The 72,089-nt window shown below is 39.9% G+C and overlaps 3 protein-coding genes and 1 long non-coding RNA gene across 6 annotated transcripts; 3 read left to right on the forward strand and 1 right to left on the reverse strand.

Annotated features, from left to right (window-relative positions):
* Nucleotides 1-10,259: 10,259 nt before the first annotated feature.
* Nucleotides 10,260-12,308, forward strand: gchfr (GTP cyclohydrolase I feedback regulator). The gene is made up of 3 exons (XM_061743593.1): nucleotides 10,260-10,420; nucleotides 11,041-11,135; nucleotides 11,701-12,308. The coding sequence occupies exons 1-3, from the start codon at nucleotides 10,385-10,387 to the stop codon at nucleotides 11,828-11,830; spliced, it is 261 nt and encodes an 86-aa protein (XP_061599577.1). The 5' UTR covers nucleotides 10,260-10,384; the 3' UTR covers nucleotides 11,831-12,308.
* Nucleotides 12,309-16,567: 4,259 nt separating this feature from the next.
* dnajc17 (DnaJ (Hsp40) homolog, subfamily C, member 17) lies at nucleotides 16,568-54,373 on the reverse strand. Of its 2 annotated transcripts, XR_009784292.1 has the most exons (12): nucleotides 54,136-54,373; nucleotides 48,226-48,295; nucleotides 46,377-46,435; nucleotides 46,194-46,281; nucleotides 45,894-45,970; nucleotides 45,145-45,262; nucleotides 44,439-44,488; nucleotides 41,731-41,808; nucleotides 39,912-39,992; nucleotides 35,975-36,094; nucleotides 16,762-16,945; nucleotides 16,568-16,632 (listed from the first exon to the last, which is right to left on the reverse strand). XR_009784292.1 is itself a non-coding variant. In XM_061744497.1 (11 exons), the coding sequence occupies exons 1-11, from the start codon at nucleotides 54,214-54,216 to the stop codon at nucleotides 16,829-16,831; spliced, it is 939 nt and encodes a 312-aa protein (XP_061600481.1). In that variant the 5' UTR covers nucleotides 54,217-54,373; the 3' UTR covers nucleotides 16,708-16,828. The 2 variants fall into 2 exon arrangements, 1 of the variants encoding a protein (XP_061600481.1); XM_061744497.1 differs by lacking the exon at nucleotides 16,568-16,632 and having other exon boundaries at nucleotides 16,708-16,945.
* Nucleotides 24,866-34,062, forward strand: LOC133462948 (cdc42 effector protein 2). Of its 2 annotated transcripts, none has more exons than XM_061744498.1 (3): nucleotides 24,866-25,511; nucleotides 25,610-25,756; nucleotides 28,003-34,062. In XM_061744498.1, the coding sequence occupies exon 3, from the start codon at nucleotides 28,127-28,129 to the stop codon at nucleotides 28,715-28,717; it is 591 nt and encodes a 196-aa protein (XP_061600482.1). In that variant the 5' UTR covers nucleotides 24,866-25,511; nucleotides 25,610-25,756; nucleotides 28,003-28,126; the 3' UTR covers nucleotides 28,718-34,062. The 2 variants fall into 2 exon arrangements, with proteins under 2 accessions (XP_061600482.1, XP_061600483.1); XM_061744499.1 differs by having other exon boundaries at nucleotides 25,631-25,756.
* A 14,127-nt stretch (nucleotides 54,374-68,500) lies between the features above and the next one.
* On the forward strand, nucleotides 68,501-68,995 carry LOC133462887 (uncharacterized). Its single transcript, XR_009784289.1, has 2 exons — nucleotides 68,501-68,618; nucleotides 68,700-68,995. It is a non-coding gene; the product is annotated as an uncharacterized LOC133462887 (long non-coding RNA).
* The last annotated feature ends 3,094 nt before the right edge of the window (nucleotides 68,996-72,089 follow it).

Raw genomic sequence — 72,089 nt, forward strand, 5'->3', positions numbered from 1 at the left:
ACATGAAGCATGACCACATAAGTGCATAAAATATATATAAGCTTTGATCAGAGTCTCATTGTTTCTTACTCATCTCCTTTTGTTTTCAAGTCAAGTCAACGACACAGCTAATTATCCTTTCCTCAATTCCAATATTGTGGTGGAGACTGGTGTATTGATAATAAAGAATCCTAACCATTAATCTCCTATTTATTTTTCCCAAATTGATTTTTAGTAGATATTTGGGTGGATGGGCTGTGACCTAGGTTTTACATCTGCAGATGGTGATTTCCTTGTCAGTAACACTCAGCTTTAGATGCAGTTGCTCCTTCGAGAAAGAAGGTCTCTAACCATAAGAGTTTAACTCCCTGTTATTTGTATAATTTGCATATCCAATAGCTGAAACAAAAAGTGCATAAAATTGGTACTCTTGTAAGTCTGTAAAGTCTTATCCTGCATGGCAAGATAGTCTAATAGTACTGTATATAAAAAGCCCTTTTCAAAATTAGAACAGCTTATTATTCGTCATTGATAGAAGATAATAAAAATAACCCACGTTTTCTGTTCAGCACTGTAGCCAGGCTGACGAAGAGTCACAACTCTACTGAGCCGTGAATTCCTCTCAGTAGTGAAGACTTTATGGGCTTTTTTTAGCAGTAAAATCATCAGAATTAGAGAAAAAACTCAACAAGGCCCACCCGGTAGCGGCTGTGGGCATTTCTTCAGTTTTAGCGAATTCCTTAGGCTGTGACCTGACTAAACTGTTTTGCTCTCACGACCTCCCTGAGCCGACCTCAGTCGTCCATAGAGCTAATTCATCCACGTGGCTGTTAGACCCCATCCCAACTCAACTATGCAAACATGTTTCTCCCTTATTGTTACAAAAATACTGGACCAGATCAACTTATCCCTAAATGTAGGATATGTGCCACAGGTTTTTTAAGTTGCAAAGTGTAATTAAACCTTTATTTAAAAAACCCTCTCTTGACCCAGACAATTTCACTAATTATAGACCAATTTCCAACCTTTCATTTGTATATTTGTATGTAAGTTAGTTGCAAGCCAGTTATGTGACCACTTGTAGAGAAAATGATCTTTTTGAAGTTTTTCAGTCAGGGTTCAGAATCCATCATAGCGCAGAAACAGTACTAGTTCGAGTCATGAATGACCTTCTTATAGACTCAGATAATGGATTGGTGTCTATACTGGTTCTACTGGACCTCAGTGCTGCTTTTGACACTGTAGATCAGCATTTTACTGCACAGGTTAGAGGATGTTGTTGGGATAAATCATATCTATCTGACAGATTCCAGTTTGTACATGAGGTTTTTTCTGAACAGACGAGGTCTGCTATGGTGTTCCACAGGGTTCAGTGATAGAGCTAGTTCAGTTTATACATGCAGCCTTTGGGAAGTATAATCCAGAATCACGTCTTAAATTTTCATTTAATACCTGTATGTGTCTATGAAGCCAGATGAAACAGAACCATTAGCCAAACTTCAGGCACGTCTTAAGGACATCAAGGACTGGATGTCCACTCATTTTCTTGCTTCTAAATTCCGATAAAACAGAGGTTATAATTTTTGGTCCTGAACACCTTAGCAAGGGATAAAATGGTGTTGCGATGGCCTCCAGTACCACTTTGCGAAACCTTGGTTTTATTTTCTATCAGGATTTGTCGTTTTAAACCAGTGGTCCCCAACCTTTTCTGAACCGCGGACCGGTTTAATGTCTGACAATATTTTCACGGCCCAATCTAAAGGTGTAGTTGATAAAAACTAAATAAAATGACAAGATCAGCATTAAAAACTGTCGTATTTTCTCTACAGTAATCATAATAATGAATAATAATAAAACATAATTTTTGAAAAAATAAAATAAAATAATGGAAATTGTAAATTACCTTTAATATGAGATTTCTATAAATGTGTTTTTATGTTTTTATGTCTCATTAACGTTATTAAAAGCCAGGCTTTTATTTTATTCATTAAGGAGACCAATATTTAGTGCTTTTATTTTGAAGGCGTCTTGCCGAGACCTTGTAAACATCCGGCGCTTCGGACTTTAATGGTAAAATTTTAACGGCAGTAGAAAGTTTAGCCCCTTTCACACAGCCAGTTCGAGGCGGGAACGTTGCGCCTTTAAGCCGCCTCGCTGTTCTGTGTGAAAGTCACGGAGGCGGAATGGGGGGGCCAAGTGGCCCCACCAATAAGCCGGCAGCGGAGGTAGTCACAGAGCCGTCACAGAGACGAAACGGGGTCTGTGTGAATGACACAGCCGGCATGCCGCTGACATGACGGTCGGACTGACGCTGTCGTCACGCCTCTGATTGCGGAACGCCGGCATGCTGTGTGAATTTACAGACGGGAGCGGCGTTATGCCGGCGTTGTATGGTTCTGTGTGAACCAACAAAGGCGGCGTATTGGCAGGACTTCTTTACACCAATATTGCGGAATCTCTGTGTGAAAGGGGCTTCTGTCTGAAAGACTAAACTAGTGTCGGGAAAGCTAAAGTGGTGGCCAACTGACACAAAAAGCACCTTCTGATAAGGATTGGTTTTCTTTGCAAATGTTATGCCGTATTTATGTACATATTGAGTTTGGTTGTCATGGTTACTCATGTATTGTGGTTAGCGGTAGGCCTGATTTATGGTTCCGCGTTAAAAGACCGCGTAGCCTAAGGCGTAGGTTGCGCGCCGACGCACACCCTACGCCGTAGGCTCTGCGTAGGTGTAACGCGGAACCATAAATCAGCCTGTAGCTGTTATTACCGAGCGAGCAGCAGCTGCGTCGGTCTGTATTTAAGTTAAATTAAACTTATATGAATGTAGAAAGACTAACTCTATTTTATTGTATTCCTTTATAGCTCTTACAGTGTGTTTGCAGTGTATTTATTGTACATCCAAGGAATAAAATGTTGTGAAACATCAGTTTGAGAGTCAACCATCATCAGGGGATGCTACAGAAATTATTTTTTCTCTCTGTGCGTCCCGATACCAGATGACGCACGGCCCGGTACCGGGCCGGGGCCCGGGGGTTGGGGATCCCTGGTTTAAACAGCATGTTAATCAGGTTTATACAACAGCATTTTTCCATCTTCTTAATATCACAACGATTAGGAACATCCTCTTCAAAAGTGATGCTGAGTAATGAACTCATGCGTTTGTATCTTATAGACTAGATTACTGTAATGCATTATTAGCAGGATGTCCAAGTTGTTCTCCGAATAACCTCCAGCTGATCCAAAGTGCAGCAGTGTGAGTGCTGACAGGAATCAACAAAAGAGATCACGTCTCTCTAGTGTTAGTGTTAGTTCCTTATGTTTCTAATATACTGTAGTTCTCCGTTCTCAGAGTGCAGTTCCTAGAGTATCCAAATGTAGATTTAGAGCACGGGCGTTGTGCTATCAGGCACCATTAATATGTGACCAGGAGGCTGACACCACCTCCACCTTTAAAACCAAACTTAAAACGTTTCCCTTTAGTAAAGCCTACAGTTAGTGTAAACTCTAGTGTGTTAGGGCCAGTAGTCATAGCTGCAGCTGCAGGACAAGACCAGAGCAGCTTCATCGTAGATATCCTGCTATAGACCTGCGCTGCAGGGGGACACCAACATGATCCACTGTCTGTGCCCATCACCCCTTCTTCTCTCCTCTTCTTCTATTTCCTTTTTTCAGATCAACCCTCAGTTATTAATCAGAAGTATCTCATCACCATAATTGTTCTCCATTGTTCTTGTAGTTTGTTGTGCTGGTCTGCCCCCTCTTTTTCTCTTCTGTGCATGTTTCCAAGCCAGAGCTTCCAGAGCTGCATGCTGCCCTGCAGTCCCACCCTCTGACCTTCCCAATTCTTGCTTCCAACTGTCTGTATAGATGTGTCTGTTGGATATCTACTGACAAACTAACCTATAGTCCCAACCTCTGACCACCTCAGCGTCTGCTGTTTACACCTATTTATTTAGTCATCCCTGTAGTGCACCAACTAACCATGTATCAGTAATATGTACATACTCTTAGTTCTCCTGCTCACGGATAGTTAACACTATTATATCTTGTCTTGAGTACCCTTGACGGTGTGTCTGTGTTTCTCCTTTCTCTGTCCTTCATCCTCTCTTTCTCATCTTTCTTTTCCTGCTCTGTCCAGCTGGCCTTCAGCAGTAGGCCCCCCCGTATGATCATTTAATGAAGACATTACTCAAATAATTCTATGATAGTATGTAAATGTTTATTTCACAAAAAAACTCTGCTATTAATACTACAAAATATATTACACAACACACTCTTTTAATAAAATAAGCGGAAAAATTCAGTCAAATTACTGTCTTATAATGAGGCTTTTACCGATTAATAATGCCTCTAGTTTGATGTTTTCCAGTGAAATTTAATGGGATTAGATGTAAAATAAGCAATGGCTGTACGTGAATTGTACAGGAGAAAATAGCTTTAATGAAGGTATAGTCATGCTAATTTGGCTGAAAATGGATGTTGAATTGACCAGTTTTGTACGTAAATTGTATGATGTTTTTTGTAAAGGATTACAGTTTGAAATTGTAAAATTTACAGGTTGTTCTGTAATGTGTTTTACAATCCGCTGTATCTTTTACAGTATTATTCTGGCAACCACAGCTGCCAGTTTTTTTTCCGTAAAAACAACGTTTTTTTTCTTACAGTGTATTAATTGCTTGGGGGTCATGTTCTGTGTTTCTGGAAAGATCCTAAAGACAACTTGTAGTGTTATACATGCTATATAAATACAATTGATCAAATTTAATTGAAAAATGGGTGGATGGATGGATGGATGGATGGATGGATGGATGGATGGATGGATGGATGGATGGATGGATGGATGGATGGATGGATGGATGGATGGATGGATGGATGGATGGATGGATGGATGGATGGATGGATGGATGGATGGATGGATGGATGGATGGATGGATGGATGGATGGGGTAGACAGGTGGGCGGGTAGATTGATGGGTGGGTTGTTGGATGTTAGACAGACAAAAAGAGAGACAGTCAGATAGGTTATATTTACTAAAAGTGCTTCATGAACCTTTTATTGGAAAAGTAAATGATGTATAAATGCATTTAATTTTTCAATTTTATATTTCATAGTCACTGATTTGTTAATAAATCCCACAGGATTTCCATCACAGACAGTTAATCTTTGAACTCTACAACTCCCAGGTCAGCATGACTCACATTAAACACAGAAAACAATTAATCTGTTCATTTGAAAGTATCCAGAGTCCGTTAAATTAAGAAGTGATCCCACTAAATGCCCATTATTATTACATCTCACAGAACACAGCACAGAAAATGAGAGGAAATGCAGACAAGCAAGTCGAGTTTCATAGCTGCCGTTATGTTCAAAACTTCCACACGAGTTTCCTCTGCTCTTCTGTTTATTTGCATCATGTTGTTTGCTAGAACTAATACTCCAATCAGTCCCATTTGCGGTAGCCTATCTGGACATTTCCCATGCATACAATTAAGGTCCAAATTGAGGTGATGACAGAGAAGGCACAGTGTGTAAGAAAATGTCATCCCAAATATCTAATGGAATCATTTTTAATCACTGAAAGAAAGGTTCCCCAAACAAACCTTCTTCCCAGCACGCAGAACCACTGAAACCACATCCTGGTGTTTTTCAACGAAATGCTGTCCTGGTGACAGCTCTTGAGATTTTTCATGGCATGACACACTACTGTGATACATTGTGTAATTCCTAAACCCAGCAGTATCATCTGTCAGTGAAAGCAGCAGGACAAAGTAGGAAGAGAGGTGAAGTAAAGTGAAGTGAGGAAAAAAGAAAAGGAGGCATAGCTTTGTAAGCCTAATGATTAGCATCTTTGCATCTTGGAGTTTATGTAATATGAATGGTGTAATCTGGAAAACAGCAGAGCAAAGGAGGTCAACAATGTGTCTCCTTGCAGAGGAGGGAGCGTGAAGCCCCCTCAGAGGGAATCCAGACTGCACAGCCAGATGCAGACACAAGTATAAATTCACGAGGGTAAAATTCTTAACAGGCACTGCGTTGTGATTCATCACAATTAAAGACACGTAAACCTATATCCTGTATAACCCTAACACCAAATCTATCAGACAGCTCACTGTTGTCTCTGCCCTCCCACACTTTAAATCTCTAAGCTCAATATAGGAACACACACCTTCAGTAAATCATCAAATACACACAATGTCTGCATTATGATTCGTTTCTTTTCTGCTCCCACTCAGTGATTTAAAGCGATTGCTTAGACAGAGCCACCTCTCTGTGCGGGGCTTCACCCACACACATATTCACAGCCAGTAAATCTGTCAAACACATTTATCATAGGAACCCCAATATTGTGTTTGGGATATCTGAAACACTGGGAATTATACTTTACAAGATACAATACAAGATAATAGAAGAATGTCTGGATTTGTGACATGTCCAATAGGCTACATATGAGATACATGTTGTCAATTTTCTCCAGAAAAAACATTTGTTAGCTGCATCAGAGGGATATACATCACCTTTATTGGTTATGCGTTATATACAGAGGTGGGTAGAGGAGCCAAAAATTGTACTCAAGTAAAAGTACTGTTACTTCAGAATAATATGACTCAAGTAGAAGTAAAAAGTAGTCATCCAAATAATTACCTGAGTAAAAGTAAAAAACTACTCAAGTACTGAGTAACGTCTGATTTATTTTTTTAACACAACCATTCAAACAGACAAAAGTACAAAATAATCATCTTCAGGCAAATTAAATCAATAAAATAATAACATAAATTAAAATTAATAAAAAATAAAAAAATGCTTAAATTAAAATAATCTTAAAGTAAATTCAAGTACTTTAATAAATAATAAAATAAATAAAATAAAAAAATAAATTAAGCACAAGTAGCACACAATTTCAAGCCTTTGCACTTTTCTTTTTTAACCAGGCAGAACTAGAACAAGCCCATGAACTCATAGAAACTCTGTGTGTTTGAGTCTGTGTAAATGTGACAACATGCAAAAAAAAACATTTTTCCCAAAGAATCACTCATTGATGTCATGAGATTGACGCGTACATTGAGGGGATAAAAGAAAAGTAACGAGCTCAACGTAGCCTAATGTAGCGGAGTAAGAGTACAGTTTCTTCTTCACAAATCTACTTAAGTAAAAGTAAAAAGTATAGTGATTCAAAACTACTCCTAAAAGTACAAAATTTCCCAAAACGTACTCAAGTAAATGTAACGGAGTAAATGTAACTCGTTACTACCCACCTCTGGTTATATACTTAATCACTAAATTGATAGGATACATATGAAAATGTTAATTTATTTCTTCCCCCGCAAGCATTTATGATATATTTAGATTGTATGGAAGTGTGCGTGCAATCAGACGTTAAAACTGAAAGGGTGAAGGCAAAGGCCACATCAAAAAGGTGAAACTGTTTCCCGTGAACCCACCAGGGATGTGCTCCACTGTCATCACAGGTCACACGAGACGCGACCTGAGACTTTAATAATCAGCAGCAGATGAGCTGGACCAGGAAGACGCTGCAGGAGCACAGGAAACAGCTTGGGGATGAAATATGCTCAGATGAATCTTTCTTTTTGACAAGAAGGGCTCTCTAGTTTATTTTGGAGGCCTTGGCGACACCCCTGCTGTGTGGCTGTTTGTGTTTTTTTCTTTTTCTTTGTTTTCTTCCACAACAGCAGTAGGTCTCAGGTTAACAGAGACAGATGAAACATGAAAAAAGACACATTCCACAGGAAGTGCTGCTTCTTTTATGCCCAAGCATTGTGACAGCCTCTGTGGGTTTAATTGTCAGCCGTGGTTCAAATTATTTGCAGATGTTTTGGAAAGTTGATGAGACTTGAAGAAAAGGAAGTCTTTCTGGGACAATGTATGGAGAGAGGAAACAAAATTGTATAAAACTAAAAGGTTTTTTAAACTACCGTAGTTGCTAATATTGATAGAGATGCGCTAGAGAAAGATCAAATCTGGCGTCTTAAACAAAAATTCCTGCAAGCATGTCAGAGACTACCAGCAGGAAGGTGCAATAAACAGTTTTGTTAAATGGACATTAAAGTGGACATCAACTGCTAAATCTTGAGTTTTCATTTACAGTAGCTTAGACTAATGTTGTCTACTTTTATCAAATAACACGTATTTCTGAAGATATGTATTCTGAAGATATTAACATTTCTGACTGGTTAAATATTTTGTAAAATGTTGACCACCGTGAAAGATTGTAATGAAACAAGCAACAAAAAAATCAATCATCTATATGATATTATCGAGTTGCAAGCTTCTAAGCAATACTCGTCAATAGCCTTTCTCCCTTTGACTCGATCTGCTGTGATTCACAATTTCCTGACAACTATAACATGTTTTTAACATTGTAAGAGTAGACCATTTCACATTCAAAGAATTCACGTTTCACATCGCACAAGGATGGTACAATATATGATCAAACCTTAGAAACATTGCAAGATGAACCACTTTGGAAAGGATTCCTTTCTCATAATTTATTGCAGACATGAGTACAAGACATTTCTGAATGAGCTCTGGTTTTCTTGTATTCATGCGTGCCTACTATCTTAATATTAAGCAGTGAGCAGGCTTTAAATGATCCTTCCCACTGAGCATGACATGCAAGGCCTACACTGAAAAAACATCATTTTTAAGAAAGTAAAAAAAAGAGCCTTTGTTTTTAGAAAAATAAAGACTATTTTATTTTCGTAATTGTAAGCATTCCAGCCAATAATATTTTTCTTACCCCAATGGCAAAGATACCTTTTCTTAAAATAAGATAATTTTGACTAGAGTTATAGACATATTTCGATAGGGACTGTTTTTGCAGTGTAAAAGTGAATGTTCATCGGCCTCTTTTGGCATCCATCAGACATTGCATTCATATTACTGATTTTATCAGACTCCCTGCCATTGTTGTGTTTTCCTTTGGTCTATGTCTTTCATTTCCCTCTCAGTCAAAAGACTTAGCCAGAATGATTATTACCGTTCAGAGGAGGAAATTAATAAAGCTCTGGGAACGAGAGAGTTCCAGTGTATGATTAATGTATTACAAGCATGCACACATATGTCCTTTTTAGTTTCATATACAGCATATTTTTAGACAGATTTGTTTTTATTCTTCTCAGAATATGCAAAAAGTGGATAGAATAACTCACTATGATGGAAACTTGTGTGCTACGAATCCTGCTAAACAGCAGTGGCGTCAATTCAGTCGAAGCTAAGGTATGGCAAGGTTACGAGTCACAGAACTTAACTAGAGTATCAATCAACACGTCCAGCAAATACTCATCACAGAAGTCTATGGAGCTGATCTGTGTGGTCAAGAAAATTGGAACTTTTTCAAATGCAGTCTCGCTCACTGCAAAAACTCAAAATCTTACCAGGAATATTTGTCTTATTACTAGTTAAAATATCTCATTTTTAGTCAAAAAATCTCATTACACTTAAAACAAGAGTCATCACCAGAAAAATAACTTGTTATTTGAACATTTTCACCTGTTTCAAGTAAATTTTCACTTGAAATAAGTAGAAAAATCTGCCAGTGGGACAAGATTTATCTTCTCATTACAAGCAAAAAAATCTTGTTCCACTGGCAAATTTTTCTACTTATTTTAAGTGAAAGTCTACTTGAAACAGGTGAAAATGGTTGTTTTTGAGTTTTGTCTTAAATGTAATGAGATTTTTAACTAAAAATTAGACATTTTCTAAGACAAATATTCTTGTTAAGATTTTGAGTTTTTGCAGTGTAATAACTAGTGAAATCGATCATGTTGTTCTGATTTGCATTTGTAGTTATTTTATGTATTAAATTACATTTACATTTACATTTTCCCTTGAAGCCAAGGTGTGGCGGCTGCCATACCTTGCCATACCCAATTGACGCCCCTGTTCCAGTGTATGATTAATGTATTACAAGCATGCACACATATGTCCTTTTTAGTTTCATATACAGCATATTTTTAGACAGATTTGTTTTTATTCTTCTCAAAATATGCAAAAAAATGGATAGAATAACCCACTATGATGGATTTAAATAAACTTGTGTGCTGCGAATCCTGCTAAACAGTGAGTGAAACTATTGGCCAGCACTCTTCCCCGGCGACAGAATAATGACATTACACAGAATGCATTTGTACTGAGGAAGTACAGGCACGCTGGCCAACGTTTTCCATGTCAACAGATTCGTGGTGGTGTTGAGCAAGACTGTTGTGCACATGGTTGTGCAGCGCAGACGGACAGATGCGGAGCCGCGCCGGGATTGGTCCGTCCCGGTGGGAGTTTCCGCATTCCGCGGCGAGCTGATGAGCAGGAGCGCAAGTGTCAGTATCAGTGAGAAGACACCTCTGCAGTCATTCCCAGGGGAATACCGGACCAAAACCACGTAGCCGGGATGCCTTACGTGCTTATCAGTACGCAGATCCGACTGGTGTGTATCCTCCAACTGTAGATGTGCGTATGCTGAAGCCTGAATTATGGTTCTGCGTTAAAACGACGCAGAGCTACGCCGTACCCTACGGCGTAGGGTACGCGCCGCGGACCCTTAGGTTCTGCGTTGGTGTAACGCGGACCATAAATCAGCCTTGAGTCGCAGATCCGTGAAGGTATTGATTTATCTGGCCGTGCAACTTGGAGCGCATTTGTTATAAATCAGTCAGTGTTGTCACTTAACCATAACAGTTATGTGGTGGCCTTTAATATTTTGCATGTTTGGGCAAAAAAACTTACATGGCTACACATTTTTTTTCTTTTCTTCCAAACACATATTTATTTTTCTGGCCACTGTTTCACTAATTAAAAGCACATGTTTCCCTGGTCCTCGGCCTCTCTTCAAGCTGCTCGCTCCCTGTGCTGTCTGCACGTCTCCAGCAGCCTAATGCTATACCCTCAGAGAATTGGATCGTCTATTTTTAGTCCGAGAAGATAAGAGATTATGATCTGCACCTGTCAAGAGGACTTTGTTGCAGTGCATGCACAACAGGTTGTCTTTGCAAATCTAAAGCAAACTTACCGACTGCACAGTTAATGCACTTGGTTGTTGTCTTTCAGGAGAGTGGTCCAACAAATGTGGGAGATGAGTTTTCTGATCCAGCTGTCATGAATTACTTGGGAGCAAAGAAAACAACTGTGCTGGGAAACAATTTGTAAGTACTAATAATTGGAGCATCTTAAAGCAAATGTGGCTGATTTTAGTAGGGGAATCTGGACAAAGCTTGAGGATCAACAGCAAATATCCCAATTTATACAGCTTTATACAACTATTTCCATCACCAACCCACAAACTTGTTAAACTAAAAGGTTATGGCACCTTTCTGTTGTGGAACCCAACACACAAGCAGGCTATACCTTGTTGACTCAACCATACTGTTAAAAGTGCCTCTTTTTTATTTTCATTTTGGCAGTTCCCATGCACACGCTGCAGATGGGATCAAGTTCCCATGTGGGGGGAAAGAACTCCATTGTAGTGGAGGAAAGCTTCTGCTCCGCAGATTTATAATAAACCGTTCAAGGTGATGGAATACAGATCAGGAAAGTGTTGTCATTGGCGATGTGGTTCAAATGCTGCTCGGAAATAGACTAAGGTGTGGAAGGAAGTGAGCAAGCGCCAGAACGATTAACAGCTTTATTCTTTCCTAGGAAAGTTTACTGAAACACTGATAAATCCCACATCTGTGGAAAGCAGAAACACTTTGTTTATGCTTATTTTAGTGCCGAATACCACGTGACGGAGCCACCTCGCCTCGTGCTGGACAAACTGGAGAAGATCGGCTTCCGCGTGGTGTCGATGACGGGCGTGGGACAGACGCTGGTGTGGTGTCTCCATAAGGAGCCGGAGTGACTGATCATGAAGCAGCTGGATCAAAATACCTCTCAAGGCCTCTGAACAGATGAATGAATTGTGCCATAAAGCTTTGTAATCAGTTTTACAGACCTCTTTTAGCCACAACAAATTTACAACCATAGAAACAGGCCTGTGAAAAGTTAAAGTTAGCTTTCCCTTTTGAGATAATTCCTTCCATGTTTCAGATTACCTTCAATAGGTGACAGGATTTTAGGGGAATTACAAAACCCCACTCTATAGATTTGAGAAGACCCATTTCCAGTATTGTTGTTTTTCATTACCCATGCGTAGGGCGTGGAGCGGTTTTATTGTTTATATGACATCATAGCCTAAACCAGTTCTCCTTCTCAACAAAGTAAAAACTCTTAAATACATTTGTTCTTACGGCTCTCTGTGAAGATGCTTTGTATCATAATTATGATTAAATTGTGTAAATATGTGGAATATTTGTTTCATTACCAATAAAAAAAAACGAATCTTATAAAACATTAAGCCTACGCTCTTATTAAAACGTAGTAAATGTTATTGTGGGCCTTTGCTGCTCTATGACACCGAACGATGCGTGCAGCACCGTTGCAAGGTGTCACAGGCAAACAGTAGGCAACAAAAAATATCATCCCAGGCACACAGAGCGCTGCCTTTTAAAGGCCAGAGAAGCTGGGTGGTTATCTTAGAGCCACAGGTCGGCCGGTGCGTGCCTGGGGGCAACCTGGACCACTAATTCACAACCCATAAGCATTACCAGCCAGCTCACACCCAAACTCTTACCAGACCTGTGGCAGCAATTTTTATTTTTTTTTAATTTAGCATCCACCTCCATATTTTAAAGATCAAATGGAGTAAGTGCTTCCCAGTTCTGTGACCACAGACGTTCTTTTTTCTGCTTGCATGAATGTTTTTAATTCAGAAAAATGTGAGAATAGGACGATTCCAGAGTTCCTCTGTGACTGATGCGACACCAGCCTCATCCTGCCATGCGGGTCTGTTTGCAGCACAGCCCACCGTGGGCTCAGGCCAGGGTTGGTGGTGAATGTGTTTCCTGTAATTGTATTTCCCCTGTTGTCATTTGGACAGAATTTGTGTGTTTCTGGACTATTTTCTCTCTTTCTTTCTTTCATTGTTGGGATATTGGAAAAGGATATGCATAAACAAAACCATCTGATGAGGGGATTTTGCAGGAGGAGAGGAGCAGATGTCTCCCACCACACCGCTCCACTCTGTTCTGCTCCACAGCTGGACATTGTGTAACACAGCCATGGAGAGCCAGCGCAGGAGTGGCAAGAGGATGGGTTGGATGTTGCAAAGCTACCATGTGGCTCCTAAATAATACAATGACAGGAAAAAGCACAGCCACTCAGGCCTGTAAATGCAGAGACCATTACAACATGGAGATGAGAAAAACAGTTTGTTTGGAGGGATAGATGTTCCACAGGGAGAAGACCTCATTATGAAACTCACGGTGGCCAAAACAGCCTGGCCCCATGAGATCTGACCTAATGTGGTTATTTGTTTACTCTGAAACAGCAAACTACTCTATGATAATACCAGGAGCTAACCAAGTCCAGAAGCAATTAATAAAAAGTAGAGTGCAAAATGTTATTAAAACATTAAAGACATGCCAATATAAAGAATATCTAAACAACAAAAATTGCTTACGACAAGAAGGACAAATATCCAATGAGAAATTAATTCTAAATCAGTGCAACAATTCGGAACTGCTCATATCAACTACTGCAATTTACTAAACTGAATTAAATTGCTGGGTATCAATTAACATGCATCTGGACCCACTACTCACCCGAATAACCATAAAATCCTGTAAGACAACCATATCAAACATTAACAATAACAAATCCCACACATACCAAACCAGCAAGCCAATACAGGGTCGTATAAGCAAGTATGAAAAGAGGCCTTTCAAACTCACATCTTAGCAGAGGAATTGTTGGCCTTCTTCTTCACATTGCTCCAGTTCATTGGGGCTTTTAGCTATTCATTCTTGCATATCTTTCCTACGGTCCCATCTCAGCATGCCAGCAGGGCTGAGGTCTGGTCCTTGACTACGCCACTGCAGTATCATGATTAGTTTCTTTTTCATCCATTCTGTTACAGATTTAGTGGTGTTGTTTCTTTTTTCTGCTTGGCCCAATCGCAGCCAAGCGTTAGATATTGGCAGATGGGCTAATGTTTGACCCTACCATGTTTTAGTATGTAGAAGACATCATGGACTGCAAAATAAGCCAAAATCAACACCCATCCACCACCATGTCTGTCGCTTGGCAAGTGGCGTTTGTTTTTGATAGGTTCGGTTTGGCTTTGAGTAGATGTGATGCTTTGTGTTATGGCCAACTTTCTGTGCTCTGGTCTCGTCCGTCCATCGTTCCTTACGTTTTGTGGTTTCGTGCTAATACAACTTTGTAAACCAAAGCTGTTCTGGCTTACTCTTTTTGAAGGGGAAAAATGCTTTATCCTGGCAATGCTTTGAATCAAACCATGCAGTCTTTTTCTAGTTGTAATGAACTTTAACTTTATGCATGCTTACAGAGGCTTGCAGTCTAAGAAACATCACCTTTTTTTTTTTTTTTTTTACAATTTCTCTCAATAATGCTGTCTGACCTTTGGTTGAACTTGCCGGATCATACACTTCTGGGAAGAATAGAAATTCTCTTAAATGACTTAAAATAATTTGGAAAATGCCTTCAATAATTCCTTCTCTAAGATCGTTATTTGTGTCTTTCCCTCTTGAAATTATGTGAACACGAACCTGCTCCAGCCCAGCATACTGGCGAAACTTCAGCTTTTGGAGAGTAAATCATGATGATCATGAATCCGTTTGCCGCTTCAACTCTTAATTCCTGTGGAAGTAGGAAGAGTATACTTCTTTCTTTCACATACCGATCCGCATTTCAGCTTTGTTTTGTCAAATAAACAATGACAGTGTGTAATATTTCATGTTTAATCGTTCATCTGAGTTTGTATTCGTTTCAGGTATGGTAATGGCTTTACGGTTTTGTTTTTAAAAACGAAACTTTAGGATTTAAAATGTTGCAATTTCTTTTTCATACGCGTACAAATACAGCAGAATCTTCATGACATCTGTTATATAAGATTTCTATCGAAGCAGCCTGAAATAATGAAGAATAATTTGCTTAGGTCGTTTTTACATGACAGCATATTTCAGCACATGTTCTTTCGGTCTGTGGCCGATGACAAGATCCAACATTTACTGAGGGGGAGAGAAAGTGCATGAAAACAGAAACTGTCCCTGCTTTCTTGCAATCACTAAAAACCAATACATCAATAACATGATGTGTCCATGTGGTACCTGGTCAAGATGCAGTCCCATCAGAAAATAAAGATTTGAAATAAATGCCTTTTACTTGCAGCTCAAAGAAGCAGTTCTTCGTTTCAAAGCCAAATCGAGTTGTATATGGGTTACATAACATGCCAGATCATTTCTCCCTGCTAGCTGCTGACAGTCCAACAATAATAAACAGACCTCTACATTGACTGTGAACTAATCTATTCTGAAACTGCAAGGAGGCATCTTTGTTTGATTATTGATCAAACAAAAATGTTCTAATTACAGAGCATTTTCTGCAGGAGTCCTGTTTCTAATTGAGATGCGTTATCCTCCTATCAAATGCTCTTGAAGAAACGTAACAGACATGTTACTCAAAATGTTTTAATATAATGTTTTAATATAAATTACATAACATACATTTCCTGTTGATAATTCTCAAGTATTATACAGAACAATATTTTGATATTAAATTCGCCATAACAATCTTCTATCATGAGACTTTGGTGATATTTCTGATTCTTTTTCTGGCTTATGAATTTGAAATGAAACCATCTTTTTTGTCCTTCTGCCAGCTTTGTTTTGACTGCTTTAATTTCTTTTTATACGTTCTCTCACCCCGCAGATTTATGTTGGAATCCCTTTTTTGTGGTCTTGGCTTTGAGGTCAGGGCACATGATCTGCATTAGTTTGAGGAGCATTACAAAATAAAGAGGTTACAAGCTAATTATCATGCAGTATATCTGACACAGAAAAAAGCTCAAAGCTCAATTTACTGTTAAAATAGATACACTACATGTAGAACCCAGAAAGCAATCATTTAAATCACCAAATCCTTATCCATGACCCCCAGATATCGTTCATTTTTCTTACTTTACACAATTCCATGCTTTTCTTCCATTCCACACTTACGAGTGGCAATGTGGACAATTAAAACATGTTAATGCAGCAGGGCTTCAAGCAGGTCACCTTTCAGTTTGACAGCAACCAACTGCCCACTGCTCCATGCCCACGCCTCCACTCAGCGCCTGATTACTGGTTTAACATGAGGCAGGAATTACCTCCACTAAGTCACATTACAGTGGTTTGGACTGCAACTTGCACTCTCTGAACAAGTATGCATGCAACAAAAGGAGTATTTTTTATTTTCCTTTTACGAGGCATAACAAGGTTACGTCCCACCACATCTATGCAGATGAGAGTTGACTGAAGAAAATGACATTGTTGTATTGTTGATTGTACATTGCGCTGTGTGGCAAGGGCTTTGTAAAACATGGCGGAAAGTAAAAACATACTGGTCCTAGTAATTATGGGCATATTGTGTCTTAAATTCAAATTACAATTGAGGATTTGAAATAGAAACTTTGACTAAATAAAATCTCCTTGCTTACAGCCGCCGCGTGCGTGAAAAATCCAGATCCTTACCTGTCAAACCCTGCAGCATAATGCTTAATTCTGCAGAAGGCCTCACTTCTTATCTCGTACATGCCTGCTCACCCTACATTTCCAGTCAAAAAAGAAAAGGAAAACGACCAAGCAATTAATTAAAACACTTTTTTTTTTATTCAAAGAGGTTTATTTTCCCACACAACATATTACGTAAAAAAAAAAATAACACAAGTAATACCAGTCTTTATGAAACTAAAGCCAGTAGTGGATAGTTGTATCCCTCTCTCTCGGCAGGACCGCTGCTGCTACGCGTCCTCCTCGTCTTCTCTTTGCATCTGTTCTATGAGTTTCTGGCGCTCGGCGGCCTGCCTCATCCTCATCATCACTACGCTCTCATAGTCACGCTCAGTTGACAGGGAGCCCTACAGGAGAGACAGAAACGTAATATCAGACAAAGCAGTTGAGGGAAAAAATGAAAAGCAAAGTATAGAAAAACCCAATTAGAGGAGCAAAAAGATGAAGAAAACATTTTATTTTGAAACAGCCGTGGTTACCAGTGATGTAACTTTTACTGTGTGTTATCGTTTGCACTATATGACCAATCTTTTCAGAAAAATCAACTCATTGATGAGTTGTGGTGTTATCTCACTATGAACAAAAATGAATTTATATACAAGCCATCACATTTCATCACCTCGTGGTAAAGATCACACACTTGCACGTGGAAATATTATTCCTTATTAGCAGAAGTTACGGCTTCAAAACACGCCACGAGAGCTGCTCAGGGGTATCAATGACCATAATGACAGAGCACAAGGCCTTGATCCAGTCTCCTGTATCCCCTGACCCCGTTATTAGGAGCTTCTGCAGGATGTAAAACAAGCCCGGTCCACGGAGGCGCCACTCTACAACCACCACAGCAACATCCCAGCCACTGCAGTGCTTTACAAACAGCTATTTATAAATGTGGTGGATTCGTAAAATCAATGGAGGCATAGATATCCCAACTTATAATTTTGACCCCCTGGTTCCAACAGTTCCAAAAATTATTATATTTCAAATGTTCCATGTTTTACTCTGACTTGTATGGTAAATACCATTTTATTTTTTTTTAGGATGTGTTCACTCTTTAACTAAAACAACCTCTGGTTTGTTGCTCGATCCATGTAGATCATTTGAATTAGTGTGAAACACTGATATCCTAATCTTGGTGAACATCAAACAAGTTGATTGATGCTGTTATATTTAAATTTAAGTTGTAGTGCAACTGAATTCGTTCACAGACATGCAAAAGTACAGCATATTAGATTTGATTAGATCTTTACCGTCATTTGTTATATAACAAAAAAATTAAAACTGCCATCAGTCAGTGCTAGAAAATAAATAGATAATTACTATGGTGTATAAAACATTTACACACAACATCAAATAAAACAAACTGATTAAAACCAATAAATAATTAAAAATAGACTACACATGCACACAATCCACCATATCAGTTTACAGTTTGTTTTTGAGTAGATTAAGTTTTGTTACAGCTGTGGAATAAAAACAGTCTCTGAATCGGGTTGTTCTTTTTTTTATGCTCTGTACCGTCTATCTGAGGCTCTATCAATCATTTCAGTTGAATACAGGTCTATGATCAACCATTTCCTAGCATAATATCTTTGTGAATGCAACACAGGACTTCTTGGTTCCATTTTGACACCTCCACACTTTGCAGTGCCAAAGGTGGCAGATTTGCCACCTTTGTGGCAAATCTGCTTGTAAAAGCGGCAGCATTAATTGAAATCCAATTTATCCCAGTTACAGCATTGTTTTGGAGATTTGCAAGCTCCACACGCACACTTTATCTGTAGATATTTATGCCAGAGAAGAAGTTCAAACAGAGTGTGATCCCAGCAAACTGAATCTGACTGGCAAAGCAAACCTGGACTAAATTTCTCTTTTGTGAACATGCTATTAAATGCCACAAATCCAATGCCCACTGCAAGATTTCTATAATAAACGCACTCTCTCTAAATTCAAACAAAGTTATCCCTAAAAAAAATATTTCTCAGACTGTAAAAATCTGCTGCAAAAAAGACTAAACAGGTAGTGTGGATCTCCGTGTAAATAAACATTCATATTATAAACAGTGATTCAATAACACAAAAGTCATTTTCAAAGCTTAATGTCTGTTTGCTTTCACTGCCAAGCCCTTGGGTGCAGAGGAGCGGCAGACTCGGACAGACGCTCTCATCCCAATCACCATTAGGAAGATGACAGGGTAAACACGCATCGGACGGCAGCTCATGAAGAAGCTGTGACAGAGTAATTTTGCTGGATGAGATCATTAAACCTCAAAACGTGGGCTGGCAGTCGGGGTTAGCATTTGTCCGGCCTGTCATTGTGTTTATGTAATTTGTGTGAAGGGCTTGGGTTTGGATGACAATGGCGACAGATTCTCTGACTGCAGGAGGAACCAGAGAGGGCAGTCGCTGGCTAACGGCTAATCGAGCAGACTGGAACAACGGCCAGGCGTCTTGTACGCCAGAGTCTATGATCCGTGCGGTGGTGGCGACGCTGGGGAAGACTGCATGAGTGCATGCATTTGACAAACGAGGATCCCCAAATCCCATTCTTAAAGCAAATGTGCCAAAAGAGAGACATTGTTTTAAAGGATTACATCAAGTTTTTCTAAGCCAAAAAAGTGTCTCTTTACAAGACAGTGAGCTGCAGGAGGAGAGAGAGAGAGAATCTGCATCTAATGACTGAAGAGAAGAGGTCCATTTTCGTCAATGCATTCACTGAGACGAGGCATCTGGAAAACATCACAGGGCTGCAACATCTATGTGTTGAGAGAAGGGAGCAAAGTTTGGAGGAGGAACAGAGGATACGGTCTGTAAGGAAGTTGCCCCGCGCTCCACCAACAACTTTACGTAAACAAACAACTATTGCATCTTTACATTAAATAAAACATAAGCAAGTATAAAAGCAAAAGGAGGAAATACGCTCCTGCAGCACATATACTTCTACTCTACCACGCCCTCTACTGGTCTACAAACGGAAGTACACCTACAAATAAAAAACCTGGAGTTGAAACTGTTCTAACCTATTCTCTGCGTGGCGCGTTCACATGCAGATCATGCCGGTAATGAAGGGAAATTCTGAGCATTAACAGGTGGGTCTCGGGCTGCGTGACACATCTCTTCTCAAGATGAGGAACGTTTCCTGGCCCGAGGAGCTAACTTACAGTGTACATGTTTAGCCAGTGCATCACTCTCTAACTAAACACCCAAGTGTGTGCATTTGCATGTGTGTGTCTGTGTGTTAGGTGCCTCATAGTTGGAGCCCAGGTTGAACAGGAAACCACAGAACACAAACAATGGGCCCCTGCGCAAAGCCAAGACAGGAAGGCCACCACAGAAGTAGAGGGCTAGTAAAACACACATACATACACACACACAAACACACACACACACAGATATGCATACATACAAACAAGATGAGGATAAGCTACCTGACATCATCATACGACTAGACCTACAAACAGCACACCCCCGTCTGACCCCAGGCAAGGTATGACATAATGAATACCACCAGCTCTGTGAGTCAGGCAGCTACACACACAGACACACACACACACACACACACACACACACACTAGGAAGCATCTTGGAGAACAGGTGCTATGTTCCCGTAGCAAGAGTTGTCAGATAAACTTCACGTTCATGTGGATGCAATAACGACAAGTTTGGACATGAATACAATAAAACAAAAAAGAATGTTGAAATACTTGCCATTCCAAGCTCTTAATGATGATGAGTTATCAACGTGTATTATGGATTACTCAACAACCCTGTCTTATTTCTCTACATAGGTGCTCCCTGCTCTAAGAGCCGACTGAACAGACCTCCAAGGGAAGAATGGGTTTTTTTTCTCCCGACAAGCCTGCTGTGTGGCTCAGGCCAACATTTCTGCCTGTAATGCACTGTGGTGAAATTAATCAAGAGAGTATTTATCTGGAGTGTGTGTGGTGGCATGGTGTGTATTTCTGTGTGTCACTAATCTTTGGAGCATGTGATTTATGAGAAGCAAATACTTATTTTGAGATCATTTTGTGTGAATAAGTATGTCTGTGTCCGGACATGCGTGCCGGCGCTGAAGCCCTCCCACTAACTCAAACAAACAGGCAGGGATACCTCACATGCACCGCTGGAGCCAAGGTGAAACTCCTGTTCAGACAAAACGTACGTTTCATTACTGGAGCGGGATTAAGCATCATTCATTATGAGATCCGGCACACGTAAAAGCCCGTAGGTTCGGTCTATTGTACAGCATGTGCAGGCGGAGAACAAACACTTCACTTCGATTAAGGCCCAAATCCACTTCCTGTATTCAAGCCTTTAATGTTTTCAGGTCCTGCGAAACATCTGGTGACTGAGTGAAACACAAGACCTTTTATGTGACAGAAAAAGAAATGAACAGTCTGAAAAGGAGACAAGAAAAGAATATGTATTCTGAATACCTCCAAAGTTTACACAACCTTGAAACGACATCGGGGCATTTACTGTTAAATAAAACTTGATCACAAAACCAGGTGACAAGTGAAGGGATACTGAAAATGACAATATTTCTAAAATGAAGTTAAATTGGCACAGTGGCTACAGAAGTGCGGATGGACTATAATTTCGACATGATTGTAGGTGGTCAATGCATTCAAGAGAATAGATGGCTGCTGGGTAGACGGAGATTTCCTTTGGAATCCGTAACACTAAAAGAAATAAACAATGAAGAAAAGAACTGGCAGCAAAGACCTGAACTCCCGGTGCCCTGGCATTTCTCTTTATGATAGATGGGCTTAGAGATCTTAGAAAGGAGAATTGTGGGGGTTTGGCGTCTCCAACATTCAACGATATGTTTTAACATAGGTGTTTCCCATCCTAGCCTTCCTGGAAAAGCCCCATGACTGTAGGAGGCTTCTTATTAAAACAAAACAAAAAGGGCAAAAAGGAAAGAAGAACAGTAAGAATACAATCTGACACTTTGGAGCATAAAGAGATGAGACAAAAATGAATAAAATCTTTGTACATTCTTGGTTCAACCACATTACTTCTTCCAAATATTTTAATCCATAAAAATTAGTCCAAAAGATACCAAATGTAGAACTTTCCAGCAGGTAAAATTATTGTTCCATATATATTATTATAAGTGGTAGATTGAGTTAAGATTGTGTTCTTGAGTAATAGGATTATTTTCTTAATTATTGGTCTGTGCAGGTGTGGTAATGAGTATTCCATGGTAATAAGTATGTATGTACATTCCCTGTTATAAGTACTACCTCATTTCATATGCACAAATGTATTTATTTTATATACGTTTATATTATATATTTACCAAAACCATGAGGATGATCACTGAATTATCAGCCCTTTTACTTTAAGATTTGTTAAAATTATTATTACGTCTGATTTCCAGAATGTGTAAGGAGAGAAAGCACAGGTATATTAGAGATGTAACTTTTAGTTTTGTTTCATTCTACCGATCGTCAGGACTGGTACACCTTGTCGGTGAGTCACTGTAAATTAGCGTTGCTAGAATTGTAAAACAAGCATCATATAATATAATAATATATTATATTATATATATATATATATATATAATAATATCACATGAATAAGTGTATAATTTCAGTTGTTAATTCCGGTTTTTGGATTTGTGTTTCATTGCAGGTTTACAACCTAACTAGTCACAGCAGGCTAGTGTAGATGTAGCAGGCAGGCTAACTAGTGTGTGAATGTTTATTGTGTGTGTGTGGAAAATAAACTTCATAAAGTGACACCGCCGTACTTTTCCTGATAACCCTTCCAGTGTGGAGTTTATTAAGCCATAGTAGGTAGCTTAGAAAAAAACTGGACACCAAATGTGCTACTACATATATAATACTGGAGGGTTTTCTTCACTTACAGGATGTGCAATTCTACTATTTTTTTCCTCTCAGTTGTTTATTTCATATTTATCTTGCTTAGTATTTCTTTGATAATATTAAAGTAGAAATATAGAGATTAAAGCTGCCCCAGTTTACTGGCAGGTAAGAGGAACTGACAGGTATTGGTCAATACTGATTGCTGAAATTGTCTGGTACTGGCTGAATTTTTATTTTATTTTCAATTTTAGTTGTCAGTAAAAGAACCAGAAGTTTAGACTACAGAGAAATCCAGATTTTCTTCACACCAGCAGAGACATCGTGTGGTGGTCCCCACTGTGAATACATAATAGCAAATAAAGCAATTTGTACAACCTGTGACGCAAAAAAGACTTGATCAAACACTTAAAACAGCATCACCCCGCCGAGCTGCTTCAATGTTATGAATATAACAAATGAGGCTGAAAACAGAGTCGGTCGACGCCCTCTGCCGTCTTTCACCGTTGATTAAGTTACCGTATGCAGCTGATTACAGTTCAAAGAAGAAGAAGAAAAACAGGAATTGGCCAGTTGGTTCCAGCAGGTAAGACCTTCAAGAGAAACTGAAATTGAAATGCGTAAATCTCTAGAAACAAGTTCTGACCTGTACGGGGAAACCTGCCCCTATTCAACAAGTTATAGTGAAACCTCTGTCAAAGCACCACAAAAGACTACCGGTAAAAAGAAATTAAGTGATGAGAATAAGAACAAGAATGAGAAAAAGCAAAAAAGGGAGAGGAGAACGAATGAAAAGGATGAAGAAAAAATGAAGACGACTCGTTCAAATATATTCATATTTTGAATACATTCATTACTTAACTTTCTCTCGAATACGAAACTGCAGCGATTATTATGCTCTCTCTCTTGTAAAGGTAGGCTAAAGTAAAGGTTTTTTCTACTTTTATCTCGCTTTCCAAGTGTGTGACCAAACAACGTGACTTTGCTTTGCACGTAAATGAATTGCCCTTTGGGATTAATAAAGTATTCTGATTCTGATTCTGCTCCCTTCTCTCAACACATAGATGAGCTGTTGAGTCTGTATCTGATGTTCAGTCGTGTAACATCTGGATTTGGGTGACAAGACATCACGTAGCAGGACATTTTGTCAAGTTTCTGTTGGAGCACTGTCAAAAAGTTTTCTGAGTCATTTCTTTGGAGACGGGGATGACATCAATGAAAACGATGACAAATAAAGTTGACGGATAAAGTAATACATTCCCGAATCGTAATGTCCTTTGTTGTCGCGTCTTTAGACTGAGTAATTCATGGATGTGGCAGGAGCTGAATTTTTATTACCCTAGTTGACATCATCAAATAATGTTTTTACTAACAAAAATAACAATATAAAAAACAAATCAGACAAATCTATCCCAAGTACTGGCTGTCTGGTGGCCTTAATACAGCAGTAGCTTCAGCACACAACAAAGGTCTAGAGTAGTATCCACTAAAGCCTCAGTTAGGGCTTCTAACCGTAGTCAAAGCAATATCTGGAAACACTTTTTATTCAGCAACAGCAACGAGGAAAAAAAATCCAGCATCCCAGATTTCAGGCCCAGCATAGCTGCATCAAACCACACTGCCCACCGTGGTCAGGCCTTAGAAAAGTGGCTCACACAGATCCCGGCTCGAGCCAAACGCATCATCCCAGAGGCTACATAGCATGAGAGCGCAACGACCAGAATGATCCCGACCTCGGTCGGAGAGCAGCTCTTGTTGAGGTCATTACCACGGATAACACCCGCACTTCATCCGGTCCATCAGTTTCGTGAATAAGTGCAATAAAGAAGAGGTTTCTCAGAAGAGGAGAGATGCTCAGAAATGTTCTCCTTCAGACTCGGGTCGATGTTGTGATCATTTCGTTTGCGTGAGTAATTGTGTCTGGTCTTGCAGACTGTTCCGGCGCTGGACTGCAGAGCAGGAAAAGAAGAGAGGATAACACGGCACGCCTATTGTTTATTGGATCGATTTAAAAGCGGTGCTGAAAATTATGATTTGTCCTTCACACCCTGCATATTTAGGTTCAAAGCGCTGGACCCAAATCCTCCTTTGTGCTTGGAACACGTGGAGAATATTTGAGCATAATGACATGCTGCTGATTTTAATGAATTCACTTTTAAACACGAAGACACGGCTACATGCTTTAGAAGGAAATAAAATCTAAATAATGAGGGCAAAAGTGAATAGCTTCTTAAGAGGACATTATTTAAAAACACATACATTTTCAAATATTAGAAATGCAAAGGCTGCTGCGCCAATCACCCATGGAAAAAACAAGCATGCTGAAGGCGTGAGAAATGGAAATGCAACAAGTTCTCCTTTGTGAAATGCAGCGTGCTCATACATGTCTGAGCGCAGTTTGATTACACAGACCGGCTATAGGCCTGCAGTCAGGCAGAAGGGCTTGTGGAGCGGCTGAACTGAGGGGCTTTAGGCAAGCCAACAGCAGGCAGGAAATCAGGAAATCAGCAAAGCAGAGTGACAATACCCCAGAGATTAAAGATCAGTTAACCCCCTCCTCTGGGTGGCTGACCTCTTTGCTTGACGACGACAACTTCCTTTTCGTTTTTTTTTTTCTAGATAAGCACACAAATCGGTGAACACGTGCTAACTTTTTCAAACTCAACCTTTCTCACTCTTCCTCTACCTCAAACACACTCCAACAGTCTTGAAATAAGTTGTGTGCTGCAGTTTCAGCCTTTCCAAACATGATCTGGATAAAAATCAACCACTCCTGCTTCAGGTAAACCACGCAGCCAATCAACAGCTATGACTAAAAGACGCTCCGCAGACAGGATGATATAATCTGACAACTGGCAACGTGGGATGACTTCATAAAAAGAGGAGATAAAAGCTGAGGTGGAAGCTCCACCTGGGGGCCTTTTGTACTGACGCTCCTCGGCTTATCACTCTTGCCAACAGGACTTTCACCAGCAGGACACCTGGAGAGCATTTTTTTCGTGCTGGTGGGAGCTTACGCTGAAGGGGATTGGCAAAAGAACTAATAAGGAAAAAGAGGCAAGCCTCAGAAAAAGCAGATAAAGGTAAGTAACCGTTGTTTAATGCAGTCATGATGAGGTTTGATAGTGTTGTGTAAAAGCGGAGTCATTTTCTTGCATTCTCTCTGTTTCTCCGTCTCAAGGCTGGGTTTTCTCTGCCACAGTTAACAAGCCTCGTCATGTCCAGGAAGGGCTTGTTAGGGAGGACAGGTAGACGCAGCCTGGGTTCTTGACTGAGGCGAGTGTGCATGCGTGGGATCCCTACATCCTGCATTCTCTCAGCAAGTCGGGTAAGAATTGACCCATCATTTTTTTAATCTATCATTAGGTCATTCTGAAGTAACGGGATTAAAAAAAAGATATTCTAATCAGTTGCTTTTAACCTGCGGTTTAGAAAGTTATCTGATTCAAAGGTGTACCCTTATCAGCAGCAACAAGAAAGATAATTCAAATTGTGTTTTTTGGCCAATCCGTTTTCATAAGCTTCTTTAGTTTTTACTTGGCCATGAAGTGTTTCCTGAACATTATACTCGTGAAATCCTGAGACTCCTCCTTCCTTGGACTGACATGTTTGGAAAGGAATGCTGTTGTGTCCACGCTCGCCAATCTCCCGCTGTTTCTAAAGTGCCGATAAAACTTTACAGCCCAACAAAGCCTGTTTGCTGAAGTGGCTTACAAATTTACATAGTGTTTCAAGTCACGAACAGCGATCTCATGTGGGCAGAGCTGAAGGGGAGACTGTAAAATCACAGTCGGTGAGCGGATTATCTAATCGACATGCCTGAGTTGATGAACAGAGTTCTGTTTAAGTCAATAAAATGATTACAAGTCACGAAATGCAACAGCTTCCCTCTTTTTTTTCTGATGAAGTTTGAATTTTATTGAAAGAGTTATTATACTGCTTCATTTTAGCCAAAAATGGTTTAAATGTGGTTGGTGAAAATTACACTTAAATCTATAATGTCTATGAGTCAGAGCATGTGAGCGGAGTGGAGCGGCGAGAATTTCCGCTCCTCGCTCACAAAGGTTGTTACCGCTCCGCTCCGCCCTCAAAGTCGCAAAATGCCGCTCCAGCCATAACCGCTCCGCGCTCCAGTAACACTGCAACCCGCTCCGCTCCGCGCAGCGCTCCACGCTCCGCTCCAAAAATGTTTGCATGCATATAAAATGCACATGTTTACCTGAAGCCTTAGATCTAACCAGAGGTGGATGAGAGAGAGAGAGAGAGAGAGAGAGAGAGACTCAGCAAAGTTACGTTCCTTGCAGCCAGTCACGGAGCCGAGAGGAACAATTACGCAGAGCCGACATAGTTTTAAAGTCCAAAAAATAGATATTTACTGACAAGAAAAAATAAGAAAATAATTTCACCTAATGGAATTATCTGGTTTAATAGACTTTTGTTTATTAACCTTTCCCGAAACAATGTTTCATTCACTGTGTGTTCGGGTGTGTGTGTGTGAGACGTGTGGGTGCAGCGGAGGAGAGAGAGGGAGATGCAGGTGTGCGTGTGTGGAAGACCGGTACACGTGTTCAGTTACTTTTCAGTGTGTCCTCCGTTAGTTTCAGTCGTCGGCCCTCACGCGTTTTGTTTGCTCTTATTACATGTTTGTAATAAATGTGCGAGGTTGCACGGACAGCATTTTTCCTCCGTCCTTTTTTCCCTTCACTTTCCCCGGACTTAACGCCGGTTACGAGCCAGAGACCGAATTAAAATACCAGCTCTCCCAACTACGGTTCAGAGATATGACTGGAAAAGAAGAAAGGTAACAGGTAGTTTGTGGAGAGGTGGGATATGTTTGGACACGCATCGGGGCCGTGATATGGGGTAACGGAGCGAAACTGGAGCGGGATGACGCCCCGCTCCAGCCAATCATCCTAGAAAAAAAAATCCCGCTCTGCGCTCCTTTCAAAATTCGCCGCTCCGCTCCGCCGCTCGCTCACGCTCCGCTCCGCTCACATGCTCTGCTATGAGTGCAACGTCACTTTTGGAATAATTGTATCTAATTTAACTTCCACATCCAGAATCTCTACACAACAGTTAATTAAACCCAGTCCCAATTAAATACTTAAGAAAATGTTAGCATGTGTAAAGTGACGGCAATATGATTTCTTGTTCTCTTTTTTTAAATATATGATTTCTGAAAATAGGGAGCGATCCAAGAACTTGCATTTGTTCTTTTGTTTTTCCTGTTTTTGTTACTGGAAGTCTTGAGCAGATTAATAGACTTCCTCTAAAGGATATGCAGCAGGCCACACCTGCATTTATGGGAAGAAAAGGGGATCCGAAGAGTAAATATTTGTAAATGAAGGCTTCAAAGCATTGTTGGAACTCCCCTCGACTGCCAAATAATGCTGAATTTCATTGAACTATAATCAAATACAACAGGTGCAGGCTCTAGACTATGGCGGACGATTCTCATCAAACTGATGAAAACACCCCAAAACTTACACCCGGTGTTGAATACCACAACACGCACAAGCACCAAACTACTATTTGTTAAATCCTAACTGTTTTTTTTCTTGTGTTTTATTGCAGATGGCATTATTCTTTTAGAGCTTCATCACTCCTTAACGATTTGCCGAGAAGAGGGAAAAAAAAAGAAAAACACAGAAGACTAATAAGACTGAAAGTGACATCTAACTCAGCCAGATCTGCCAACATGCCACTTCGGACATCGCTGCACAGGAATCCCTCCTCTGGTCGCTGGCCCAGCAGGATGTCCAGGCGGAGGGAGGTGCTGTCTGTCAACATGATTAGTTTACCACTGGGTGATTTCCGCCACATTTCTCACATTGGAAGCGATGCCCACGCGGACAGCTTTGGGGATCTGTCCTTTCTTAAAATGGGCCACGGCATGCTCCTACAGAGCTCCCAGAGTGAGCAGAACCTCTTCCTGGCCTGCTCGGCGCCTCCGAAGCCCCCTCGTCTGAATCTGGACGAGGGCGCAGAGAGCCCCGACTGGTCTGTCGACCAGAAGAGGAAGAAATGCAGCTCTATGCCACTGCTGGACAGCGAAGGAGGAGACGATGAGGGGGTAAAGGAGGACGGGTACAAAAGAGGAAACAACATTTCCAATCAAACTTCTATGTTTGGACAAGAACGTGCAACTTCCTGCAGGGATGGAGCATTAACAGAAAGTGACAAACCCGCTGGACAGATGGACGAGGAGAGCGGCTTTTCGTTCAGCCTGGACCTGGGCCCTTCGATCCTGGACGATGTTCTCCAGGTGATGGACAAACTACATAGTTAAACACGGTACCAAAGGAGCATCGTGGAAAGATCCAACAATAAGTAGATTGTGAAAAAGACACTTAACTCTCAACACTCCTTGTGTGGACGCAACTCTTAGGGTTTGAACAAGCTGCTATCCTGAAGCAAGGCTTATTGTTTGCATATCTCTAATCCCAGCGACAGATGCACATCTTACTCTTATACTGAGCACATGAACAATGTTGTCCACTGCATCTGTTAAATATTAACCACAATCCTGTTTGAAAAAAGACAAACACAAAGTAAATGTTTCCCTAATATTCAGCCAATGCAGAGGAAGATACAATGTTAGGATTAATAATTGAACTCAAACTTCGGCCCGGACGTTTCAAACTTCTTTTACATTTGCCCATTTGCCGTTCTCCCCTCAAACCCTACAGCACAGCGCTGTAGACGGCTGTTAAGACTTACAGAGTGTTGTGTTTAAGAAAAAGGAAAGCTGAGGCTGAAATCCAAGGTCCTCGAGCTGTGATGTCTTGGCTGGTGGCGTGCTTGCCAATCCATTGTGTGCAGAGGGCAATTTTTACTCCGCACGCATCCCAGAGGCCCCACTCAAAGGTAGACCAAGGTACCCCCCATCTCCCCTTCCCAATAGTATAGTGAAAACAAACACTCAGTTCTGCTTCCAATAAAAGCTAGCCGGTGGTGGCAGATTGGGCAGCGCACCAAGCCAGGCCACAGGTCCAGGACCTTATAAGAAGAAGAGGAATAGTAAAAAAAAAAAAAAAGGCAGAGCAAGCTGTTTTCTTAGCTGCAAATCAGAGTTTGATGCTATCGTGAGTGCTGCACGAGAGGGAAAGTGGTAACGGGTAACATAATACTTCCACATATGCAGGGGGTGTCGAGGGAAGAGGACCAGAGACATCCATTACTGTAGCAGAAGCCCCGATCGGGGATTTAAACGCTACCTTCTGAACAAACAGCCCCCTGACACAAGAGACATGCATGCTGCATCTCTCACGCACTGGCACACGGCTAAAGAGAAACACACATGTCCGTGCATGTCTGCTCACATGGTCAAACTGGGAATCGTGCAGTGGATCTCATCTCGTTTTCCTCACGCATGCAGACAAGAGTGTCAGAACCGCGCTGAAGTTCATGCCTTAGCGGGGGGTTGACCAGACAATGCTGTGGGACAAACCCAGAACCACGCGAATTCCTGAGTGCCCCCAAGGTCACACTGTAAAATATACAAACCACGAATGTCCCACAGATTTGTCTCTGCAAACAGAAACAGCAATGTTTGCGGGTATATTGCAGTATATGTCAGTTTTGGTGTCTCCAGTTTCAAACTGGATATATCTTTGTTTTTTTGTACGTGTTATGGCAACGGCACATTGTGAAACATTTTAATGCCTTGCGTTTAATTATACACAGACTATCTGACATGACAAGGTTGTATAAAAGGTGTAAAAACTCAGAAATCCTGAATTAAACAGGATTTGATATTACCACATCAAACTTTAGATATTGTGGCTAATGAGGCCGGCACAACTCTGAAAAACACCCTTAATTAAAATTATGTGACATTTAATTGCTAACCACAGAGCGTTAACAGGATAATCAGGAGAAGGGCTATTCAGTTGCTCAGATTTCACGTTGGCCATGCCTCCGTTGCTTACAAGGGAAAGAAGCCGAGCGTTGAGCAAGGGTAAAGAATGCAGCGTATGAGAAAAAAACAGGGTATTTCATGTGTCAGAATAAACTGCGGATCCACTGCAAAGAAGACCTTTCACTAATGTGTCCAAATTAACATTTTTTGTTTGCTTTTTTTGGAAAATGTACTGGATTTTTATCACTCCCACAGAGCCAGAATTAAAGAATCAAATAAACTTCAGCTCAACAAATGTCCAGCCACATGACTAATGTAAGAACAAAAGTCCTGTAATTGAGGACAAATTATCTTTTCTGCACTGCAGAAACCGTCCGAACTGCGAAGGATCCCCATCACATCTGGTACTACTTCCCAAAAATCTAAACCTGCTGTCACACAGACTGCTAAGAGACTGTCTTCTCATTGAAGAGTAGCTTTTATTGATTTTTTTTTTTTTTTGTCAGTTAGGAAAAAAAAAACACTGTTATTATCGTTTTGGCAAATATGAGACGTGTCCTTCAACTGTAACCGTTTTCCAAGTGCAATCTAGAGCTACTGAAACACGATTCATGCCGTGACTTGAATTTACACACTCGAGGAACTTCGCTGAATTGAGTGTTTATGTTGTTCGTATCATGTATCTGTCACAGGTCAGAACATATCATCAAGCTGTCAGTGGTTGGAATCAAGCAAGTCCACAACAGCTATCCTCTCATATGACATTTTGGAGGAACTGGGTGTATTTGAACACAACACAATAAATCAGAAACTCTGATCCCACCATGAGGATAAATCTTTGTGTGCTTAAAGATAATATCCACAGAGATCTGGGATAAATCAATGTCAGTAAAACCAGTTTTTTGTTGTCCGTTTTTAACTTCCCATCTAAATTCCTAAATCAACTCTTTTAAGACATCCCTTGTGACTTTTGAGAGGGAACCTTAAGTGATTTTTGAGTCCTTTTTCACACCAAACCAAACTTAGCAGATCCCTTCAAACTAAGTGCTTTTAAGTGCAATATGGGGTATGCTTTAACTTCATAAATAATTCTTCAATGGGACTAATATTTGGGATTTATATGTGATGTAGGTTCATTTTTCAATAAATACAATGTAACTGATGAAAAACTTGAAGTAAGATGCAGTGGTTTAGTTGTTATTCTGTAGTTTATAGTCGACACATTTAGACATATCCTAAACCAACAATCATTTTCAGAATCTATAAACTTTTCTCATGAATTTAGCATTACTGCTGTTCCATTCTAATGTTGTCACAGCCTGTCAGAGTCCATCTCATGCACTCAAACCTACAATACATTGACAACAGCAACTATAACATTAGAAACCTAACAGTTAAGTCGTAATACCAACAATAAGAATTAGAACACAAGTCAGTGAAAAACACAGAAAGCTGCTCATATTCTTCCTAGACAGCAACAACCTCCCACCAGAGCAGCGTTCAGGGAAGGCTTGAGTGTCCCGGCAGCATGGCCACATCCAAAGCATGTCATCCAGACATGAAAGGATATTTTTGGTGAGCGTGCACTTTTCAAGCACTAGCAAACCGACAGACAGGAAAAGCAACCCATGAATAGTTGATCGGCCGCCTCTGGTTTGTGTCGTGACAACCCTGCGATGACTCTGGCTCTCCATAGAAGAGGCAGGCACGGAGAGTTCCTATTTCATTCCTTTGCTATGGATTCATCTGATATACTATGGTATGTATTAGGCAATGAACAAAGCGAGTATTGATGGCATCATTCCTCTGGGGGCCCAAGAAAAGAAGTCTGGCAGAGACAAAGCGCATGTCAAGATAATGAGTCCATATCTTAGTCTGAGCCATTTATTAATCAGACTCTGGAATCCATAGTTAGCCGAACATACGAGATCCTCTTTATGAAGCTGCAAGTTATTCAGGACATTTATTGCATGGACAGGGTCTGTGTGTGGCCACACAGACTACAAATAATTAAAAAAACTATTGTTTTCTTTTCCTGTGTAGAGGTGTTTTCAGACCCTACTTTAATCAGAGCCCGTTTGCTTTAGCAGCTGGATACAGTGCAAGGCAAAAATAAATATCTCCACTTGATGAGAAAAAGCTTCTCTCCTTATTTTCCTCATTTCCCAGTCTGACACAAAGACACGTCATTGTACCGAGGGGTTAAGACAAAACTAAGAACAAAATAAGATACTTTGGCCAAAAGAAAGGCTTTTAGCAAAGTATCAAACCAAACTTCATCAGCTATATGCTTGCAAGATTTACAAGCACATACAGCGCATGCACACACCCTCATACACATGCATACATGTCTACGTGTGAACACACACTTATCTAGGAGCTACCATCGTGCATAAGAGATACAAACATTCCACCAGGGTACTAAGATCTAGATCAGTATTGATAAAGAATCAAGGACAAGATCCCTCTCCTGTAGACAAACCAAAAGTGCATTAATGTGTTACTTTTTAATTTACTTAATGGCTCATAAGGTGCATTCTTGCGTAAGAAACAATCTGCTTAAGAGCAAGCTTTTAAACTGAGAAGATTAAGTCATACAGTGCAGAATCTGGCATCAAAATTTATTTTATGGATAATAATGTCAGTGGTGTAAAATAAGCATATTATTCATCTTTAGAGAAATCTCACTTTAAAATGGTAAGAGTTAAAAAAAAAAAAAAAGGAGAAACAATTATCAGCAGCATGTATGGCATGTGTTACTTATTTTCCAAAATCCTAAAGACATTTATGAAACATTAGCATAAATTAAATGAAGATACTTTAACCCAAACATTACCATAATTTGTTCATGTCAATCTTTCTAATGGAAAAACACAAATTCCTTCAGGTTACCTGAAACAGGAATAACTGACAAACTGTAAAAAAATGCCACAGCACATGTAAAATGACATTTTTATTTATTTTTTTAATCCCCTCACGTGAAACGTTTTCTATGTAATATGATGAAATCCTATCCTTGTGGTCTTTTAAACTTTATGATGTTAAAACTCCAGATAAATTATAATAAACAATAAACACTCAAACTCTCTGTTGGAGTCCATTTCAACACGTGACGCCTCCTCCCTCTACTACTGAGGGAATTAACAAGTTTAAATATCACCTAGGGATGGCAATTACTACACATTACTGACAGAAAAGAACATTCTGGACTGTACAGGACAGATTATGTAGCCTTATTCAATAAATGATTAACCTTTACCATATGTTATATCATGCCATCAGAAATATTTTGGGTTCAATTTTTATGGTGAGTTTATGCATGTAAGTAACACTCATGCATATTTATGAGAAAAATACTTACCGCAATTTATGATTCCTGGAGTTAATGGGCCTGCAGAATTTTAATACTAACTTTTGCTGTTTTGAGTACAAATAATAAAACGTCTAAATTAAAGATGTCAAATTGTTTTGGGTTATAAACACTCACCGGCCACTTTACTGGGTGCACTACTTTGGGCCAGAGTTTAAATCTGTGATTGACCCATTTACCTTTAAAAAACAAAAAATAAATAAATAAATAAAACTGCTTACAACACACTCCAGTTAAATTATTATCTGAACGGGCACCTCGGGCAAGGTTCAATCTGATAGTTTATGTATATGATTAACATTAAGATTGTAAATGCATGGTACTTGTGATATTGATATGATACATGTTGATACTGCAATGAAAAATGTTTCAATATATTGTGCAGCAGGGTATTTTTTCAAAATAAACCCATAACCTTCAACACAAGTAGGTGTTTTATTAACTTTTTTTCCCTTTTACTGATGCCTTGTTTAAATGCTGGATCTGAATGTATTATTATGACCCTGATGAAGCCCACAAACCAAAACGTGGTGGTCAAACATTCAGTTTGTTCTATATCCTACGAATGTGCTGACGCCTCGACTTCTTAAAACACTTTTTCCCTTACAATGCCCCCTGGAAGTAGGTGAAAGGTCAAGTGCCAGAAAAACCATTTACTTTTTATCTTCCACAAAGGTCAGATTGACAGAAACATGAAAAACGTTTGCAGCAACCGCAACCTTGTGAGACACGCCTGTTAAATACTCAATTGTGCAGAGACTTTTTTTCCCCCCAAAGATTTGATTTAACACTTAATAGATGCAGTACACATCCGCTTTCTGGACAGGCAGTCCAGCAGCTGCCTCTGTGAGAGCTGTCACACCTCTGGACAGTTAGTTATGTTTAACCTTGAGCACAAAGAATTTGTGTTGTAGCTCCTCTGCTCCATTTAACCTATCCCATTTGTGCAAAATCCATTTAAGCCAAACAGAGAGGGAACTAAAGTTTAAACTGATGTCATCTGTATCTCTAAGCTCCCTGTAGGAAAACCTTGACTAGCAGAACACTTTCCATGGATGACGTGAGAGCAGCGAGTCTCCACTGCTCTCCTCCTATGTGACTGCAGCTGGCTGATGCTCTGGAGAGGAGAAGGCACCAAGGGAGGTCTCAGATTTTTAGATCCTTCGTTACGTCTCTCTCTTTCTGAAATGTCCACTGATCCCAGTTCCGCTGTGGATCAACAGTTATCATAATATCTACATTATGATATGCGACATGCATTTAAATTGAAGGCTAGTACTAAAAATTACACAACCTTAGTATTATTTTCATTCTTGGTTGAGGAACAAAAAAGTTGATGAAGCCATCAGCTTTGCATATTAGTTTAGCAAACCGAGTAACCATAACAACATTTAAAAAGATTAGCATGACAAGTCCCAGCGTGCAGGCTCAGTGTCAGACTCCAGCTCGGAGTAGGAGGTCTGACACCACACACTGGGTTGAGGGGTGAAACCTAGTTCAGCAGCAGCTCTACACACACAGAGCAAAGCCTACTGATGAAGCTTGCACATAGTTCCAAGAGTGAAGATGAAGAATTAACATGACTTTATAATAATCTACCGGGAAGAAAACAACATATTTAAATTCTCAATGAATACAGCTTGATTTGATTTTGGACCATTTGATTTGAAAAGGAAAATTACAAAAGGCAGCATGCTAGAGTAAAAAAATGTTTAAACATTTAAATGAACACAGCTTAAGTTTGGTTGAGTAAACTATGGCCAATAGGTACATCTTTCATATTCAAAATTTCAAATTCAAAAATTGCATCCCTGCAAAATCCCTTATATAGAAATGTCAGTAATAAAAATGAAAAAAATACCATGACATCATAAACAGAACCACAGCCACAAAGTCATTTAGCACCAGTACCGACATTCAGTCAGCCTCACGTGCCACACAACCATCTGTGCACACCGCCCCCCCTGGGCTGCTGCATGAAGTGCAGCATTCCTGGGGTCTCTCAGGCCTTTTTTTGTTAATGAGCGGCCAACCAGGGGCTCTAGGCCAGTGCTGGGCCAGCGCCTCACCACTCCAAAACAAATAAATTGAGGTCCACTTAACCAAACACACTGTGCAAGGCCAGATGAAAGGAGTGCAAGTACTGGAGCAATATTTGTACCGCTGATATAAAAATAAAAGCTCACAACGTTTACATACTTCTTTTTGTGGGGAATCCAGTATTTGTGTTGGAGCCAGGCTTCGCGATACAGGGCTGACATGCTTTATGAGAGTGAGAGGGATTACAACAATGCATTTTTGTGTTGTACGAGTACCTGTGAGGACGTGAACTGGCCAGACTGAAATGCTGCAGGAACGACCTCGGGCTGTCCTTCAAGCCAAGATATCTTCAAGGGGTTGTTACTCAGTCCAATTTCATTTTTAACAGCCAGCTCCTAAAATAAACACATTCATGAATAAAATGATCTGACATGGGATGTTTGGATGGGTTTATCTGCCAGTGTATTTTTAATATGAATAAAACTTCCTGACCTCTGTTAAAGTTGCAAAGTATCCATTTTTTCAAGACATTGGTATAAAACACGGCATGAAAATCATACTATCATTGAAAGACTCTCTACAGAGCAACTGGTTCTGTAGTTCCCAAACAAAATGAAAAACAAAGTGGTTCTCTGTTCGCCATACTAAAACAGTAAAGATGACAGAACCAGTTCTGAGATTGCAATAGACTGTCAGATATGTTTTCTGGTGGGGAAAACATGTCTTGGTGAAATGAAGCCACAAAAAAAGTCATGTCAAAAGGCCTTACAAGGCCAGATGATGGGGAGCAATGACTTAAAGGGGACCTATTATGAAAAACACGTTTTTTTCTTGTTTTAACATATATAAAGTGGTCTCCCCTCACCCTGCCAGCACAGAAAAGATGGAAAGCAACCGAATTCTGCAGGGTCTGTACACCCCGCCCGGCTGAATCTTCCAGTGTCATGTGATTTCTACTATCACATGCGCCTATCGTTACGTAACGATAGGCGCTGATTTCCATAGATCGGCCTCCGCTGCTGAAACCACGCCCACAACTAACTCCGCCGGCCAGAGCTTCAGCCATTGTTCCGAAGCGGTGACTGTTTCCACAGCGAGGGACAGTTTTTGCATCGACATTTACCCTCACAAAAGGATCAGTTTCCACAGTACGGACCCGGCAACTGCAAACGAGTCAGCGGTAAGTGACGTTATTTTTTTAATGTTATTTATATTGGTCTACAAGTATGATCTTTGCATGGGCTAAGTATTTAGCTTAGCTCCGGAGCACCGGGGCCATTCACTGGACCGGACCGGTGAGGAGCCCCGGTGGCTCCAGTGTTACGGAGTGTTAGGTAACAGCAAAGCTCTATTAGTAATACATTTTTCTTCTGTTTATGGTTTCAGATCTTCCAAGCAATGCATCTGCAATAATAGTGCATACATGTTATTTATATACAACTTATGTTCTTTTATTTTTTTAACAATAAAGTTGCCATTTGTGAACCTTCAGTGTTGTGATTTCTTTAAGCTGGGCATACACTGTGCGATTATCGGCTCGTTTTGAGCCGATTTTCCAGTCGTGCAACTTTTTTTTTGATCGGGCCCGATTTTGACCCAATCGTTTGTCGTGCCTCGTGCAGTATACGTGGGGTAACGACGAGAGATTAACACCTCACGACGAGCTCCCGATCACAAATCGTGAGGTCGCAAGAAAATCAAGCATGTTTGAAATCCTGGTCGCTCCTCGTGAAGGAATCGCACAGTAGAAGCAGCTGCGACCCGATTTGCCTCATCCTTTCACAGAGAGCATGCGCAATCTCTGATGTCACGTCAAAAACTATTATTTGCAGTTTAAGTGTTGCAAATTCACATTACAAATCATGTTTTAATAGCAAAAAAAGACCGCATTTCCACGTACGGTGCGGGTCGCCGCGTACCCTGCGCCGTAGGCTCTGCGTTGGTGTAACGCGGAACCATAAATCACCCTTTAGTGTGTGCGCTGTCTGCTGAACTCTTTTTTCTCTTCTCATTTTGCTGGGACGCCGGGTTCCTCCGCCGAGACACAACTTTTGCGGTATGCGTTCTTTGTTGTGTCAAAAAATGATGCGCAGTGCACACACTCAATCAGAAACGGTACAGATATTTTGGGATTTTTTAAATATATATATATATAGCCTATATAATTATAAAAAAATAAAGGATCCCATAACCTTTGATCAGGTGGGCAGGACGCACGTTTGGGTGTGGGAACAGCCTACCCGTGCCCACAAAACCGGCCTCGAGTTCCAGTACACAGAGGTCCGACGGGAGGATTATGATCGTATAGTGTGAGCAGACGGGTCGCATCCGAGCATCGGCTCGTACAGTGTGAGACCATAAATCGTGGGCTCTAAACTTTTGAACTCCGCGATCTAGTCGTGCAGTGTGAGATGGGGCAGTCTCATACGATTTAAAATATCGCACAGTGTATTCCCGGCTTTACAGTTAACATGATTCATTTGTCTTGTAACATAAGAAATTAAATGATGAGAAATCAGAGTAAATAACTGTGGTGTACCTGTTTAGAATTCAATTAAATCTTCCTGTGTGAATTATTGTGAAGACGAGGTGACCTGGATCCTTATTCAGGTAACTAAAGGCTGATTTATGGTTCCACGTTTCACCAACGCAGAGCCTACGGCGTAGGGTACGTGTCGATTTAACGCAGAACCGTAATTCAGGCTTTAAGATCCGTTTACACCGTGTAACTGCATGCGAGCGTCCGACTATCGCGTCGAGCTGCGTGACATCGGACGCTCTCTGTCCACACTGAAACCGTTAAACTCGTGGCCAGTTAGGACAGTCCAATACAAAAAAATAAAGCAATGGAATTGATTTTTGTCACAGAAGCTTCTCGCATGGGACACGCTTTGTGTACGCAGCCGGCTCTTCTGCCCGGAGGCTTTGTTCCCTCCCCTGCTACACATCATTCAAGCAGCCAATCAGCGCAGAGCCTCATTATCATAGCCCCCCCCGCCCATCAGAATCACTCACAGAAAAGGAGGCTAGAAGCGGTAAAACTAGAGACATGGCCCACAGGCTGAATTTCTGATTTATGTAGAAAAGACAAGCTTTAGATTGTTTTTAAGACATTCACGGCCTGTTTAAAATAGACATTAAATGCCATAATAGGTCCCCTTTAAAGGGGGCCTATTATGGCATTTAATGTCTATTTTAAACAGGCCTTGAATGTCTTCAAAACAAGCTTTTGATTGTGCTGATTGGCTGCCTGAATGATGCGATACACCGCTACGAAAAAATGGCGGAAGCTCCAGTCGGCGGAGTTAAGCCTGAATTATGGTTCTGCATTAAATCGACGCAGACCCTACGCCGGAGGCTCTGCGTTGATGTAGTGCGGAACCATAAATCAGCCTTTACACGTGTCATGCATGCGATGCGAACGAGCGTCAGCGACAAAATCAATTCCATTGCTTTATTTTCTATTGGACTATCCTAACTGGCCGCAGCGACGCAGCGCGCCGTTTTGAGCTGAACATTTGTCGGACGCGCTGCTTCTATTTTCTTCCTGTCGCTGGCGTTGAAAGCCGGTTGAAAGCGCTGTAGGAAACGGTCACGGATGAGGAACGGCGGATCCAGTTAGTTGAAATGAGAAGTTATCTCTATGATTCCTCCTCATTTCACTACAAAAACCTCAATAAAGGGGCAGCTGCTGGAGGGAGATGGACAGAGAGCGTCCGATGTCAAGCAGTGCGATGCGATAGTCGGACGCTCGCATGCAGTTACACGGTGTTTAGTTGTGGGCGTGGTTTCACACATCGGAGGCCAAAGCTCTGCTCCTGTCGTGACGTCACGACACGACAGGAGCAGAATCTGAACGGCTCGTAGAAGTCACATGACACTGGACGGCTCATCCGGGCGGCTGTACAGACACTGCAGAATTTGGTTGCTTTCCTCCTTCTCTGAGTTGGCAGGCTGAGGGGAGACCACTTTATATATGTTTAAGCAAGAAAAAACGAGTTTTTCATAATAGGTCCCCTTTAAACTCTTCCGTTTGACAGTTGCAATCAGTTCAGGCATCACTAAAACAGAGTGACTGACATCACTTCAGGTCAAACACCAAGACTGACCCAAGACCTCGAGACAAGTCGCTAACAAAACTGGTTCCACCCAAATGTTTCATTAACATAATTTATTACTGAACAAACAAAACAGATTGAATCGGGTACTTACAGCAGCTCTCACGGATGAAAACTCCACCACAGCACTTCCTTTTTTCTTACTTGATAAAATAACATTCAACACATCCCCATACTAGAAGACAAGAGAGGAGAAAAAAAGAAGAAAGTCATATAAAAGAAGAAAGACACAGACCATTGGAATTACCATTTCCTTTCAACTCATAATTCATAACCATGAAAGCAAAGCATATGCAGATTTGCAAATTCAAAGCGTTGCTGGATGTGAGACCCTTCGGGAATACAAGGTGGGATTCAGGTGTTTACAAATGATATATACGTCATAAAGTATCTTGTAAAAATTTTATTCAGTCTTAAAAGAGACCAGAAGCTACACTGGAAGTTATTATTGTAGCTTAAACTCCATATAGTGACAAACATTTCTAGTCACAAATCAAAGCAAAGCGTATCTGAAGTATTTTCTAATCCGAGAGTGGCGGTTAGATGAGGGTCGGAAAAAAACATTATGAGCGGGACACAACCCGATCCATTTTAAAGTGAGAAAAGAGCAGAGCAAATCCCTCAAGTTCAGGCTGGGTGGATTACTAAAATAAAAAGGCATCTTATCATTAACCTCTTCCGTATTAGGGTCGGACTTTGGAGCATTGAGTGGGAGGGACAAGGCTTTTAAGAATCTCATCCTGGACAAATGCAGCTTTCTGGGAACTGGAAAGTCCAGGAATACTTAGTGAGGACACTCTCAAGCCAGCCAACAGTGACAAAAGAGACTCTCAAAAGGCTTCTATTTCATAAAATATAAATATCTTAACATATTTTTACCCCTGAAACATGATTATGAGAAGCCAAAGTACACAAGTCTACACATGTACCCATACACATAACCGTACTTTCCCACACAGAAGTGGCTATTTCTACTTGCTCATATTATTAACTGTCCCTCACTGGAGCTTTCCATCTCAAACTATCTTTTTTTTTCCAGAAAATTATAATTATTAAAGGAACAACACTTTTTCCCACAGTTTTTCCACTCCCTCCTGGCTCGAACAAACCAAATGTATGCGTGCAGGGCCAGGGGGAAACTTCAAATACCTTTTACTTGCCAGCTTGACGTCACTGACACTTGCCCTATCCTCTTTTCAGTCCAACCTGAGCCCCACCAAAAGCCCTAGCGGAGGATCGCGGCAGTAGGTTGAGCCTGGTTTGCATGAGAAGCGCACATTTCCTCATGCCTCCCTTGGCACTGCTTAATCACCTGGTAAGAGGGGCACAAACAATGCTGTGCGTGGCTCTTAAAGGGCACTCCAACATTGCCCTCAGCACTTTCACTGCTACAAAACTTAATAGGCCTTGTTTAAAGGGAAGAGTAAACAATCTACAGCCCTGATGTCATGCAGACCTCAAATATTACTGGATTCTGTGAGCAGGTTTGTTATGATGAAGCTGTATCTTAGGACAGTAACTAACCACATGTATGTTGCTCTGTTGGTAGATCATTGATTTAGAAACACACAGGCCCAATTTTAAGCTTGTTTTTTTTTCTTTCTTCTAATAAATGGTATTTGGAGAATCCTGTGAGAAGGGTAATGCAGCTGTCGTGGAAAATAGGACAGAAAATAGACTTGAAAGAAGTGACACTGCTCTGGATGCTGAGAAAGGAAGTTATTCCAAAATGTAGCCTAACAATGTTCATATGTGTAATTATATTCTTACAAAATAAATAAGATTGAAAAAAGGAAAAATACTGGAGACTTGACTTGTAAAGATCACCAGGGGCCACAGAAGAACCCTTATCTTGACCTCTACTGAAGTGTTTTGTTAGGTCTTGCAGCCCGACTCATTGTCACGATGCTCACCTTATGCAGCAGTTCAGAAAGAAGGTCCCGAGAGTAACCTCCATTGTTCTCATCCTCTTTTTTACATTTCCACTTCAACTGGCAGAAGTAAAGAGAAAGAAAACAAAAAAGAAGAGGCGAATATTAGACACGGGAATCTTCAAATCTAAAAAAAAAAGTGCAAGAAAATGCCTAATCTATAGAGCACAACTAATTAAGCTCAGCTGCGAGGAGGCAACGCGTGCCAGACGGGCTTGGCTCTGATGAAACACAGTACTTAAAACACCTCAGGACTGACTGGAGCTGAAGGAGAAAAGGTTTATTAAGCTCTTGGAACATCACCACGGAACCACCTGTGAGACCTGCAGTCAATTTCCATTCATACCAAGGGTGCTGGACCAACGGGTGAAACCTAACACAGATGCCTGCGCCAGAGAATGCAGCGTGATTCACCTGAATAACTACAGTACAATTCACCAGATGAAGGAGCAACACTAGAAAAAGTTATCCTTATCAATTCCATAATCATGCTTTTCTTCCCTTTCAAAGGCTCAAAATGGACTTAAAGCTAGGGTCTACGATTTTACATATTGTACATTTTTATCAAAATCATTTAAAAGGGTGTTATGGTCCAATAGTGTTACCTATGAAATATTATTAGCAAAAAGAACCAAAATGAGGGAGTTTGTGTGGGGAGTAGGTGTCTTTTTTTTTTTTTTTAACTCAAGATCGTAGACCCAACTTTAAACTGTCATTTACAAAGTCTTGGGGCTACTTAACTGTCATTTTAAGCTGTGCACAATTAATTAAGTAATAAATAAAAGTTTTGAAAGAAACCCAGGAGTTTCTACATTTTCTTTTTCCCAAAACAGGTTTCTGCTCACTCAAGCAGAATTTGTGTAAGCAAAGGCCCTGCCGACCTTAATATGCAATTCAAATCAAAAACAAACATCCTCTAATCATCTTAAAAACGCAGATAACAGAGGTTTCATGCTGCTAATCTAAGATACCTCGTTTTTGAATCACAATCAAAGTAAAAAAAAACAAAACTCTTTATTATTTTATTTATTTTTATCTCTATTGTCTTTGCACTATGTAGTATGGACTGAGATTTATATTGGTCTGAAATCTCTTATTTTGTATTTATTTCTATACCTATTGTGAGATGAGAAGCTGGTGGGTGGGCTGGGGGTGGGTTTACCATTGTTCATACTATATGTTTTTATATGCCTTGAATGCATGTACATTCTGAAACAAAAAAATCAATAAACATATGTTTAAAAAAAAAAAAAAAAAAACTATTGTGGTAATTGGTCTTTATAAATAGGGCGCGATACTGCATAATATGGCATCTTTAAGTGATGCAAATGCATCTTTACATAGAACTTGTTAAATATCCATATTCTATTGATTTTCTACATATTTTACATAAATGACTATACACTTGCTTTCAGCATGACGGTTACCTCACATTAGGCAAAATAATCAATCAAATTCTTTTTTGTTTGCTTCCAGTACTATCACTAAATGTTGACGTGAGTTCCCAAACTCCCTACGATGAAATACTGAGTCATTTATAATATCCATGTACAAACCACAGCAGAATCTAGCCAACTTTGCTGCAACTGTTGAGAGTAGCATAATGAATGGCAAGCACGATGTGTTGGTTCAGCTCCAGCATTCTGTTCACTGTCAGAGAAACAGGATTTCTGGGAATTTTCAAGCCTACATAGCATCTTTGACCAACAATTACTGTTAAAAATGCACACCCCCCTTCCAACGGCAGTTTACTCTGCCCACTGATAACCGTATTACTCATTAATCTTCCGAGTAATCTTCAAGTAATTGTGTGATGTGATGTCTAGGGTTTCAGCCCACAACACTGGCACGCTGCTGTGTTTGATCACAGTTAGAATGAATGTTCAAATCAGACAAATAGTACTGGGAACAATCCAACTGGCAAGTGGCTGAAAATTACTTCAAGGCCTAATTGCCTTCAATAAATAAGAATTTTAAAGCAAGTCATGATGAAAGTTCATATTTTTTAACGCAACATCCCAAGACAGATCTAACCTTTCGTGCTCCTTCTAAATTACTCTTTTTTTTTTGGACATAGTTGTTGTAGACTTCAGGCTACAGAATTAAGTGAAAATGGAAAATCTGCACAAGTATTTTTTGTCTTGATAGTGAAATAAACTCGGGAGTCTCTGAGATAGAGCTATGTCATAACCTTCCCATGTCCATGCAACTGACAGTCTGGCTGCTGTTTGTTTTCATAGCTGAATACACAAACGTCAGGGACTACACTGCTACACTAGATGGCTATCAAATTTTAAACCAGATTTAATGTATAAACACATTAGCTAACATCCCCTGTGTCAGCTAATACAGGCAGATCCGGCCGTTTCCAGGAGGAAATATAATAAGCCTTCTCTTGGCATAGATACTGGTCTCCCGACGATATTGCGCCTACTCTGGAGAAATGGGCATTAGAACAACGCACGTGCTCAGCACTGTGACTCTATGCGGTCTCCAAATAATGAATCACAAATGGCTAGGGGTCGTACGACATTCCCACTGAGATTTTGTTACGACTTTCACTCAGATGGAACCGTCTTGCTTAATAATACTGTGACACCCCCGTTTCCTGTCCAACTGCAGCCTGCACCCTAACCTCCTTGACGACCAGTTTAACTTGCTAAATAAAAGCTCCTAGTTGTGAGACTTACCTTCAATTTGGGGGTGGCATTGCTCTTGGAACATCTCTCCACTCCCGAGTCTGAGAAAAAAGCATTGGGGGAGTTAAGAAAGTGAAGTGAACAGACAAAGAAACAACTGTTGTTTTAAAACGTGTTACTCAAGAGTGTCAAGAGCACATAGGCACAATTTTAAAATGTTGGTCGCGTGTTTTCCGGACAGAGCCCTGAACATAGGATGGTTGAGTGCGTGCAAATGTAAGAGGCTCAGAATAAGTGCCGACTATGAGTGAGTAATTGTTCAGCCAGGAAAAATGGGGGTCAAGTATACAACTCCGTAAGAGTGCATTGCCTTTTACAACAAATATACCAAGATGTGAAAGTTTGACTGACAGTTATTTGTGCCGTGCTTGGTGCTCGACATTCCACTCTGCAAAGTTTGCCATACTGCCAAGAAACTAATATTAGATCCCTTCTCATACAAGTTCGGTTATTGTTATTGTCCATTACTTGAATAAGTTTTGGTGAACCACAGGGTGCCTCGTTGCTGCTGTGGCCGGGCTGACATTACGATGGCTGGGAAAGAGGGAGGCTCACTCAAAAGGGCTTTCAGAGCCGTAAAAAGACTTAAATGAATCAAAACGGGATTTATCGTGGCAGAGCATGGCTATGCTGAAATTGTCTGGTTAACCTAAACTGGCAGCAATTGTTGGTGGCAGAATCCTTTAAGCAGATGTACTTCTCTGAGCGTAGTCTCCCGTCTGTTGTTGCCCTTCTCTTTCTCTCTGGATCTGCTCTCTGATGAGTCTCTGCTCTTCTTCAAGCTGTCTGGATCCTTCTTCTCTTAAGCGGGCAATCTTCCAGAAACAGAGATGCATAAAATACTGTAATGTTCACATGTATCCCTGCAGATTTTGCAAAACACACTATTTTGGTACAATATATATGTGATCTATTACTCCATGTTGAAGCCATCATATTTCGTCAATTTAGGCAATAACGTCTTCATGTAGACAGAAAATAAAACGATGCATACTATCGATTACCTCCTCTGAGCAAAGCACACAAACCCAAAATGTAGGTATTAAATCACATTAAGAGAACAGGACTCACCATGGAAGCACACAAACACAACTTCCATTTATCACTTTTATTCTGAGCAAAGTCATATCACTAAACCCGTGGGTTTAGTGATAAACATGAAATATTGATCCTAAAAAGTTCCTTCAAATAAATTATTTGATCCCAAATCAGGGTTTTTGAAAGATTTCAGCCCCATCAGAACTATGTCTTTGCTGAAAAACAGAATAAAAGCACCTGCTTGTGTTTCAGACTTTCCTGGATGGACATGAACACTTTGTTTCCAAGTCACAGCTGAGTCCTAGATGATGGTGAAATTTTTATTTACCGGTATCTATTGTTGTTTCTTGTTCTCTGCAATATTTGATGAAGTACTGCCACTGATGTAATGTCTATAAATATTCTCACCTCTTCTTCAAGTGTTCTAGTGATCTGCACCTCCTCCTGGCTCTGAGCTTCTGCCCGTCGTTCTCTGGCCTCCAAGTCTGTCACGACAACGCAAATGCTTACACACACACTCCTTACATCTCATATTGAATTAAGTTAATTTTTTTCTTAGGAGCAGTCTTTGATGTGATACTGTAAATCCACGTTCACCCAGTCTCTCAAAAACTAATTTTAATATAATAAACATTTCCATAAACAACAACAAATACCAGTAGCTAAGCAAATTGTGCAGCCTGGATGTGGATTTGGAAAGTGACTCACCAAGTTTAATTTTCTTCCTCTTGTCATCAAGTTTCCTATTTCTTTCTTCTGCTTGTTTCTTAGCAGCACAGATCTTGTCGTAGGCAGCCTGCAAACAGAATAGGCCATCAAATTAAATTTGCTGGCAATGTGGCTGAAATTTTAGGATATTTTAAAAGGTTAAAAATACTGTCTTGGTCTTACCCTTGCAGCAGCGTCCGACAGCACCTCAAGAGCCTGGGACAACTGGTGGAAGAGTTCAGCTTGGAGGGAAAAAAACAAAAGAGATGAAAGATGCAGAGAATTCAGCTGCTGAATAAACATGGAACCAAATACAAACTTATAAGAAGAAAAATATATATGACAAACCTTTTACTTTATTTTATTTATTTTATTATTATTATTTACTTTATTTTAAGATATATGATATAAAGGTAAATGACGGAGATTTAAAGGAGCTTGAGGCTCCTTTTAAGAAATGAGACTCTCTAGCGCCACCCTTCACCACGACGGCCGTTGGGGGTACTGCAGCCAACAGTGAAGCCGGCACGGGAGAACGGGGAGAACGCGCATGCAGCGTCATGTGACGTCACATCCACAGCCCAGCGCGGGAAATTCGGGACCGAATTGCAGCACATTTTGCAGCACTCAGCCTGTTCAAGGCAAAGGAGAGATACACTAGAGGGCTCATTCTTTTGGGTTTGGAACGCTTCATCTGACATTATTACTAGAAAACTTAAAATGTATACGGATTTTTTTCATAAATCTTTCCACAATCCGGCCTCAAGCTCCTTTAAGCATCAATATTCCGGCTTGTTGGCGAGCCGCCCTGAGGTGGCACGGTCTTAGTTGCACCCTAGTGTTTGGCCCTGGGAGGTGGTAACAGCTAGGCAGTTTTTTGGATTGTTTACTCGCGTAGCTATGGCGTGACCACTGTGTGTAAAGGGCTAAATTGAGACATTCAATGCCTTAAACTTTTCAGTAAGTCTCACGAAACCTGTTTCTCCCGGTGATGTGGATTGCTTTGGCTTCTCGCCATTCAACTTCCATTAAGGGCCACTGAAGTAAACACCACTGCTCTAGCTGTCATATCTCACGCACGCACGCACGCACACACACACGCACGCACACACGCACACACGCACACACACGCACACACACGCACACACGCGCACACACCTAGCCAAGCTTAATCATTCACTTATGGAGGCCTAACAGACTGATACTGTTACTCTCTGTGGGGACTGGCAGTACACACCAACAGAAGGCTCTGGAGATCACGCTGCCAGCAGACGCGCTCAGGTTACCCTAACGGATATAATGGGCTCGACTGCAACCCAACTCAGGGAGGGAAGGGGTGCTGTTATGCCCACAAGGCAGCTCAGGGTGTCACAATATGTGAGGTATAAATGAGGGAGAGTAGGGGGTATCTTCAGTCAGTGAAGAATCCTGACCCCTCAGTCACCTCGCTCATGCATACAACCTCCCCCTGGAGGAGCAGCCGGTCCCAGGAGTTGTTCTGCTCTCGTGCGATGCAGACCAAGCCTGTCTATGTGCGGGTTCAAGCGTTGAGGCCCTCCAAACCACTTCTTTTCCATTTCTGGGAAACCGACCCCCTGCTTTGGTATTATCCCCCTCAACATCATAACTACCAATTTCCCAGTTTTTTTCCTGACATAATCACAAATCGTCTGAACCATCCAGTAACCACACGAACCTCACTATAAAATATACCTTATGACAAGCCTTTTCTCCAAGGTGCTTTTATCCCCATTTCCAAAGAAAGATCTTTTGAATTTTTCCTGCCTGGTTGGTGGCATGTTGGTTGACAAGAAGCTGCAGAAGAATGTTGGTCCTATTGATGTCCAGCTAGAAAGCAAGTCGGAGAAACTGTCTTGGTTGGTTAAGCCTTTTGATACAGCCAAGGGATATGGACCGATTGAAAAATGCAACTGCGGAGCATTCATTTTTGTCCCGTCTTTCCAAATTATTCTGCACCACAACAGGTGAAAAGAAAGAAACAGAATTAAACAAATATAATCAAGTCACTTACCCGCTTTTGGGTTGTCTGGGTTCTTGTCAGGGTGGCATGTCAAGGCCTTCTGTCTATAAGCTTTCTTGATCTGGTTGGGATATGGAGGAACATGAAAAAAACTTGAATTATTTAAGTGGATTGCTGATTTGGACACAGAGAATAAATCAATGCTCTTGTGAAATTCCTACTTGCTGTATCAGTTATCTTTATTTTGGCTTCTTAGGCCCAGAAATCCAATATTTGTATCAAAAAAAATGATGGCCTAGCTGAAATAATGACAAAGATGGTAATAATCCAACATAGAATGACTCCATTTGGTCTGTGCATTTTAATAAAAGTCTGGAGTCAAATTGTTTGGATCAAATAACACCTGAGCTGATCCTCTGATTCATGTGCGTTCCACATGAATCACTACAGCGTAGACCGAACAGAAAATTATCCAAACCATCCTCAGGACCGCTGCCAGTTTAGAGATACTATGTTAAATCAGGATGCAACAAAATAAATGCTTAAGTAACGTGTAAACACGCAAACTGCAGCCATTAATGTAATCATGGCAAAGTTTTAAACATGTGTGCTTGTATATATTGCAGACTCTGCACACTAAAGAGGCGCTGCATAAATCTCCCATGTATCACAGCTTATAATAAACTTCCAGGCTGACATGGATTTTTTTCATCAGTCTCAATCAGACATTCCTGTGCTTTGCGTGTTTTCACGCATCTAGTTTTTGTGTAAATCAATCTCCTGCCAGTACGCCATCGGCCACAAAAAGTGAGAGCACTTTTCTTCACGTCTGGGAAACATTTGCACTTGTCTTCTGGAATATTCGCTGTTTTCCCAGTAAGTCGTGTAGCAGAAATCTATCTTCACATTGCATGCCAATGCACACGAAGATGCCTTTACAGCAGGGGGGGGGGGTAAATAAATACCTCTGGGGAAACTTAACTAAGCAAAAGGGTGTAATTCCTCAGGGTGCAGCCTTTCAAACAACCACTGGAGTGAGTCTCCATGGCATTATGCCCCTTCTAATTTACCAGCACTAAACATCTGCATGATGACACGACTCTGATGAGCCTCCTGATACCAGGGGAGTTTATTCCAGCTCAAACAGCTCCTAAATATTGCAAACCCTTTCTTTTATCTAAATTACATTCCGTTTTCTTGTAATTAAAGAACCAAAAGGTAAATGGCAATTTAATTCCATGCAAAAAACTAGACATCACTAAGGGATATTTTATCTTTCTGGTTGTCACGCAAAACCTTCCCACAGATACACTTATACGTAAGGATGTGAACTGGAGTTAGGTACGTATGTTTTTTTTTTTTTTTATGGTCAACTAGAACAATAAAGCAAGAAAAACAAGCGCATAAGCCTCTGTGTGCTGAGTGGCAACCCCTCCTGTCTTATACGTCTCAGTAACTGCGACACATTTACAACAGCCAGCTCTATTTCCTAGCCAAGATACAAAATAATAAAATCCAAATAACTTTCTTTGTTCGTGCAGTTAATGCTTTTTAGAAGATCTTTATTGTGATACTGTACGTACATGTTTAGAGTGTAATAATACAAATGAGTGAGGTGGGGGTGTATGTTACATGAATGTAATTTGAACAAAAATGCCTCATGGATAAATAGAAAAATACATAATGATTTCAGTCTGACAGTGTTGACCTTGAAGATAAATAGGATTTAATTTCATGTTCCTCAGTACCTGCTGCCACTTGACAAGATAAACATGTCTTCATGGTTTGATAAGCTACATATTTTGAAAACTATACTTAGTGTCATTTTAGATTTTGTCTCTGCTCATATTAATTTGCCACAGTGTAGATAATCATCTGTCTCTGACAAAATTCAAGCCTCTTTCTGTCAGGGAAGTATTCCATTTCTCTATATCTGCATCCTCTCTTTTCCTTTTCACTCTCCAGCTCCAATCCTTCTTCTTGATATCACGATTTATATTCGAGGTTTGGTCCAGACTAGAATGCTAACAAGGCAAGACTACTTAGACAGAGATGTATCCTCTTATAGAAGTATATCTGTTCGCTTACACCAGGGCACTATGATCTTTAGGAAAAATCACATATAGAGAAAAAAAAAAAAGAAAAACTAAACAGGATCTCCTATTCCTGACAAATTGACCACCACAGGTCAGAACTAGAACATGTGCCCCACATGTGTGTAAAAGCTCCTCAGGCCACTATAAATGACTGACTACACAAACAAGGACTCAAACTGTTAAACACAAAACAATCCTCCAAAAAAGACTGAGGCGTTTTCGACACATTGCTACAGACCAGTTGTCATCAACAATGAGCCGATTACAGAAGTTCAAAACAAACAGGTATGTGGGTGTTAGCACTGATGAGTCTTTCTAGTAGAGGACACAGGTGGAAAATCTTTGCTCCTGTTACAGCGTCTATGCTTTCTGTGCCCTAGGAACTCCATTTTTCTGTCATAACCCAATTAAAAAGAAAACAAAACAGGATTATGGATAAACCAAGTAAAACATTTAGAAGGGGGTGACACATTCAGTCTTTATCTTCTGGACCTTTTCTACCAGACTGTGAAAGAATCAGAAAATATGGCACCAGAGTCCGGGTTTGTAGTCTCATGGTGCATCTGAGGTCAAATATTACTTGTTTAGTGCCGCTGAGAAAGTCATAAGGGGTCAAAGATCCGGTCTCACTATGAGCAGTTTGTCGCCAGACAAACAGAAATACCATTACTTGAATTCCATCACTGGGGATCAATGGAGGATTAGTTTCAAAACTATCTCAACGTTACTACAGATGAATGGAGTCTTGTCTGATCAGTTGAACCTTGTGCTCATAAGCAATTGAAAGTGTTTATAAACTGATTGGAGATAAATTCTACCAATTCCCACACTTTCTTTTGTGAAAGGTGGGAATGATATCTACCAGCATGCTCACATCTTGTCCTCTTTTCTTAACTCTTTCCTTACAACCAGCTGTCCGGGTACAGCCACAGTAAAGTCCTCCACAGGCTCTCCTGCCTGGGCTAATTACTATCCATTCAAACAGATGATACATCAAATTGTGGGAAAACATGTCAAGATTGGTGCAAGATTATTTCACACAATTGTCTTGACAAAATTATGACTGTAAACTTACTGTAATAAGGTTTTTTTCTTGTTTTTGTTTGGGGTTTTTTAGGGCTGGTTACATTGCATCATTTTTTTGTGGTTTACCTAACATTATAAACTATAAGGTAATGAGCATGAATGGTGTCTGCAGTGCTGCTTGAAAATGAAAGCTCTGGGAAAAGGAAAAGAAAGGTTTGATGACGCAATGATCCTAATAAACCTGATATTACTAAGGAAACCCTCAAGGATGTATCTGATCATTGAGAAAGACTGTTTGTTAATAGCTACTACAGTATAATGCTCTGTCTGGAAATAAACCACACAGGCATATTATCGCTACGTAATGCAGTCACATTAGGTAAATTAAAATTTGAGTAGCTGAATAAACCACAAGACATTTTGTGTGGTCTTGGCTGTTGAAATTGTTTACGGCGCAATCTGTGGTAGGTACAACTCTGGTGGGTAGCCCTCAGCAAAAGCTTCCCTTAGCACTACCATAAAACAAAACCCAGTCATCCACAGACATTAAATTATAACTCCTGACATGTTAGTTTCCCCAGAACTTCCCATCCAGCCAAGCACAAGGAATGGTCAATTGCAGTTATAATGATAGAGAAGCAGGTTTAATAGAAGCAGGAGGACATATTGTATACAAAATACAAAAACAATACATGAATATAATGTTTTACAAGCGGTGGCAAAGCCCACATAAACAGGCTCTGGGATGAGCTTCTTCACTTTCCCTGTGATAAACAGCATCCCTAAACGTGATGATATGCAACAGGCCAAACAACTGGGATAAGTGGTCCATTTGATGACATTTGTCTTCGCACAACTGATTGATTTTGAAGCACCCCCAGATTTAATGCAACACGCACACACACACAAACAGGCTCTCTCTCTCAACCATCAACAGACCTCACAGAATCAGCCTTCTCTGTCTTGGAGTCTCAATTCTGTCCAAGCCACAACCGCTTACTTCCTCTGGGATAATCCTCTGGGGAAAAGAGTACTTTGAAATCCAATTAAGAAATTAACTTCTTCCCTCACTTTGGCAGTAATTTTATTTTCCCTTAAGACCAAGTGGATTCTGAAAGGAGAGGTGGTCGTAGGAACAAGGCCAGATTGGAGACATAATAGACATAACAGCATCTGGGCTGGAAATTTGAATTATACATACATACGGTACATATACATATACATATATACATATATATATATATATATATATATATATAAAAATGTAAATGAAAAAGTTACTTTACCATAGTTGACTGCATATCTATGAAATTCCAAACACCAGTAGTGTGAACCTCTGTTTCTTCTTTTCAGAGGTGAATAAACATAGTATTTAGTAAATGACGGGGAATAATTATTTATATATATATTAGGGCTGTCAAACGACGAGTCAAACGTTTATTCAACTTTGTTTGTGATGCATATGGTTCACAAAAACAAGGAATCTTAGTCTTTACAAGTGTAAAGTTGGGGACTACTGTACATTGTGTTTGTATTTATGAAGGAATGTTACATTGGGGTCAAAAGCTTTTTTTGTGGAAAGTTGAATAAACATTGGCATAAAGCAAGCATATTTGCCCTTTCTCATGTTGTTAACAGTATTAAAAACATAAAAATAGCTTAAGGTAATTTTGAACAGCAAAAAAATGTGTGAATAAATGTGCGTTATTATGCGATTAATCGCCAGTTAACTATGGACAACATGCGATTAAAAAAATGAATCGTTTGACCTAATATATATATATATATATATATTAGGAATGGGCGATATTTTACCGTTTACGATATACCGTCAAAAAAATTCCCCACAATAAGAATTTGTCATCTTGAAGGAAGGAAGGAAGGAAGGAAGGAAGGAAGGAAGGAAGGAAGGAAGGAAGGAAGGAAGGAAGGAAGGAAGGAAGGAAGGAAGGAAGGAAAGATTCCCGTTTATTACGTTTTTGTGTAACAAACATGGCGGAAGGCGGATCTGAGAGCGAGGAGTCATTACAGTTTTGCAGTACAGGTGTACTAACTTAATTTTTATTAATTCAATTTAATTGGTGTAGTTTAGTAGCATTTAGTATTATTTTACAGCAGTGATTTGGGGGCTCCAAAGACTGAATGTGGTGATAGATTTATAGTTAAAAAGGTGGAGTTGAATTGGTTTTTTTTTTTTTTTTTTTTTTTTTAAATCGTCATTTTTATCGTTATCGGGATAAATGCCAGAAATTATCGTGATACATTTTTTAGTCCATACCGCCCATCCCTAATATATATATATATATATATATATATACACATACATACATACATACATACATATACACACATTAGACACAGACAGACAGACAGACAGACAGACAGACAGACAGACAGACAGACAGACAGACAGACAGACAGACAGACAGCTCTTTCCAAAGGAATGGGATGTTATTCTTATGTTGGACCAACGGCTCCACCTAGTGGTCGTTTCGACGTACTACAACGATCTGTTCACAACTTAGCCTACAGCATGACTGGTTTGTGTCCAATGTCGTTGGAATTAAATTACCTTGGTTTATTTAGGAGACATTTGTTTTTTTGTGTCATTTACATTATATCTTTCTCAACCTACAAAAGACACGTAAGATTTTGTAATTTTAATCACACAGACGAAAAGATTAGCACAAACATCGTTAGCAACATGCCACCAAAGCATTCTCCTCAAGAACATTGTCCTCGTATACCAGCTTTTATACTTAAAATTAGCCCTGTTAAAAATAGCAAAATTATTTTCTAACCACTGCAGCTGATGTTAACAAATAGATAACTTACGTACCTGTTTTGTTGTTGCATTGATCTCAATACCGAGTAAACCGTACAAGTCAATTTTTAGGATTTCCTTGGCTTTTCCAGACATTTCTGCAACAGAAACCTATAAAACACCGCTTTTAATTAATGTATGTGTAACTCTTTGCGCTGCCGCTTTTCAAATATTAACGTGCGGCTAATTTCTGAAGATATTGTTGTTATTCCAAGTTGACGGCAGCATGCGTTTGACGTTTTTGACCTTTCAACCAGGATGCGCTTTGCATCCTGGGAAATGCAGTTTTTATTATTACTTCTCTTCAGCTATAGATATACATCATTCAGTAGCTTCAGTATGTATATTTATGAGTAGCACCAAGCCCTAGTAAAACAACGCCAGCTAGGAACCATCATGGATATACATTTTTATGTATTTCTATATGAGCCATAGCAACCAGCTTAATCTGGCTATGGTCTTTCTTACATTACCTCGCCTACAGCGCCATCTACTGGAGCAGCGTTATTTGTGAAACACATTTCAGCAACAAGCTTTTTCAAGGCACTTTACATGAAAAAAAAAACTAAACATGAAAAGTAAAGAGGAGAAGAAGAAAAAAAGATGGACAAAGGCATAATTAAGAAAAATTAGACTTAAGGCGTAAGAGTAACAGTGTAGAACTTAGTTAGTTAGTTAGGTAGTTAGTTAGTTAGTTAATATTTATTTCAGTCACAAGCATAACAATCAACAAACAAGATAAAAAACATCCACAGGTTTTTCTTTGGTCAACATTGTGATTATTTTGACCGCTTATCTTGCCCACCTTCTAACATAATAGAATATACAAAAAGAACAAATGATGTATCATGAGGTTACACAAAATAATAATAATAATAATAATAATAATAATAATAATAATAATAATAATAATAATAATAATAATAATAATAGCTGTAATAAGAGTAATAGTAATAATAATGATAATAATAATAATGATAGCTCTGAAAACAGAAAGTGAAAAGATGCTAAAGAATTTAGGTTGTCATTTCATCTCATGCATGTGTACATTCTTCTCTTTGCTTATTGTGCTCCTATGTGTCCATTGCCTTTGCTTTGAATAATATCTTGTATGCTTTTATTGAGTTTGCTAATTTGAGGTCGTTGTCTAATGAGTTCCACAGTTTTACTTCTAAAACGGATATACATCTGCCCTTTGTATTTGTTCTTACTGTTGTTGTCTTAAACATTGCTGTTTTGTTTGCCCTCTCTTGGCTTGAACAGTTCCTGCATGCATCCCGGAAGTAAATTATTATAAACCTTATACATTATTACAGTGGTGTTCAGATTAACTATATCTTGCAATGTAAGTGTATTGTTTTGAATGAAAAGTGGGTTTGTTGATGCAAGATAGTCAGCCAAGTTTACAATTCTTGTTGCTTTTTTTTTGTAAAATATAGATGGGTTGAATTATTGATTTATACGTATTCCCCCACACTTCCACACAATAAGTAAGGTATGGGAGTAGTATGGATCTGTATAGTGTTTGTAATGATCTTTTATTTATAATACCTTTCATTTTATATAATATTGCTATTGTTTCAGATAATTTTCTTTTTAAGGTATTAATGCATTAATCCATGTGAGTTTTTCATCAATGTTTGTTTGTTCTAATTGTATGTTATTGATGATTAGGTTTATTGGAGCATTTATCATTTTGTTGCCAAAAACAATGAATTTGGTTTTAACCTATGGAAGTTTCTGAAGATGTCAGTGTTACCTGCTGTATGGGGATTTTTCAGATTTAGAAAATCAGACACTTCTACTTTAGATTTAGTTAACAGTTTAAATCTTATACTTAATTAGAGGAGGAACATTTTATTAGAGAAATAGATTAATGCTGTAAAACAACCAATAATCACTGATATTTACAAAAGAAAATTGTTTACATTACAAACTAATGTACTGAATATGGTAAATATGACGCCAATTGCATTTTATAATGCATTTCAGCCAGGAGGAGACGTCCTGGACATCCCCTACAAGGACCCACAACACCAACTGCCAGGTAATGCTTTGAAGTAACCTGGCATGCTTATTATTGACAACAAGTACACCCTTGTCTATGGATTGAGTTTCTTTTTGGTGATGGGAAAATGAATACAGAATCGTAAAAAGTATGGTATCCCAGTTACAATATATTCACCACTCTGCCATCTGGTAGAAGATACACGATTCAGAGACAGCTTTTATAAGATAAGATAAGATTATCCTTTATTTCTCCCTCAATGGGGAAATTCGCGTGCAGCAGCAGTACACTCAACACACACATGCAGGGAAAGGGTAAGAAAAGACTCACAGATATTGCACATGTTATTGCTAGGGTTGCCACCCGTCCCGTAAAATACGGAATTGTCCTTTATTTGAGAAAAAAATGTTGCGTCCCGTATTGAACTAATACGGGACGCAATTTGTCCCGTATTTTTATTAACGCCCCATACACAAGTCTGTCACACACACACACACACACACACACACACATCTACACTAAATTTAACAATAATGAACAAAATAAAACACAGGAAACATTAAGGCCAGCAAAATCTTTGTTTGTGTAAATTAACTTTTACACCATAGTTGAATTATTGAAATAAATTAACTTTTAAACCATATTCTAGTTGAATTATTGAAATAAATTAACTTTTACACCATATTCTAGTTGAATTATTGAAATAAGTTAACTTTTACACCATATTCTAGTTGAATTATTGAAATAAGTTAACTTTTACACCATATTCTAGTTGAATTATTGAAATAAATTAACTTTTACACCATATTCTAGTTGAATTATTGAAATAAATTAACTTTTACACCATATTCTAGTTGAATTATTGAAATAAGTTAACTTTTGCACCATATTCTAGTTGAATTATTGAAATAAGTTAACTTTTACACCATATTCTAGTTGAATTATTGAAATAAATTAACTTTTACACCATATTCTAGTTGAATTATTGAAATAAATTTACTTTTACACCATATTCTAGTTGAATTATTGAAATAAATTAACTTTTACACCATATTCTTCACCTGTATGTATATTATACATCTGGGCTGATGTGGACATACGTAGCATAGGAGGCTATTTCAGTTGCTATATGGTTGTCTGTCTCTACAGTCATGAAAGTTCAATGCTATTAAAGCATTTTAAACTTTAAATCAAAGCATTTTGTTTTTCATATAGAATTAAAAAGAAAAAAATTAAAAATAAAAGTTTTTCATATTAAAAACACATTTTTATTCAGTTTAGAAGTTTTAGGGCTTTTTTTTTTTGGCTCCTGCGCTGCTGAAATCAGGGCGTCCCTTATTTCTCAAGACAGAGCTGCAACAAGTCAAGACAGAGCCGCAACAAGTCAAGACAGAGCTGCAACAAGTCAAGACAGAGCTGCAACAAGTCAAGACAGAGCTGCAACAAGTCAAGACATAGCCTCAACAAGTCAAGACAGAGCCGCAACAAGTCAAGACAGAGCCGCAACAAGTCAAGACAGAGCTGCAACAAGTCAAGACATAGCCTCAACAAGTCAAGACAGAGCCGCAACAAGTCAAGACAGAGCTGCAACAAGTCAAGACAGAGCCGCAACAAGTCAAGACAGAGCTGCAACAAGTCAAGACATAGCCTCAACAAGTCAAGACAGAGCCGCAACAAGTCAAGACAGAGCTGCAACAAGTCAAGACATAGCCTCAACAAGTCAAGACAGAGCCGCAACAAGTCAAGACAGAGCTGCAACAAGTCAAGACAGAGTCAACAAGTCAAGACAGAGCTGCAACAAGTCAAGACAGAGCCGCAACAAGTCAAGACAGAGCTGCAACAAGTCAAGACAGAGCCTCAACAAGTCAAGACAGAGCCTCAACAAGTCAAGACAGAGCCGCAACAAGTCAAGACAGAGCCGCAACAAGTCAAGACAGAGCTGCAACAAGTCAAGACAGAGCTGCAACAAGTCAAGACAGAGCTGCAACAAGTCAAGACAGAGCTGCAACAAGTCAAGACAGAGCTGCAACAAGTCAAGACAGAGCTGCAACAAGTCAAGACAGAGCCGCAACAAGTCAAGACAGAGCCTCAACAAGTCAAGACAGAGCCGCAACAAGTCAAGACAGAGCCGCAACAAGTCAAGACAGAGCCGCAACAAGTCAAGACAGAGCTGCAACAAGTCAAGACAGAGTCAACAAGTCAAGACAGAGCTGCAACAAGTCAAGACAGAGTCAACAAGTCAAGACAGAGCTGCAACAAGTCAAGACAGAGCTGCAACAAGTCAAGACAGAGCCGCAACAAGTCAAAACAGAGTCAACAAGTCAAGACAGAGCTGCAACAAGTCAAGACAGAGTCAACAAGTCAAGACAGAGCTGCAACAAGTCAAGAAAGAGTCAACAAGTCAAGACAGAGTCAACAAGTCAAGACAGAGCTGCAACAAGTCAAGACAGAGTCAACAAGTCAAGACAGAGCTGCAACAAGTCAAGACAGAGTCAACAAGTCAAGACAGAGCCGCAACAAGTCAAGACAGAGCTGCAACAAGTCAAGACAGAGCCTCAACAAGTCAAGACAGAGCCGCAACAAGTCAAGACAGAGCCTCAACAAGTCAAGACAGAGCCGCAACAAGTCAAGACAGAGCCGCAACAAGTCAAGACAGAGCTGCAACAAGTCAAGACAGAGCTGCAATAAGTCAAGACAGAGCCGCAACAAGTCAAGACAGAGCTGCAACAAGTCAAGACAGAGCCGCAACAAGTCAAGACAGAGCTGCAACAAGTCAAGACAGAGCCTCAACAAGTCAAGACAGAGCTGCAACAAGTCAAGACAGAGCCGCAACAAGTCAAGACAGAGCCGCAACAAGTCAAGACAGAGCTGCAACAAGTCAAGACAGAGCCGCAACAAGTCAAGACAGAGCTGCAACAAGTCAAGACAGAGCCGCAACAAGTCAAGACAGAGCCGCAACAATGGCTACGCCTGTAATTCCTTGTCGGTTGGCCTTCCTGCATGCTCAAGTAAACCTCTGCAGATGATCCAGAATGCAGCAGCACGTCTGATATTCAATCAACCCAAGAGAGCAGGGGCGTGGCCGGGGGTGGTGGGGGATATGTCACACCTACGGGCAATTTAGAATGATCAATTAACCTACCATGCATGTTTTTTTTGGACTGTGGGACGAAACCGGAGTACCCGGAGAAAACCCAAGCAAGCACGCAGGTGGTGGAGGACCAGCCTCTCCAGGGTCTTTGCCAGGTGGGATGTCAGGGCCACCGGCCGGTAGTGGTTGAAGTCGCTGGGACGAGATGACTTGGGCAACGGTACTACACAGGATGTCTTGCACAGCTGTGGAACCTTGTGCAGCCTCAAGCTCAGGTTGAAGATGGTTTCACTCTCTACAACATCAGGAAAATCAGACCCTACCTGACAGAACATACGACACAGCTCTTGATTCAGGCTCTGGTCATCACGTATTGACTACTGTAATTCCTTGTCGGTAGGCCTTCCTGCATGCTCAAGTAAACCTCTGCAGATGATCCAGAATGCAACAGCACGTCTGATATTCAATCAACCCAAGAGAGCAGGGGCGTGGCCGGGGGTGGTGGGGAATATGTCACACCTACGGGCAATTTAGAATGATCAATTAACCTACCATGCATGTTTTTTTTGGACTGTGGGAGGAAACCGGAGTACCCGGAGGAAACCCAAGCAAGCACGCAGGTGGTGGAGGACCAGCCTCTCCAGGGTCAAATCGAATGAAATGGATCGAATGAAATGGTGATAATCGATTCTGAAATTTAAGACTCGGAATCGAATCGATTCTCATCATTGGAATTGATACCCAGGCCATAGCTTGATACACCTTTTTACACCTTTGTGTACTGAAGAAAAGAACCTGATGAAAGCGTTCCTCTTGCGTGGTTTTCTTACTATCTGTAGTTGATATTGCAGACATATACGAAGTATATTCTCAAAAGTTGGATCATCAGATGCCGCTGCAGTCTGCAACACATTTTTTGGGGAGCCAAACCTCTTGAGAAGGTCCTTACATAAAACATATGCAAGATCAGTGATGTTTTCTTCTTCTATGTCATGGTCTTTTTTCTCCATTTCAGGCATCACAACACTCAACATACGGTCAAATGTGGTTTTCATTTGTAATACATCGAGTGAGAGCCTATTTTTCTCCATGTAAAGAAGTTGAGCTAGAAGTGCAGCTACAACTTGTTCACCCAATGGCCTCTCTTCTAACTCCTGACTTAGAATGACTTCAGGCGATGATTCCTCATTGTATTTGTGGAAAGGTGATGACATTTCCTCTGAGCATATGTTGTCTTCTGACTCTGGAGCCTCATCGTCTTCAGTCAAACTCTGAATACCATTTTTAATGTTCTGATGTTCATCATGTTGTATCCCAAATTCAGTAACATCATGAGGATCTGATTTAGCATCTACAGGAGAGACTGGAGACTCTGTGTCATCTTCAACATCTTCCTCCATGATGAATTCAGTAACATCATGGGGATGTGATGAAGTGTCAGCAAAAGCAGACTCTGTCTTAACAACTTCTTTAGGTGGGTTTAACATTTCTGTCAAGAGGTTTTCTACATCCGTCAGAGCTCCAATCACTTTCTCACTTTGACTTGTTTCATCTGATGCCTTCATCACCCACAGCAGAAGTTGCTGTAAGAACTTTGCCACTGCGTCTAGTGTGATGGCATGTATCACCTCAGGAGAAACGCTGTTTTCACCCAGCGTGCATTTGACTTTATAAATCACAGAGTCTGACAGTGGTATATTGAGGGGCAGCTCATATGTGCAATCAGGTGTCCAATGATTGCAAAGTTTTTGAGTCAGCTCCCTGGAAAACATCTGGACAGGAGTGGAGGATGTGATTTTCTCAAGACTGAGACCTTCACTCTTGTTTGACTCTCTGATGTTTCTGAACATGTTAATGACATCCCATTTGATTGTGTCAAAGTTCAGTTGATAATATTTCTGTTTCCTTACATTGATCTTTGTTTTTTTGTGTGTTGAATAGCCTGGACTGGGATATTCAGGCACACTTCCTGGTAAAGGAAGGTAGTCATCGCGAAGCAGAATGGGGCTTGAGGTGCGTCTGATATTTAAGACGAATTCATCGCGTTTTCTCTCAAATTCATTTTCCAGGTCTGAATTCATAATTCCAAATTGTTTCCTGGCAAAGTTCAGGAACTGGTACTCGTGATCGTCCACATGTGCTTTGTTTAAAAGAAAAAACCTTTTCACCTCACCAACCACTAAGCCCATGTCAAATGTTCTCGAGGAGATTTTTTTGGTTTTGGTACAAAAGAAACTTTTAAGGCTACTCAGATTTCTCTTGAGGATGTTGACCATCTTAGTCGCTGTTTTCTTAGCTTCAATACCAGAGCCAGGGGGAAGTGCAAAAACACATTCATCCTCTGATGTGATGTTTTCTGACTCCGTTGACCATTTCAAGAGGATTTCAGTCACTCCTTCAACCGCTAACGGGACATCTATGGCAGATTTTCCAGCAGAACACATTGCTTTGCACCTGATGTAGAGCTTAACCAGGTTTGCTTTAAGACATCTGGCAGCTTGAGACACCATGTGGCCAAGTCGCTTTATATTTGAAACAAAGCCGGTCACATAAACAGCTGGGTTGGATGTCATGTCTTCAGTGTTTGTGGCTGCAGCAATGCTAGAGTTCACATTCTCTACAATTTCCTGTTCTACCATTTCTGTCAGCTCTTGTGCAAACTCACATTGGTCCAGTGGGACATTAAGAAACTGGGAGAAACATTTGGGTAGGGAGTCTCCCAGCTGAGGTTTGATAGTTTCCAAAGGTGCAGCAGATGCTACGCGTTGTTGCACCATCGGCAAGAAAACTCTCAGAACATCTACTGACACAGTCTGTATTATTTCAGTAACCATGTCAGCAAGAGTGGATTGTATATCCGGGTCAAATTCCTCTACTGTGATCATGGCCCACTGTGCTGGTGTGAGCCTGTCTAAATATTTCTGAATAGTAGGCATCACATTCTCCTCCGTAATAAGATAACTGTTTCCTTGTTGATGCATCTTGTATTCTGTGTTTATGAAGATCTTTGTTTGAATATTTTTTGCAATATTTCTTGCTGTGTTATGTCTCTGTCTCACAGATGAATGTAAACGTTCTTCTGACTCTGGAGCCTCATCGTCTTTAGTCAAACTCTGAATTTCATTTTTAATGTTCTGATGTTCATCATGTTGTATGCCAAATTCAGTAACATGATGAGGATCTGATTTTGCATCTACAGGAGAGACTGGAGACTCTGTGTCATCTTCAACATCTTCCTCCATGGTGAATTCAGTAACATCATGATGATGTGATGAAGTGGCTACAGTTGGAGATGTTGGGGACTTGATATGAATAACCTCAACAACATCTTCCTCCATGATGAATTCAGTAACATCATGAGGATCTGATTTAGCATCTACAGGAGAGACTGGAGACTCTGTCTCAAATTCAACATCTTCCTCCATGATGAATTCAGTAACATCATGATGATGTGATGAAGTGGCTACAGTTGGAGATGTTGGGGACTTGATATGAATAACCTCATCAACATCTTCCTCCATGATGAATTCAGTAACATCATGAGGATGTGATGAAGTTTCAGCAAAAGCAGACTCTGTCTTAACAACTTCTTTCGGTGGGTTTGACATTTCTGTCAAGAGGTTTTCTACATCCGTCAGAGCTCCAAGCACTTTCTCACTTTGACTTGTTTCATCTGATGCCTTCATCACCCACAGCAGAAGTTGCTGTAAGAACTTTGCCACTGCGTCTAGTGTGATGGCATGTATCACCTCAGGAGAAACGCTGTTTTCACCCAGCGTGCATTTGACTTTATAAATCACAGAGTCTGACAGTGGCATATTGAGGGGCAGCTCATATGTGCAATCAGGTGTCCAATGATTGCAAAGTTTTTGAGTCAGCTCCCTGGAAAACATCTGGACAGGAGTGGAGGATGTGATTTTCTCAAGGCTGAGACCTTCACTCTTGTTTGACTCTCTGATGTTTCTGAACATGTTAATGACATCCCATTTGATTGTGTCAAAGTTCAGTTGATAATATTTCTGTTTCCTTACATTGATCTTTGTTTTTTTGTGTGTTGAATAGCCTGGACTGGGATATTCAGGCACACTTCCTGGTAAAGGAAGGTAGTCATCTCGAAGCAGAATGGGGCTTGAGGTGCGTCTGATATTTAAGACAAATTCATCGCGTTTTCTCTCAAATTCATTTTCCAGGTCTGAATTCATCATTTCAAATTGTTTCCTGGCAAAGTTCAGGAACTGGTACTCGTGATCGTCCACATGTGCTTTGTGTAAAAGAAAAAACCTTTTCATCTCACCAACCACTAAGCCCATGTCAAATGTTCTCGAGGAGATTTTTTTGGTTTTGGTACATAAGAAACTTTTAAGGCTACTCAGATTTCTCTTTAGGATGTTGACCATCTTAGTTGCTGTTTTCTTAGCATCATTACCAGAGCCAGGGGGAAGTACATAAACACTTTCATCACATTCATCCTCCGATGTGATGTTTTCTGCCTCTGTTGACCATTTCAAGAGGATTTCAGTTACTCCTTCAACCGCTAACGGGACATCTATGGCAGATTTTCCAGCAGAACACATTGCTTGGCACCTGATGTTGAGCTTAACCAGGTTTGCTTTAAGACATCTGGCAGCTTGAGACACCATGTGGCCAAGTCGCTTTATATTTGAAACAAAGCCGGTCACGTAAACAGCTGGGTTGGATGTCATGTCTTCAGTGTTTGTGGCTGCAGCAATGCTAGAGTTCACATTCTCTACAATTTCCTGTTCTACCATTTCTGTCAGCTCTTTTGCAAACTCACATTGGTCCAGTGGGACATTAAGAAACTGGGAGAAACATTTGGGTAGGGAGTCTCCCAGCTGAGGTTTGATAGTTTCCAAAGGTGCAGCAGATGCTACGCGTTGTTGCATCATCGGCAAGAAAACTCTCAGAATCTCTGCTGACACAGTCTGTATTATTTCACTAACCATGTCAGCAAGAGTGGATTGTATATCCGGGTCAAATTCCTCTACTGTGATCATGGCCCACTGTGCTGGTGTGAGCCTGTCTAAATATTTCTGTATGGTAGGCATCACATTCTCCTCCGTAATAAGATAACTGTTTCCTTGTTTATGCATCTTGTATTCTTGTGTTTTTGAAGATCTTGGTTTGAAAATGTTTTCAATATTTCTTGCTGTGTTATATCTCTGTCTCACAGATGAATAAACGTTCTATAGACCTTGTTGTTCTGTTCTGTTTGTGGTGCTACTGAATCAGCTTGCAACATACACGTTTTATCATCTGCGATTCGACGGACCTACACGTGTATTTATACCCTCGTATGTGACGTCAATAGAATCAAAGAATGTGCGTCATTCCAAAATTCCAGCGTTGGCGCGCATGCGCAGTTACGTAATGTAGTACACACAAACACACGACACGCACCCTTACCAGGATTTTAGACTTCCCCGAGGAAACAAAGTTTTTACTGTTTTCTCACTTGACCTCAGCCTAAAAAGTGTTTTATCAGTACACTTTTTACATGGTTAGAACAGACGTCAAATCTCGCGATATTAAGGATACAGCAAAGCGTTCCGCTTTAGTTCTTTTTTTATTGATCTTTAAAAAACGAATAAGGCACATTATACATTCCAGAAAAACATTCATTACAAAAGAAAGAACATTGAATGACCAAATCAAAAGATTTACAGGACAGGAAAACGAAATAAAAACTGAAAAAAAGAAAGAATGCAAGTGATCAATCCGAAATTCGGTTGCAAAAACATATTTTTACATATTTTTATTCTGTAAAGATATGCACTAAAAATCGGATTTATTATTAAAAAGCGAGATGGATGATAGATTTAGCCATAATTAAATTATTGATCCCAAATTATTTTTTTTCCTCCAACTGTAAACCTACTGTAATGTTTTCAAATGTAAGAATCGGAATCATTTGATCATTGTATGCAGTACTCGAGTTGTAAAAAGAAAATCAGGGGGGGTGGTGGATTTTATCATATGGGGACAGATCAAATTTTGTGCTGATTACAAATAATATAATATATTACAAATAATTGCACTGACCAAAACACCTGCAGAAATACTGCAGGAATGACATAGCAGCAGTTAAATGCAGCCTTCTGTAAGCTTTAAATATCCACTGGGATTACATCAAATACATCAAAACACAAAAATAAAAAACTGTTTTCTGAATTTATCAATATGCCTCTGTCCTTCACAGGATAAGTAAAATGGATCACTGCAACAACTCAAAATCTTAACAAGAATATTTGTCTTATTTCTAGTTAAAATGTCTAATTTTAGTAAAAAAAAATCTCATTACACTTAAACAAGACTCATCACTGGAAAAAAACAACAATTTTCACCTGTTTCAAGTAGATTTTCACTTGAAATAAGTAGAAAAATCTGCCAGTGGAACAAGATTTTTTTTTGCTTGTAATAAGAAGATAAATCTTGTCCCACTGGCAGATTTTTCTACTTATTTCAAGTGAAATGTACTTGAAACAGGTGAAAATGGTCAAATAAGTTATTTTTGTGGTGTTATTTTTCTGGTGATGACTTTAAATGTTGAAATAGCAGTAAAACCACATTCATTGATGAAATGACATAAGGGATGGAAAGGGGGGTGGCAGTTTTACAGGGGGGATGATTTTGACCGTTTTTATTTCAGGGGGGGATGCCATCCCCCCTCATCCACCCTCAACTCGAGTACTGATTAAAGGTAATCCAATATTGAGAAACATCCCAAAAGGTCCAAGTTAAGCTACAAGAAATAATAAAAAAAAATGTTTCAATATATGCATTGCAAAAAGTAAGCTACAAATATTAAACTCTAAATTAAACCTTTCATGTAAAAAAACATGGATAAACCATTTTGAAATGAACTTATTTCACCTTAGCTGAAAGTGGAAGGGAGAGGTAATTGGTTCTTTTTAATTTTATTGTATTTATTTATTTAGAATAGGGACAGTGCATATTAATAAACATTTAAATAAGTAAATACATAAATGTAAATATGCCAGATATAGCCATCAGGCTTTTCTCATCTTAAACAAAAAAGCTTGTTTTTAATGTTAAAACATATGTTTCCTCTTCATGGTGAAGAGAAACACACCAAAGTAAAATTAGTTCTCAAGAACTTTTTTTTGTCTGAAGAATTTCAACCATCTATAACTAAAGAAGGCATGTTCGGAATAACCACAGAGTAAGTCACCATTCCTCTAATTATGAGAAACAAAGCTCATGGAATTGCCTTAATGACTTTTATATTGTCTATTTGTACAAACAATTTTATATTTTGCAGTGAAAACATCACATTTTATATATATATATATATATATATATATATATTCCCCTTTTGTATCCAACAAATGCATATTGGACTGGATACCTTTCTCCAACCATTCCTTGTAAAAGAAGGATTTTATCCAGCTTAATATGCACCTATTATTACATATTGGCTTATGTGGGTTAAAAGTATGCTTATAAACCAGTTTCCAATATGAGACTTGTTGATAATAAGCAGACAAAACCTTTCACGTTACATAAACCTCTGTAACCATTTTAATTTTATGGTACCGTTAACTGGATCAAAGCCAATAGCATTTAGACTCCCTTGTTCAACAAAAGTTACCTCTCTGAAAGATCACGTGTTCGTTTGTCTGGAGTACCATAAGAAAACCAGTGAACAGAATCAAATGTTAATACAAGCTTTTATTATATCATGCACAATATTTTCCAGCCAGAGGTACATTTTTCCCAAACCACAAAGGTAGGAGAGAAAATGCACAGTGTGGTCATCGATCCTGGCGTATTTATACTAAAAAGGGAGGTGTTCTTTGTACGTGAACCTCATCAGTGGAGCCAGCTGCCAAACATGTCAGACCTTCAGCCGTATATCCCTGTTTATTGTTTACTACTTGAGGTGCCAACCCAGATAACGGATGAGACCCATCAGTGTTAAAACATCTGTTTCTCTTCATTGTCTTCACCTAAGGAAGAGTAAATATCTGAACTGTTTTACCAGCCTAATCATAAAACAGGAGTTGACCCTGCAAATAGAGAAAGTAGCTGAACTATAGCTGAACTCCTGAACAGGAGGTGACCCTGCAAATAGAGAAAAAACCACCAGTGTAGAATCTTATAGCAAAACCCTTCAAACAATTTCATAAAATCCGAACATCTCCCTAAGTAATGATGCTTATTTTTCCAAATAGAGTTGAAATTATCATAATTTATTGTTTTGATTAAATTGTCAGGTCTATCCAATGAATTGGCTGGATAGATCAGCAGAGATAGACTCACCATCTTAGCCAGTAATATTCGTACAAAAATAGGCAAGTGTCTTTGGAGCATATCTGACAACCTATAATCTATACATATGTATTTTAAGACCCGTGACCCTGCAAAGGATAAAACGGGTTTAGATAATGGATGTATGTATTTTAAGATTTGCGTCCAAATCCTCCGGATGAATTAAACCTGCTAATGCAGCACTGTTCCAGTAGATGGCGGCGTAGGCCAGCGATTGTACCACCTACACTCAGGAAGACCAGCTGAAACACTGACAAAAGATATTACAGTTTTTCACAATTGTTTAAACACATTTCCTGATATACTCAGAGCCGGATTACAGTTTTTCACAGTTGCTAACGCCCAAAAAGCAAAAATTTGGCACAATTTGCACAACCTTCACTTCATGTACCAATTGCTCGACCCAAGTTGGCATTACTTCACACTCCCTTATCTGCATTAGAGTCTGACTTTCCTTCTTTACACTCTGATGTCAATTACAAATCACCTTGCTGTCAAAACACTACACACAATTTTCGGTTGTTGCACACAGTTCTCAAGTAAAATCTCAAAGCATCAACCTATAACACACAAATATTCAAAACACTACACACAATGTTCAGTCGTTGAACACACTTCTCAAATAAAATCTCAAAGCATCAAACTACAACACACAAATATTCAAATCTCTAAACTTTGAGGTCTGTTGAGCAATTTGCAATCAGTACTGCAGTATAAAAGTGCCTTGAGCCTCTGTTTTGTTTGGTGAACAATGGAGAACATTGGAGAGAACCAGAGAAGGAGAGACGTAAGAGTGAGAGGAGGAGGAGGAAGAGGAAGAGGAGGACGAGGAGGGGGTCAAAGGGGAGGAGGAGTAGGAGGTAGAGGAGCATGAGGGGGACAAAGAGGGAGAAGAGGAGGAGGACAAGGAGAAGGAGGAGGAGGAGAAAGAAGAAGGAGAGTTACCATCTCTAATGAGATATGGGCAACCGTGGTAGACCACGTTCTCAACCATGGTTTGAGCATGAGGGAGGCTGGCCAGAGGGTCCAACCCAACCTCAGCCGCTACACAGTTGCTGCCATCATAAGAACCTTCAGGGTGGAGAACAGGTACGAAATCTATTTGCCTTGTTTACTGTAATACTGTATATCAATAGAATACAGTGTGCTCACAGTATTTGCATTTTGCAGGACTGAAAGAGAACCATACCGTGGAGGAAGAGCACGGATTTTCACAGAGGAGCAGGAGACAGATGTTGTAAATATTGTTCGTGAGAACAATACAATCACGCTCCGGCAACTACAGTCTAGGATCCTGGCTGACCATGGCACTTTCAGGGACATCCACACTGTCAGCCTATCAACATTAGATAGAATCCTCCGCAGCAATCATGTCAGGATGAAGCAGGTCTACTTTTTTTTGTGAGGGGGGGGTTACTGTACTGTACTGTTCTGTGTGTGCTAAAATTAAACTTTTTTTGGTTGCATATTTGTGTGCTGTTTTATGTTTGACTATACAAAAGTAGGCCTACAGACATTTTACAAAAGGAGAAAAAGCACATTTTCCAAAGTCATTGTCATTCATATGGTGTGTTCTGTTTCTATAATTGTGTTTTCAGTTTTGCACCTAAGTGTGCTGTAAATGCTTGGTAGTGTGCAGACAAATGCTTAGTTGTGTGTACTCAATGAATGGTATGTGTGTGTCATTTGAAAAAATGGCCGTGTGTACCAAATGAAAACACGAGTTCCATTTTGTGAACAGGTAAGAGATTTGATGGCAAAGAGTCATCTTGCAAAGGGAGTGACAGGTTTAGCATTTTGTGTGTGAGGTTTTCAGATCTGTGTGTTCAGTTTGAAAAAAGCTGTTATTGTTTTGAGAAATGGGTATTAACAATTGTGAAAAACTGTAATGCAAAGGCAAACTAGGCATGTGCCTAGGGCCCGATTGACAGGGGAGGGGCCCAGACAGAGGGACAAAAAAAAACATGCACACATATTAATGGTTGATACCATGCAACATGCAAGGGGCAAGGGGCCTCGCGCTAGGGGCCGTTTTTTTTTTCTTTTTTTTTTTTTCCTTTTTTCCCTTATAAATATCAACAGTCACGTTCCATTACAGAACTAAATGTGTACTAGTCTGTGCATATCAATAAATATGTGTGCAATGATGCGCGTGTCTGTTGTTCAATACAACTGATCAGACCAAGCGCATTGACACAAGGTGCTCTGATCCAGACGGGTGGAGTTTGAACAAACTGTCACACAATGTCGAGAGAACGAGACAGATTCAGGAAATTTCCATCAGGGGATGAAAAAAGAAAAAAACTAAAGAAAATGGAAGAGTTTAATTCCTCTCTGAAAGGCTCGCTTGATAAATTTGTTACAAAAATCCCCGATCCGACCGGGTCTCAAGCAGCCGCGGGGCCCCGCGTCAAGGCAAGCCCAGATGATGATGAGGCAGGGGAAGGTATCCAGTATTTTGCTAATTGGAGAGTTAAAATTGCGCATATAGACACCCGATCCGACCCGAAAAACCCAAAAATTTTGCACAGGGCCATGCAAATCTCCCAGACGGCTCTGCATACACATACACATACAGACATATATACTACAGCACACTTTGTCTTACTGAAAATTTTATTGGTCTTTGTAGATTTGACTTCTTATTTGACTATTCAATTTAATCAACACATTTAATTAAGATTTTCTGCAAAATGCAATAGCTTAAAACATATATCTTATTTTACTCTGTTTACATAGCAATGCTGACACCTATTATTGGTGATTTACTGGTACTAATACCTTAACAATGATACTTGCAATCGATAAGATAAGGATAATTTAATAGCATTTAATAGAGCGGTGTAATAACGTATAAATAATAAAAATCAAAAAATAGACTGTTTAATATACAACACATGACTTATTTTGGAATACAAAGAACCAACTTGCTATGTAAAATGTGAATTAACTTTGGTAAGTTTAAGATTTCAATTCATAAATAACATCAATGGAGGGGGGCCCAAAAATCACAGTCTGCCTAGTGTAGTCCATTTATTTAATCCGGCTCTGGATATACTACCTCACTTTCTCAAAACTCTAAACAAAAATTAAAAAACTCACACACAAAATGCAAAATCCTACACTTCTCTTGCAAAAGCACACTCTACCTTCAAAACAGTGTTAACTCTTCACTAAATGGTATTTCCTTCTCAAATGTCAAACACATACATCATTTGAGTAGACGTTTCTAAGCACCCACTGAACACTGATGTGCAGAATGGAAGACACTATAGTATGAATGGAAAACACTATATGAATGAATGAATGAATGCCTCAGTAGAATCATGCATTTGTATGTTCAGTGTTTCACCTTCAGCTGTTGGATGTAATTTATCACCATATAGTATTCTTATGTATAGGCTACTCAAATAGAAAACACACAATTCTTTACTGTAACAACAAATAATATTTTTACAGTACAGTATTTGGACTCAAAATGTGCAGTCCACTGGACATCACAGCAAGCTGTGGATAAAAACTTGACAGAAAATAGAAACAGAACAAAAGTATTAGGCTGCATCCTGCCTTTCATCCCTGGCTGGCCACAGGACCTCGTCCACGTTGATGTTCTCCCTGGCCAAGCAGCGGGGGAACAATCTCCTACAATGCCGCATGAAGCCTTGACAGGCCTCAGCAGTGACATCGCCACATGTGTCCTCCGTGGCCTGCAGCAGTGGGATCCGTGTCTGAGGATTTCTCTCATATACCTTCCATCTCCAGGCAGAGAAAAACTCCTCAATTGGGTTGAGGAAGGGAGAGTATGGAGGGAGATATAGGACATCAACTTCTGGATGGACCGTGAACCAGTCACGGACCAGAGCAGCCCGGTGGAAACTGACATTGTCCCAGATAACAACGAACCTGACCACCTCTGTGTCCTCCATCTGGTCTGGCTGGACATTATATTGTAGAGCTGGTCCAGCTAGAAGAAGTGCAGGGTTGTAGGGGCCAAGGGTGGCATGGTGATGGAGGACGCCGTGGTGATTGATGGCAGCACACATTGTTATGTTCCCTCCACGCTGGCCAGGGACCTCTGTGATGGCACGCTGGCCGATGATATTCCTCCCTCTGCGCCTTCTTTTTACAAGGTTGAACCCCGCTTCATCAATGAATATGAATTCAATGGCAAATTGCTGATTGCATATTGCACAACAGCCTTTGGAGTTTAGAAATGTGACTGACTGTGTGTTCTGTGTGATCAGCAAGAGAGGGAATTCAGGAAGAGTGTGCAGGGTATTGGGAATTGTGTGTAGTGTTGTGAAAAATGTGTGGTATGGAATGGGAATTTGAGTTTAGAGCAGTAAATGTGCTTGGAGTTCAGCAGGATTGGTTCAGCCACCTGAAAAATGAGTTTCAGGTTGTGCACATTGTGTCTGATGTTCCAATAAATGTGTTTAAACAATTGTGAAAAACTGTAAATAACTTTTAAAATGTTAAATATTAGAAATGAAAGTTTCTAGTTTCAAGTTTCTACAGTATTCATATAATGACACAAAGCATCAGGGTTTGATCATTCCA

The sequence above is a fragment of the Cololabis saira genome, chromosome 16, assembly GCF_033807715.1.
Source record: "Cololabis saira isolate AMF1-May2022 chromosome 16, fColSai1.1, whole genome shotgun sequence".
In the NCBI taxonomy this organism is placed as follows: domain Eukaryota; kingdom Metazoa; phylum Chordata; class Actinopteri; order Beloniformes; family Belonidae; genus Cololabis; species Cololabis saira.

Coding starts and splice junctions, on each gene's coding strand:
- dnajc17 (XM_061744497.1), bottom strand. CDS start 54,216: ATGTCTGGAAAAGCCAAGGAAATCCTAAAAATTGACTTGTACGGTTTA. Junction 45,971..46,193: donor GAGGAAGAAAATTAAACTTG/GTGAGTCACTTT, acceptor TTGTCGTGACAG/ACTTGGAGGCCAGAGAACGA. Junction 45,263..45,893: donor CTAGAACACTTGAAGAAGAG/GTGAGAATATTT, acceptor TGTTTCTGGAAG/ATTGCCCGCTTAAGAGAAGA.
- gchfr (XM_061743593.1), top strand. CDS start 10,385: ATGCCTTACGTGCTTATCAGTACGCAGATCCGACTG. Junction 10,421..11,040: donor TCAGTACGCAGATCCGACTG/GTGTGTATCCTC, acceptor GTTGTCTTTCAG/GAGAGTGGTCCAACAAATGT. Junction 11,136..11,700: donor ACTGTGCTGGGAAACAATTT/GTAAGTACTAAT, acceptor TGCTTATTTTAG/TGCCGAATACCACGTGACGG.
- LOC133462948 (XM_061744498.1), top strand. CDS start 28,127: ATGCCACTTCGGACATCGCTGCACAGGAATCCCTCCTCTGGTCGCTGG.